The sequence below is a fragment of the Nuphar pumila genome, chromosome 16, assembly GCF_984573655.1.
Source record: "Nuphar pumila chromosome 16, dmNupPumi1.hap1.1, whole genome shotgun sequence".
Lineage (NCBI taxonomy): Eukaryota > Viridiplantae > Streptophyta > Magnoliopsida > Nymphaeales > Nymphaeaceae > Nuphar > Nuphar pumila.
Window position 1 is genome coordinate 27,366,746 of NC_143264.1, and position 72,089 is coordinate 27,438,834.

At 37.9% G+C, this 72,089-nt stretch overlaps 2 protein-coding genes across 3 annotated transcripts; one reads left to right on the plus strand and one right to left on the minus strand.

Moving 5' to 3' along the window:
* Positions 1-11,609: 11,609 nt before the first annotated feature.
* Positions 11,610-21,711, plus strand: LOC149813130 (uncharacterized). Its single transcript, XM_089991825.1, has 10 exons — positions 11,610-11,799; positions 13,821-14,206; positions 16,309-16,392; positions 16,475-16,966; positions 17,654-17,789; positions 17,996-18,158; positions 18,321-18,449; positions 19,199-19,393; positions 20,503-20,625; positions 21,218-21,711. The coding sequence occupies exons 2-10, from the start codon at positions 13,936-13,938 to the stop codon at positions 21,350-21,352; spliced, it is 1,728 nt and encodes a 575-aa protein (XP_089847951.1). The 5' UTR covers positions 11,610-11,799; positions 13,821-13,935; the 3' UTR covers positions 21,353-21,711.
* A 5,589-nt stretch (positions 21,712-27,300) lies between these two features.
* Positions 27,301-39,412, minus strand: LOC149813131 (protein IMPAIRED IN BABA-INDUCED STERILITY 1-like). 2 transcript variants are annotated; one of them, XR_016428227.1, is made up of 10 exons: positions 38,883-39,412; positions 33,274-33,558; positions 32,877-33,194; positions 31,937-32,164; positions 30,515-30,615; positions 29,133-29,238; positions 28,511-29,017; positions 28,275-28,407; positions 27,510-27,773; positions 27,301-27,355 (listed from the first exon to the last, which is right to left on the minus strand). XR_016428227.1 is itself a non-coding variant. In XM_089991291.1 (9 exons), the coding sequence occupies exons 1-9, from the start codon at positions 39,366-39,368 to the stop codon at positions 27,754-27,756; spliced, it is 2,184 nt and encodes a 727-aa protein (XP_089847417.1). In that variant the 5' UTR covers positions 39,369-39,412; the 3' UTR covers positions 27,301-27,753. The 2 variants fall into 2 exon arrangements, 1 of the variants encoding a protein (XP_089847417.1); XM_089991291.1 differs by having other exon boundaries at positions 27,301-27,773.
* Between the last annotated feature and the right edge of the window lie 32,677 nt (positions 39,413-72,089).

Genomic DNA, 72,089 nt, shown 5'->3' on the forward strand with positions numbered 1-72,089 from the left:
ATGTGTGACAAGTGAGCGAGCAATGAATTTCAAAACCGCTCAGCAAAGACTGCACAAAACTGAGCAAAAATGCTTGATGCCCATCTACACACAGGTGAATCTAGGGCTTTTGGGAGCCACCAGAAGAAAATAGTAATTTATCAATATATATATATATATATTGTCAAATTTAAAAGTATTTCTGTATACTTTTTAATTAATTTTTTTATCCTTTAACCTTGCAGAAAGCAGAAAAAAGAGGCATTGCACCTTACAAGGATGTATTTGTTGAAACACATAAATGTAACAGCATAAGAGAGTTTATATCAGAGAAGGCGAGAGCAACATCGATATGTATTTATTGTATTAATAAACATTATAATATACAAGTTACTATGAATTACATTATCATAAACATTATAATTTTTAATTATTAATTCATATTGTAATCATTGCTTTGTAGGAGTCATACAAGCAATAGATGGTAGAGCGATATGGCGATGACTCCACTCAGCATCCGCATTTTGATCCTGCAACATGGGTGACTGCAATCGGTGAACCCAAAAAGGATCGTGTGTTCGGGTTTGAGAGTAACATGAACACCACACCAGTCGTTGCCTTCTACAGCCATAGCTCTCAGAGTTCTTCCACCAGCATCAACTCCCACCATCCGATTGACCCTGCTATGTCTTGGGATGGTGTCTGTCAACGTCTTGAGGATAAAATGCGTGACTTTTTACATGAAACCATTTCCAACCTTGTCCATAATGAGTTGTATAATTTTTTTCAGGACAGAGAAACTTCGTCTGCATTCAACATGAGCTTCGGTGCCCGTCAGGTATAAAGATTCATGTAATTTGTTCCATGTTGTTAGATTTTAAGCTAGTATATGCATGATTAAATACATATATGCATGATTGAATCACTATGATTTTTTTTGACACCTTTAAAATACATATATGCATGATTGAATCACTATGAAAGTTTTTTGACAACCTTAGAACACATATAAGCATGATATCACTATGAAAGTTTTTTTATTGCCTTATAACACATATATGCATGATTGAATCACTATGAAAGTTTTTTTACAACCTTAGAACACATATAATTATGATTTTATCACTATGAAATTGTTTTACTGTCTTAGAACACATATATGCATGATTGAATCACTATAAAAAAATTTTACTTCCTTAGAACACATATGCATGATTGAATCACTATGAAAGTTTTTTGACAACCTTAAAACACATATATGCATGATTAAATAACTATGAAAGTTTTTTAACTGCCTTAGAACATATATGAGCATGATTGAATCACTATGAAAGTTTTTTGACAACCATAGAATACATGTAAGAATGATTTCATCACTATAAAAGTTTTTTGACTGCCTTATAACACATATATGCATGATTGTGATACATAACACATTTATTTGACATCCTTATAAACATTATATGCATGCGTGAATCACTATGACATTTTTTTGACAACCTTAGAACACATACTTGCATGATTGAATCACTATGATTTTTTTTTGTCAGTCTTAGAACACATATCTGAATTCTGTTATTGTCCTTCACTTTATTGTTAGCCTATGTGTCATTCAGCCATTTACTTTGATTGCATTAGATTAGATGCATTGCATATAATTTATTTCATTATATTTTGTTTATCAATAGTAACATTTTGGTTCTCTTGTAAGATGCTGAAGATGATCAGCATAGAGGAGCTGATGGAGGTATGGATGAAGGGGCGGATCAAGACAATGCAGAGAATGATGCCCTGAATCTTAACGAGGATCAGATTCATGTGTTTAATTTGTTTCACGTACTTGTAACTAATTAGAACTTGGCAAAGACTGTACTAGGTTGTTAAATTTGTTTAACTTATAACTTGTGTTAAATTTGTTTTACCTGCTTTGTATATGTATTTTTTATGTGTACCTTGTTTTTTATACACAGGTTATATAAATTATATAACGATATTTTTTTCTCGATATTCATATTTCAAAAAAAAATTTACTTTTTTTTTAACATTTGTGATGGATTAGCGACGGATTCGCTAATATCCATCGCCAATTTAAATCAGACGATATTTTGCAACGAAATTTAATCTGTCGTGAATCCCTCGCTAAATTGGCGGACATTAGCGACAAATATGTATTTGTCATTAAATTTTAGCGGCAAATTAGTGACGTAATACATTCTTTCGTAAAACCAAATTAGTCCTTATTTAGCGACGGACCATGTCTGTCACTAATTAGCAATGAATAAATTCTATCACATTTTAGCGACCAGGATTATGCGACGAATGCTTTCCGTCGCTAAACAGACAAAAAATGTCCATCGCTAATCCACATTTTTCTTGTAGTGCAATGGCAAGTAACCATTGAACTGTAATGAGTTTGACATGTGTAAAGGTCTAATGATAATCTATGCATTTTTGTTATGAGAAACCCTTAGCAACAAGACATGCTTTATACCTCTCAATAGAACGTACTTCTTTATACTTCACCTTATAAATTCATTTGCACCAGATATTATTTTTTTCCAATGCATGAATTTATGTGGCCATAGCATCACGCCAACATGCTTCTTTCACGGCTTTAATGAAGGAAATGGGCTCAAGTGTGGTGGATATGACAATAAGAAATGCTAAATGTGAAGGTGAAAACTTATGAAACAAGACAAAATTTTCAAGATGAAAGTGAGTACCTTTGGAAGTGCTTGGCCTTGAAAATGGAGTTGGTGTAGGTCAATAAGCAATGGAATGGTAAAAATCCTTCAAGAGCATCAACAATTTACGTTCTCTTGAAGAACATCTTAGGATGGGTTCTTCTGGTTGGTCTTCAGAGGGGTTGCTCTCAATGGTGGTGTCCTCATGACTAACAGTTTCTTGAGTTTACTCATTAGAAGGATCAAAATGGTGTGTCTGTGAATTGGCAATTTCTTGATGGTTGGATTCAAGTTGAGATGAACTATTGATAATGGACATTGGCATGACAAGTGTTGCATCAAACTCTTTCATCATATGAAATGTGAAAATACTCTCATGGAACACAACATCACAACTAGTAAACAAAGATTCAAGATCATAAACTTTGTTTTTTTAGCAAAGGGATATCCCAAGAAAATATATTTTTGTACTCGAGGATCAAATTTGGACTTATTATGGTTTAAATTGGTGAAATAGCACAAACATCCAAAGACTCTTAAATAACCATAGGTAGGTTTTTTTTTAGAAGAGATACTCAATTGGGGTTTGTCCATTCAATTATGGAGGGGGGTATGATTGATGAGATACATAGTAAAGTCCATCATTCTCTTCACCTGCTCCAATCATCATCTTCATAGTCATGTCCTATATTACACATGAATGAAGATACAAAGTGATAGAACAATTCAAAGATTTAGTTAGTTGGCTAACTTACAATAGATTAAACTTGAATGAGGGAATATATAAAACTCTATCTAGTACAACTTTGAAATAAATGGATGAAGACCCTACATGTGACACAACGACAAAACTTCCATTTGGAAGTTTAACAAGCAATATGCGAGAATGAGAATGAAGGTAGTAAAGTCCATCATTCTCTTCACCTGCTGCAGTTGTCATCTTCATAGTCATGTCCTGTATTACATATGAATGAAGATAGAAAGTGACAGAACAATTCAAAGATTTAGTTAGTTGACTAACTGACAATGGATTAAACATGAATGAGGAAATATATAAAACTCTATCTAGTACAATTTTGAAATAAATGGATGCAGACCCTACATGTGACACAACGACATAATTTCCATTTGAAAGTTTAACTAGCAATATGTGAGAATGAGAATGAACTTTGAAAAACAAATCTAATGAGGAAGAGATGCTCACTAGCTCCAGTGTCTATGATCGAATTGAAAGATGATGAGTTAGGGGCAAGAGACAAACCTATGAAATTAATATACGTATCATTGATGAGTGAGCGAAGTTGTCAGCATTCTTTCATGGTCAGAGTAGATTTTATAACATTGAAATATTTTCCTGAGGTATTTCCATCATTCTCGTTGACCACAGGTGAGGTAACTACAACGTTGGCACTAGGGTGATTTTGATTGAAAAGCCGATGACCTGGTGGGTATCCATGTAACTTGAAGCATATCTCTTTCTTATGGCCAACACCTTGACAATTAGAACATATTGATCTAGAATGTTTGGCAGATCTCTCTTTGGAGGGATACAAATTAGATTTGGTGTTCATGAAAACACCTTGATTGTTGGTAGCAAGTGCAACACAATCGACAACTCCATGAATGGAGACTGGAGCCTCACAATGCTTTTCTTCTTGAAGGACTAATGAGTGTGCTTTAACTAAAGACAAGAGTGGGTCCATCAAGAGAATTTGCCCATGAGCAACATTATATGCATTATTTAGTCCCATGAGAAACTGAATGACTTTCTCATTTTGTTGTTGATCCACAACCGATTTCATGGCTCCACACATACACATTTAAGGAGGGTGTAAATTGTCAACTTGTCCCAATAACTTTTCAACTTAGTGAATGGTGTGAGTTTTATGAAAACCTTTTTTAAAACAATATTTTTAATGAAAATCCAGTGAAAGCTAGACACCAAAAATATAAAAACTGGCTCGCACAAGTGGTGGAGTCCGGGTTGATCTCAGGGAACGGAAAATACTTCGTATTCAAACACATAATCTAAACTACTCTTTATTGCCAAAATAAAAAAAAATTTAATTAAATAATTAACTAAGGCAGTACGGACCTACGCAGAGGGCTTAAACAAAATAAATAAATGGTTTTATTATAGACCCAATTAATAAAATAAAATAAAACCCTAATCTAAAAAAGAAAAGAAAAGGCTTCAGTGCTTAGAGTCTTCTTGTCTCTTCTTGAGGTAATGTATGTTTTCTTGAACTTTTGCTTTTCTGAGGGATCTCTGAGGACCTTTCTGAGGGTCTGAGGGTCTGAGGGGACCTTTTAGGGCACAAAAAGGGCTCTACCGCACATCTCCAAACACTTTTCTGCAAAACACAAACATAGCAAAAACAATACAAAACTAAACGAAATCTAAAGTTAATTCACAAAAAAAAAAATCAACAAAAGAATTGAAATTAGACTACACACTAACTACTATAGAAGACAAAATCTACTAACTAACACTCAAGAACTAAATTGTAACAAACTAAATAACAGCTAAACACTTGTAACAAATATAACCCTATAAAACGAATGATTGATTTTTATTTTTATTTTTGAAACAAGGGAAACCTGGACAATATTAATTAAATTAACAATCTAAGAACATAAAATATTCAAATAACGAACTAAGTGTGAACACATGAAATGAAATTAACTAAACAGCTAGAATCCACTTATGAATAGCAATACTCACCTATATTAATACTAAAAAAAACTAAATACTGACTAACAGAAAACATCACTTAACCTACAAAAGTTTAAGTGGAAACCTAACACTATCTAATTCAATAAGTAATCTGGACTTTATGCAACTGTTTTAAAACTAAACCATAATATAATCAGAATACAAAACTTAATCAATGCTAAAAAAATGGCACAAACCTAGACTAATTAGTGTGCACGGTAATGGTTAACTACAAAAGAAATACTTAAAACAACTACTTCAATGCTAAGAAGTGACCCAATGATATTCTAAATAAATCTAACATATTAAGTCAACACAGCATATAACATGTATTTAACTTACTTAAATTGAAAACAATCCTCCCAACTCACTTGAGTTATGCAATATTAAACTAACCATAGATGCAAGATGCATTAATACATGTTACTAGCAAGATTACGTAATCACAACTAAAGAAATATAATTCAAATCTAAGATGACTAATGAAATAGCTTATAACTAATGCAATACATGTCTAGCATTGAATAAATAATCAATGACATTGATTCAATCAATAACTAAACCCTACACGGCTAATGAAAACAGGTAGCTAACAAATAACTGATAACTAGAGCAATTAACTAGTAAAAAATATTATCAATGCGGTTAACGCCTTATGCAAAATAGAACGCTGAGATTTAAACCGACTAAAAAAATAACACACTAATCACCAATCACAAGTTCGACTACTTATCAAAGAAAATAGCACAAATTTTTTTTCTTTTTATTATTAAGAGCAACTCAAGACTGTGTACACTAAACTACCGAACATGCATACTACGTACTCCGTAAGATTAAATACCTAACACCACACAACGAAAACTGCAACACACTCAAATTAGTGGATGACGACTATTTGCTGGACATGACCGACGAAAACATGAATACGCCAGCCAACACAATAGACCTATCTATCACACACACGTTAACCCTAAAGAACACAATGCAAGAATACAATCTAACATAGAATTCAGGATACTTTTTTTTTATTCTTTTCAGCAAAAATAATAAACTAATCTGAAACACGTAAAAAGAAAAGGGGAGAAGAAGGATAAAACATTGTCGAATATTCGGCTGGACTGGTTGCGAGAAGAGTGGTTGATTCCGGGCTGCAACTGCACTTCTCCGATGAAGATGAAGATATAACCGGCTATGAAGAGAGTACAACAAGAAGGCGAAACCGCTGGCGAGATGAAAGGGAAAAAAAAGAAGAAGAAGAAGTAGAAGAGAGGAGGAGAAGGAAGGAAGAAGAACCGACTGGTAGTGTGTGTGTGTGTGTGTGTGTGTGTGTGTGTGTGTGAGAGAGAGAGAGAGAGAGAGAGAGAGAGAAACGTGAGCTTCAAAGTGGGGAGGGAGCCTTTTCTTTCTCAAACTTTCCTTTTTATAATAGTTTAATTAGGTTTTGGAATTTTTTTTCGCAAAGAGTCTGTATATTTTTCAAATATTTCAAACAACTCCATTTTTTGAAAGTATTTTCCAAAAACTTAATTAATTTTCCAAAAACTTAATTAATTTCTCAAAAAGGCTCAGAAAGGGTTCACATTGCTCAATTTAATATTTGATAAAAACTTTAAAAACCTTCGCAAACAAGCATTTTTTTAAGCAATTATTGACATGATCATTTATGAAAAATATATGAATTTTTGTATAAGAATTATGCATGATCAGTGAAATACAAGTTGACTAAGCTATTATCTTGTTGGTGACAACATATGCCACTTTGAATTTGATAGATTCAGGGTGCATGACTTTGAATAAAATGCTCTTTAAGGTCTGACCAGACCTCTTCAGTAGTGGATGCATATATCACACTTTCTGCTAGGTCTCTAGAGATAAAGTTTAGGATCCATGATAGGATGATGTGATTGCATCCCATTCACAAGGGATATTTAGGGCTCAAAAGATCTGGTTGAGGGATTGAACCAGTGATGAATCCAAGTTTATTTTTTATACTTAGTGCCATGATCATGGCTCGACTCCATGTTGGGTAGTTATCACCATTCAATAATTGGGACACTAGAACAACCCCTGGGTTGTCCAAATGATGAAAAAAGAATATACTTGACATATCAAACAACATACCCATGGCTAACATGGTCAATTTATTAGAAGATGTCTCTGGTGGAGTCTGTTTCCCTGATATGATAGTTGATCGACTGAACTTGCAGATCTGAATGACGTCAAGAGAGGTGAGATTCATGACTATGATAACAATTTTTAGAGATATGCAACTAGACGATGTCAACACAGTTGTAGGGCCAAGATGATGTCCTCAATTGCGATGATGGTCTACGAGAATATGCAACCAAATGGAATCAACATTGTTGTAAGCATCCCATAGAGACTGTCACCCACGAATTTAGAACATACCATATGAAGTTGGAGACATTACATAAAATCTAACAAATAGAGAGAAGTTAATTTTCTTATATCTTGTATGAGAGGATTCTCCACCTTTATAGTTACAACATATAATCCCACAATTTATGTGATGAGAACAAAAAAAAAATAAAAACAGATTTTGCAAATAAAAATATATAACCATACATTAACACTCTTGCTGAAATTTAGTATTTTCCTTCCAATGGGACTCCAATAGATAGAACTTTCCTTTCAATAGGACGCTGTCATATCATCATAGGTGATCCTACCAACACGATAACATATTGTAGCACATATAGAAACATAAAAAAAAAAGACAGAAGAAAACATTATTTTGATGTATCTTGCTTTTGTGTGTTACGGTCTACATGTTATTTTCTTCCATTTTTTAAATTACTCTCATATATATATTGAGAATGTGAGACTTATCCATTCACACTTCCTCATCAGGACAAAATGAGCATGAGGGGGGGGGGTGTCTTCTTTCTACATGTAATACTATAACATATTGTAGGAATCAGTAGTAGTGCAAATTACAAATGCCACCACACAACATGGGATCGCCTGTATTGTAATGCCCATAAATTTTTAGAGGTAATAGAACTTTTAAGGCATATTTTATAACTTTTGAGTAGATGGTTATGTTTGTATCAACATTTTAAAGAGAACGATCTTTATTTCATCAAAAACAAAGTTGGAGAGAGTTCAGAACACCCTTGACAAGTTTTGGAGGCCCTTTTACAAAAAAGGGTCCACCCTCTGTAGAGGGAGTCGACCCCTATTTTAAGAGAAGGGACTCGAGGGTCGACACTCTGAATTGAGAGTCAAACCCTATATAGAAAAAGACCTGCAAGGAGTCGACCCCTGTTTTGAAGGGTCGACCACTGCATTGTTTATTTTAAAAAAGGTCTATCTAACAACCTAAAGGTCAACCCTCCCTTTGAAGAGTCAATTCATGGGAGTCAGTTGGGGTTTGACCTAACTAACGAAGGGCAAAACTGCCTCAGTTTTTGCCCCTCCTATTTTTCGGTTTTGATGGTTTATAAACTATCATCATCTCCTACCATTAGCCCCCAACCTAGGCTTTGCCTCCCTTCCTCTTTCATGCAAACTGGGTTTGCGTTCACACTCACCCCCCATCTGAACTGATTCTCTCCCTCCCTCTTCCATTGCCTATAAGTATATTCCCAACTCTCTCTCTCTCTCTCTCTCTCTCTCTCTCTCTCTCTCTCTCTCTCTCTCTTGTTCTTCTTTTCTGTTAGAAATTGGTGGTGGGAGGTGACCATCCCACTCTCTGTTTCTCTCAATTTGGAAGGTCGTCGAAGATCCATTGCACTAGCCAACGTGCAACTTTTGTTTTTTTGTAATTTCTTCTTTATTTCCTATGTAACCCCATAGTTTTAAGGTAGGATTAATGTGAAGAACCTGTACATGTTGTTTACGTTATTTCATGCATTTTTCTTTCATAATTTTTTTTTGTATAATATGCTTAAACTGCTGTAAACATTTTTTGCTAGATATATGGTTTTACTCGCTTAAGCACTATGGTTTGGGACTAGCCATTGTCAGTTAAAGTATGTTGTGAAAAGAATGTGTTTCTGGCGTATATGCACTATCAAAACACAACTTTTCAAAGTTTCTACAGTAACAAGGAGTCAAGCCTTTCTAACTCAGGCCACAGAGAAGGCTTGATAGTTGACCCACGTAAATGGGGGTTGACTCCTTTTAGGCCTGGAACCTTGAGACTAACAGAGAGTCAATCCTCTGAACAGAGAGTCAACCCTCTCTTATTGTGCAGAACCTGAGAGTCGTCTCTTAGGAAAAAGGAGTCGACACTCGTTGGGTTGAAAACCTTTGGAGACAAAAAGAGTCAACCCTTTGTTTAAAGAGTCAACCCTTTTTGACCCTTATATGCTTCTGCGATCAAAAGAGTCGACCCTTGATGAGCTTCTGCAATAAGAAGAGTTGACTCCTGGGATTTGGAGAGTCAACCCTTCTAAACATTTCAAACCCTCTACACATAGATTGTTGACCCTCTGCACACACAAAGTCAACCCTCCTGTATGCATTATGACTCTTGCCACCAGAGTCGACCCCTACTTGAGGGTAGTTCTTGGATGTTTTTGGCTTGGGTAAGGGCAGTCAAGTCCAAAATTCAAGCAAATCAACCAAAGAAAAAGTCAGAGGAGATTATGATTTATGAGGCATTGTTGAGTGCTCAAGGGTCCAAATGAAACGCAATTCTCATCAAGAGGGACAAGTTAGCAAACTTACATGTATGTCATGAGGTATTATCAAATGTTGATTAGGGTATGCATGCTTGGTAGGAAAATTATGCAATACTTCTACTTGATATATGATGCATGTTGAAATGCTATGAATATATGAATTGTTATCATGCTATAAATGCTATAAGTGTGGAGTAATATACATGTAACGTCCCTAAAAAAATTCAACCTTTTTAAAACTTTTCCAAACCTAAAATTTTGAGAAAATTTTAAAACTTTTTATTTATTATAAAAAATTGCATGATTCTCGAAAGTAATATGTCAACAAGTTCGTCTATGGCCACATTTCAACCGTTCCAAATACTAAACAGTACATCTGAGCGCAAGCATGAGTGTATATTAGCCTCCCAGTATCAGATCCAATATGGAATCATTCATAAACACAACTCGATTGGGGTCATTACTTTAAGGATTCTCACACGTGGAAGAATACAAAAGACAAAATTTATTTAAGGTTTAAGACAATTGAGAAGTTACGTAAAGATTTGAAGTTTTCAAACCATAAGCATAACCATTACAAAATGAAATAACAGAATTCAGAAATCTTCTCATTTTAAAATATTATAATTCTTGAAATATAAAGATCCAGACAAAAAGTTAAATTATTATAAGTTTATAACCATAAAAATTTGCTTAGGTCCTCCATGGATCAGGCAGATTTTTTAAAATTCTAAGGTTTTAGAAAAACAAGTTATTTTTATCGTACAATACAGTCATTTCAACTAGGGTTGTTTGGATTGCATTGCACCTAGTCAAAGTCAAGTGGATAGGTCATCGTTAACCAGTCTCTCTCTCTCTCTACAAATATTTTAAAATCTCTCTCTTGATTGTTTTCCGCGCCATCTGGACGTTCCGTCCATCCAAACATCATAAAAAGGGATTCACGCCCCCCCAATTCATCAATCTTCATTGTTGGCAAAAAAAGAGGAAAAACAATCAGATACAGAAGAGATTCAAAATTTTGTTTTTTTCTCATAAGAAAAAAAGAAATAATTGTTTGTTTTGATGCGAGAAAGCTTCCTCTCTCTACTGTAATTTCAAAGCCTAACCCCCCCCCCCCCCACCCCCACCCCCACCCCGACTTTCAAGGCCAACCTTTTCCTCTCTCCGGCGTTAAATCTGCTAATCCCTTTTCTCTAGCACCCGAAGAAACCGTCCTTCTCTCTCTCTCTCCCTTCAAAACCCAACCCCCTCCTTTTCCTATTCTCGGCTGCAGCGAGGGTCGCCGAATTCCCTCCTGCATCCCCCACCCGTTGGTCCCCATCCCCACCTCCTCTCTTTCTTTCTCTGTTCTCCATCGCTGTGCCTTTCCCTGAATCATTCAATCGATCCCACCACCCTCTCCTCAGGTTTCTCTCTCTTCCTCCACTCTCTTACAATTGCATTTTGAAGGATACTTTAAAAAAAAGGAAAAATTGGCTTTTTTTATAATGCACTTGATTGATTGTTTTTAAGTTTCAGTTATATATATATAACAAGCAAAATGAAGTTGATGTTGGTATTGGATGGCGTTGATGTATAGCTCTTCTCAATGAAGTTTTGTGAAGATCGAGTGCGAGATCGTGTGTGAATTTTGATGAAATTCTGAAACAAAAGAAGTAAAATGAAGTTATGAATGTTTCTGCTCATCTAGCGTTTTTTCGAGGTCGTTCTCCGTTTCCTTTTGCGGATGATGCGATAGGAGACGTTCCAGGTGGAAAGAGACGTTGAGGTAAATCGTAATTCTCTTCACCATGAAAACTCTCTGTTCTCCTCCCTCTGTTATTCCGGCATTTCAACTTTTTTTTGTTTTGTTCCGGTGTCGCTATGATGTTATTTTTAGCAAACATATATTATGTGTTGGATTTGTGTTGCATAACTTTGGAGATCATTACCATTTGTAGATGAATGGTGTATCTTGTCATGGTTTGCTGTTTTGTGGCATCTTAATGATCTGTTGCAATGTGGAACGGAGGTTTTTTTGCATGCTTTATGCGTTTAAGACGTTAGTTTTGAGTCGTAATGGCATGATCAGCAAGATGGTAGCCGTGAATTTGAATTTGGACTATCTGAAAAAACAAAGTCCCACCCATGGAAAACGCCTGCAAGGATAGTCTGTGGCAGGATCTGAAAATTGGCAGATGTAATTTCGACCATCTAAACAGAGTTACCGGAAACTCCACTTACATGTGGGGAACTCGTTTCCAAAACTTGTGGGAAACTTCTAAAGATGCATGGGAAACCTACTTACTTTATATGGAAAACTTCTTTCCTTTATTTGGGAAATATGTTTTCGCACATTTTTTGCAAGTTTTCTTAAATAGTGTTATTCAAAATTTTGATTACTTATTTTAGTTGTAATCAATGTAATCATATATTATATAAATTTTTTTTATTAATTCTTACTATTTATCATAATATTTGTAAAAAAATAAAGTTCATAAATTATAATATTCTTCATCAATATTGTCGACATTTGCACTATATATATATATATATATATATATATATATATATATATAATCACTAGAATATGAGAACTGGAAATATGAGAACTAATGTGTGAACTGCTATTTTCATGGATTTTTTGTTCTTTTCTCTTGAACCTAACCATAACCATATGGACTACATGCTTGGTTTTATAAGAACCCACTCTTGAATCATCCGATTTTGATGCATAAGTGTGATTTTTGTAAGGTTTTAAAATCAATGGCTCGTAATCTTCATAAATATTCAAGCATTCAAAAGTCACATTTTTTCATCGAAGATACATGATCCAATGGTTGATTCCTAGCAAATTCACCATGCCAAGCACATCCACATGGTTGGATTTGCAAAAAAAGTGTTGGAAATGCCCATACTTCTAGTTCTCATATTCTAGTTCTCATATTTCAGTTCTCATATTCTAGTTACTATATATATATATATATATATATATATATATATATATATATATATATATATATATATATATATATATATATATATATATATATATATATCATGTTTCCCGTTTCACATGAACTTTAGAAAGTCTCATTCTGTTTCCCAACACGTTTTTTGTTTCCGTTTCCCTTCATGGACATGAACTTTAGAAAGTCTCGTTCTGTTTCCCAACACGTTTCTTGTTTCCATTTCCCTTCATGGCAACCTTGATCTAAAGCAAATGACCAGTGGATAAACTTAATGACTTTGACAACCATCAAACAGTCAACCCGATGTTTCTTAATTACATCTATGTTTAATTCTGCATCGAGTAAATGCATTAGTTTGCTCGGATACTGGAACATATGTCCATTGTTCCTTGTGACAAATGATAAGTTGGAGCCTTTCTTCGTTCTGTACTTGACTGATAAAATTAGAATGTTCCTTATAAGGAGGGTTGCTCATAGTCAAGAGGTGGAGACTGGCTGGTGTTGATTCGTGTAACTTCTTCACCTTCATGATCAATGTTGCTCGTGGGGTAGTGAAGAACATCGAACCCACGACTGCACACACAATAATGATAGCATTGCAACTGAAAGTTTGATTACTTTTTCATATGGAAGCATCTGAATTCACATATATTAATGAGATTATCATTGTGACGATGTTTTGAGATTGGACTATTTTCAATTAGTGAATCTGGTACAGGGATGCTCCTGAGCTTTTGTTGACTTTGATGAAATCATCTCACCAGAATTTTAGACTAGTGATCTTATTTAGCTCATGCTTATATCAGTCACTTATATTGCGTGGCTGCATGTATGACAGGTTGTGACTTTTCAAGAGCATACAGAGATAACAGTTCTTGTGTCTAATCAAGAAAGTTCCATACTGTATGAGCACTCTATTTATTAACAGAGGTCTGTAAAACCATACTTGCATAATGGGTGGCTGTGTATCATCAGCCAATAGGAATCCCAGAACCCGGAAGTACTTCATCCGGCCCAGAAACTTCCGTCGAAAAGTTTGTGCTGCAGCCCCTGATGCTCCCAAACCACGTGTCAGTGATGCTATGAATCCTCTAGCAGAATTTGCTATCAGTGAATTTGTACAAATGGACTTTGAGAAAGCTGCTCATGGTAAAACAGAGGTTTCGAACTTGACACTCCACCTCACTCAGCTACAGTGGCATGGTGGCCAGCTTGATGCTAATGGTAATTTCGAATGTCAGTCATCCTTGTTGATTTTCTTTTTCTTAGCTGTATTGAGGTGCAAACTTCACTTCTACATTATATTTCACATCATCTCCACTAGTTCTATAATTGTTTTAGTTCTTGAAAATTCTTAATGAATTACAAGGTTTTCTTTTTCCATCCAAGGGATGTTACACATTATAGAAGTCACTCGTGATACTACACTTAAGACACGATATCCCTAAAGTGATGTCACTGATATGGTTCCAGACTAGCAGATGATTTTGTTTCTACATGTGGAATGTTGGACTTTTTTGAAGATCTTGCTGCATCCCGATTGCTTCAACATTGACACTTTTTGTTTGTGTTCAGTAGTTCGCGGCATGGTTGTGTCCAACAAGTACCAATAAGTTTTAGCCTCCCTATAGAAAGTTACTACTTTTCTACCCTGTTTTTTTTTCTGGAATGATGAAAGAATGTACTCATACCTCTACCTGCTATGTGTAAGCAGTGGCTTCTAAATCATTCTTAGTCTCCTTGAGAAACTTCTTTTGAACAATCTTGAGCTACAAATGTGTAAATTCATAGTGCAGTTTTTTTTAATTAGTTTGGCTATAGCACTATTTTCTGGTTCTTTATTTGCTATTTGTGGCTACATCAACATTTTGAATGTCAATTTTGTTCCATGGGGAATGTGATCTCATGAAAGAGGAAAGAAGGGATAAATCTAGGAAGTCTTGGATGTATGTGGATAGAGCATGTAAATGTTCATACAAACTGCTAATAATTGATACTAGGAAAAGGAAAGAATATTTAGAAGTCCAAAGGCCTGCTTGTATGGCTGAGGACAGGATGAATTGTTCTAACAGCCTGTGGGAAGAAAATAACAGATTTTATTGAAATGAAGAGAATTAAAAAAAAGATGGGTGGGATTCTGATGTGATGTTTGTGAAAATGTCTATGATAAGACAATATGCATACAAGCATAAATACTTTATAAAAGAAGTGCACGAAGACACTCTCACAACACTTAACAAAATACGCAAAAAGCGTAAAAATAGCAAACATGCGATAGTGCATGTATTTCATAAAAAAGAGCAAATGCTTGAGACTCTCAAGCTCAGGAAAAACAAGGGGGAACACCCCTATTTATACAAGAGTAAGGAGGTGCAAAGGGGGGGCTCCCAAAGGAGTCGTTGGGGAGCCCCCAACGGTCACATTTGTGACCGTTGCCCCCCCCCCCCCCCCCCCCCAACGACTCTATTGAGGGACCCCCAATGCACCTTTTATGAAAAGAAAGAAAAAAAGAATTACAAAAAATAAAGATGAAAATTACAACATATTCCAAATGGAATATGCGCAAGATAGGAAATTACAATAATACCCTTTTCGGGTAAGAAAAGAAAAGAAAAGAAAAGAAAAGAAAACATGTATATAAATATATATATTTATATATATAGAGATACATATACATATAATATATCATATGTATATGTATCTCTATGTATATAAGTATATATATTTATACTTACAAAAAAGGATTTTGGAGATACATTTTAACAATGTTCATGTTACATATTTTCTTTTCAAGTCTTTATGAACCTTAATGCATGATGGAGAGAATTTTAGAATATTAGTTCCCGGCATTTGCAAGAGGCAAATCTTTTTGGACAGCTTGTTAAAGCAGAATGAGAATTATTCAGATGAGAAATAATGGCCTAGCATCTATTAGAAAAGATTGCTGCCAGAAGCTGCTTCTTTCAGCTAACATCTAATGACCTCACCTTGTACTTAAATAGTAAGGGTCACATTAAGGTACCATATGGCTACTGAACTTGTTTTTGGTGCTGTCTATGGTCTAACTACTTTGATCTTTGGTTATCATTTTTATTTGTGTATGGATGATTTCTGAATGTATGTGCACTTCAAGAAAAGGTTACAGATATCTAGTATGACATGCATTTCTTATTTTCCTGCAATCATGTTTTATGCAAAAAAAAAATTCAGAGGTAGATTGTCTTGATATCTATGAATATTTTTCATGCATTGCTAATCTCAGTTCAACTTTATCCTATCAATAAAAAGAAAGAAGACTTAACCTTTTGAACAACATGTGTTTATAGTGGTGTGCCAAGAGGAATCATGGTTTGATACCGTTAGCATTTTGGAGTCTGATTGTGATGATGACTACAGCAGTGTTCATGGAGGTTTGCAAAGTAAAACCTATGAATTTCATTTATAATAAGAAACCTAATAAGCTACGTTTCTGATGTTCACATTTTATTGCAGACTGTTTTCCTATCATGAGTGGCGGCTTAGGTGCTCAAATGGTGCAGTATGATGGTGCATCTTGCCTAGTAGATGCCATCTGCAAGCTTGAGGATTTATCAGATGGAACTCCAATATCTTTGACAGTTGAACGCTATCTTAAAATGGATGGAGGGAAAATAGAGTTCTTAAACAAAGATGAATCCAAAGAATCTGATGGATTTGCAGTTCTTAATGCACAGGGGTATGAGTTTGCACCTTTAGGTAAAATGGATGAGGCCAAGCCTAGATCCTCAGGAATTGAAGGTGCACTCAACACAGAAGAGAAAATTTTTGATCAGCCATTGAAACTGAAGCCAATAACTTGCTTACCAAGATTAGTCCCAACAGTCAGCTTTAATGACAAAACTCAACGACTAAGTCCTGGCCCGCCATCTCAGAGGAAAAAATCTGCAGTTATTAGATTGTCTTTCAAACGGCAGTCTTATGATGGAGATGAGAGAACACAAATATGTAAGTCATTATGGTCTCATAATATTGACATGCTTTTTGCAGGTGATTTGTTTTATTTAATATTTCTAAACTAAAGTTTTCTTGTTTGTGTTTCTGTGAAAAGAAGAAGAAGCTATTTGTAAAGTATTTAAGCTTACCTCTATCACCCACCTTATAGCTCTGATTGCCAATAACAATTGTTTTAATACTTTCTTAAGGGGATATACTACATTTGCATCTTTGGTTTGTTCATTCTTTACTATATTGTGACTAACAATCAGATTTATTCAATATAAAGTATTTTCCACTTGAAAAATTTTCAGAGTTCCATAGTGAAGTCTAAAGTTGGTTTTTTTTTGCCTTTCAAGAGTATATTTACGAAGCATAACAGTGGATGAAATTTTGGACTTTGCAAATAAGTTTTCCAGGAGCCCAAAATCAACCAAGACATGTATGAAAATAGATGTGAGAATTCTTTTTCTGATTTGGCATATAAATGACATTATTCACCTTCTATGTGCAAATAAGATTCTAGAGCATTTTTTCCTTTTTTCTTTTAATGAATTCTTTCTTTATTGGCGATGTTTCATACAAGGTTTCACATTAAAAACTTTATTTTCTTCACCATGAACTTAGTCAATGGATTTTTGTGGTCAGCATAATTATATGGTGGTTTTATCCAATTTGATAACCATGTATGTTTGCCAGTCGCCTCAAAGAGGTTCCTGTACCGGCCTAGAGCAGGACTTCAGATTCCATGTTCACTGGGAGAGAAGCCAATGCAGGGTTGCTGGACTTATCTTGAACCATCTGTCTTTAAGCTCCGGAGTGAGAATTATTTCAGGTTTGCAGTTATTCTGCACATCACTGGCATGAACTTTTGTGATTATCATGTAGGGTTCAGAATCCAGATACTGCAAACTAAGAGTGGTGTCCTACCACCCCTTGGTTTCTTGGAAATATAGAAAGTCTTTACGGGACACATTTTATGTAGACTGTTCTGAGTATGGAACTAACATTGTCTAAGGAGTCTATATTTCTACTGTGCAGGGATAAGAAAAAGATTAATGCTCCAAACTATGCGCCATATACCCCAATTGGAGTGGATATGTTTGTTTCTTCACGTAAGATAAATCACATTGCTCAGTATCTTGAGCTTCCTTCTGTGAAACCTCATGAGCAAATGCCTTCTCTCCTCATTGTTAACATTCAGGTGCCTTTTTCTCCAAAATTGACTCCATAAGAAATTTGTTGCATATCCTTGATCTTAGCATGGATTTAAATGACAATGCCAGGAAGGCATATTCTTTAAATTCAGGAAGCTATTCTGAAAGCTTTGGTGATATATATCTTATTTTTACATTTCCTGTGACAGCTTCCCACATATCCAGCCGCAATGTTTCTTGGTGATAGTGATGGTGAAGGGATGAGCCTTGTGTTATATTTTAAAATTTCTGACAGCTTTGATAAAGACATTTCACCTCATTTTCAGGAAAGCATTAGGGTATACTTCTATTCTTATCCTCTAATCTGTGCTGTTCTTAGCATATATTTGTGTGAAAGCATGTGTAGGACCCTTACATTAATTATGAAATTATTGACTATGTCTGAACTATACGCTTATTTATTATTCAAACATGTAAGCTGTTAATGCAATGGCACTGGTAATGTGCTAGATAATTTGTCTTTACTGGAACATTGTGAATGTGAACTGAGTCTTTTTTGACATTCTTCACTTTCTGTAGTATTAAGGTTATTTTTTCTCAAATGCCTTCGAAATTTGACAATGACACCTGACAGATTTTCCATGGAGGTTTATGTATATATATATATATATATAGAGAGAGAGAGAGAGATTCCGGTGTATGCCAGACAACAGCCATCAGTTTGTGGAACTTATTTTAATTGTTCTATTCTTTTATCTACTGACGCCCAATCCATACTACATTACATAGTGTATCCTTTTGTATGTTCAGAAAGATACAGCTCACAAAGTTCATTACTAATTTTTTAAAGTGTTTATGAATTCCTATATGCATTGCCTTCCAGTGTACCTGTGCAGAAGAAATTACATCACTTGCCATAATCATTTTGTCACCAACCTAGTCCTACACATTGTTTACTTCATTGTATTTGACAGGATATGGCTTCATGTATGAGGATGCATGTCAAATGTTTACTTTGCTGCTGGAAAAATTGTTGGTTATCTGATAGTTTTTTGTGTTTATTTTTCTCTTCATATACCCCATGCAGAAATTGATGGATGATGAAAGTGAAAAGATTAAAGGCTTTGCAGTAGACTCTCAGATTTCTTTTAGGGATCGGCTAAAGATCATGGCACGGGTGGTAAATCCAGATGATCTTCGCTTGAATTCTGCTGAGAGAAAGCTTGTGCATGCTTACAATGAAAAACCAGTGCTTTCACGCCCACAACACAATTTCTATAAGGTAAAGCAGCAATTCTCTGATTTTTTTCTTTTCCCTGTATCTTGTGCAAGCTAGATTAGGTTCTATTCAAATTTTACAGTGACTAAATATTTTCTTTGTTTGATTGAGTGTATGATGTTGATTGGTTAAGTTTATACTGTAACGGGTGCTGTTGAGTGTTGATATATTACCTAATGTACAATTATCTGTGAGATACTGAACAAAGAAATTTGACTTTGCTCCTTTCCGACATTCAACTGTTGCGGAGTTGGAGGCATCATCAAGGCGTCTCTTCTAGTTGTTAGTAGGGCAATTTTTCTGAAATTTGTATTTGACAAATGCAATATAGTATGGCTGCATCAATTCTGCATTGTGTTAGTCATATATGAAGTAGATTCAAAATTTATGGGAGTAATTGATTGATGAGAGGATTCCATCTTCCACGATGAGGGAATAATAGGAGTGCTGTTTTTAACTGTCCTTGAGTTTCACTGACCTAGGAACATCAGAATCTTGTTCTTCCACTTTTCATGGATCCTGAGTTGACTTGGTTGGTAACTTGGTAATGTGGAGTCTAAAAAAATTGCAAACAGTGATAGAAAGATTCTGTTCTGGTCACAAATGGGTGGAGACCACCAACTAGTGGCAATTAATTGGTGTAATACATATCAGTTCAGATAACTACTAGCTCAAGCAACATAAGGTTCACAAAATCATAAATTCTATACCTTTCCACTTGAAAACATAAGAAAGCCATGTCAAGAAGCCAGATAGATGACTATTGGTGTTATTATTCATAGACTATAGAATACTTTTTGTTTGTCTATTGGTGTTATAGAATACTTTTTGTCTATCTTTATTTTAATATGTTGCAGTTCCTTGGAATGAATCACTTGACCCATGATCAGGATCTTAATATGTTATCATGAGCATGAAAAAAAGAGCTTTAGTGTGTCCCCCAAACCTAACTTCTAGGGAAAATACTTGTTTACAGTTACTTGACAGTACAGAAGTTGGGGCTTCAATTATCCTGTTGGCAACTTGCACCATAGTTGAGATTCTGATCAGATACTTTTAACATCACAAGAAAATGATGTCCTCATTGTGGCCTTTTCCTTGATCTCAAACAGGGCTGGAACTACTTTGAGATAGATCTGGACATACATCGTTTCAGTTACATATCAAGAAAGGGATTGGAAGCTTTTCGTGAGCGCTTGAAAGATGGCATAATTGATCTGGGCTTGACCATCCAGGTAACTATGTGACTAGTCAATGTTGTTCATCATAATCTTTTCCCACCTTGGTATTTGAAGATTGTGTCTTGCTGTCTTTGTTTAGATTCATGTTCTGTAGACTTCTCCGCTACCTATTTGTTCATTGTGAAACTACCCAAGAATTGTGACAGAGAATGTCACAAGTCGAGCATGGGGCAACCCAGTCTGGTTGTTTGATCTTGGTGATTCGAGTTGACTGAATTTTCCAGCCACCTTAAACATTTAGAAACCAGTGCATCCATATCTATTAGCTAAACTTGGATTTCTGGGGTCAACTCAGCACGAATACACCTGCCAGACAGTCAGCCTTGTGTCAGATTTTGACACAAATTTTGATGTCTTTATGATGTTTCACTAGGATTACAATATTAGAATGGCATGTTAGGACTCAACTGCTCAACATGGAACCCAGGGGACTGTCTAACTTGGCTAAGGCAGAGTTTAGGATATGCATTGTCAGGCTAGCTGGCTGCTGACCCAATCCAAGTTCTGTTTTGATTATGCCGGAAACCTTAAGTTTGCATTGAACAAGGTAGATGGGACCATGATTTGACAAGTAACTATTTTGCAGGCACAGAAGCCAGAGGAACTCCCGGAGCAAGTCCTCTGCTGTGTGAGGCTCAACGAAGTCGACTTTGTCAATCATGGTCAGATTCCAACGCTTATGACTATCGATGATGGTGAATTTGCAAAGGATGACTTCTGAGCATGGCCATTTGTAATGGCTGCTAAACAAGTGCCTGGTGGGAATAACGGCGCCCCATCAGTTCTAATTATGTGAAAGTTTGTGAACCCTTTTTCTAAAGCCACCTTGGTTCACAAAAGCCTCACTCGCCTTCATGATACAAGTCTCACGTGCTCCCCTCCCCTGGTTTCCATTCTTTTCTGTTCTTTGCTGCACGAGCAGATCCAATACTACTTGACTTTGTGCATGCACTATGTGTAATCCCATTCTTCTAATACCCTCCAAAAACTGCCCAACATCCTTCTGTTGTATTCTTTTCTTAATTTCCCTTCTATTTCCCAATCTTTTAAGATGACATGTAAATATTTAAAAAAAAAGAAGCCTATCGCTGCCCAATCGCTACATAAGGTTCGTTCATTTTTTTTTTTTTGATAATCCAAGGGAAAACCCTCCCATCACCGACCACACATTGGCTGGTCTCCGGTTGTAAAACCCTTGAGGTTCCCCCTGCCCACCGGGGAGTACAGCCAGCTTCGACCTTTCAGCAGAGACGCCACCAGTGGGTTTCGAACTTGTGACTTCCCCAAGAGAGGCATCGGAGTTTTTTTTTTTTCTTTTGTTATTGGTCATGGCAGGAAGGCTTAGGGCTGTCAACGGGTCCAGTTTGTATCAGGTACCTGAGCCAAACCCAAATAATATTTGGGTAGACCCAAGCAAAATGCAGGCAGGGTGTTTGGGTCATGATTTTTTATGGGTACCTGACTCGACCCAAGTATATATATATAAAGTATGCAGGTCCAGGTTTGGGATTCTATTTTCATGACTGTCCACAAAACTCGAAACCTGGTTATTAGTTGTATGGGTGGGTCTGGGTCAACCTTAACCTGACCCTGACCAACTCTTTGACAGCCCTAGGTAGGCCTCATTTGGTTTAATGAGTCGGTGGAAACTGGGAACCCCTTTCCGTATTAAAGGGAACACATGCTTCGAAAAATCAGTGTGACCACCTTTCATACGAAAGTCTTCCCTACCTCTCCCGGTGTGAAGACTTTTCATACCAAACATTGAGCCCCAGAGGCAAACTCAAGGCCTTATGCGTTGCTGCATAGATAGCGTGTGGGACACACATCTTCCTATAGGATCATTTGTTTCAGGTAGGGGGGAAAGAAAGGCATTTTCATGCCAAGGAAAATGGCTTCCTTTTTTCATGAAACGAATGGGTCTCTAGTGATAATGCTTTTCATAGGATTTGCAACATGATTCGTTTCACAGGGGTGGAAGTTTCCCCCTCCATCCCTCTTGGAGAAAAAATTCTAGGCTACTTTCTTAAGTAATTAAATTTTCGGGGGCTTGCAAACGTGCTCTAGGTTGCTATTGTGTGTCGCAGAAAAAAAAAACCTTTCCCTGGTGAAAGGAATCTTTTTATGTGGGCCTGCACATACAGGGAATAACTTCTGCGAGAAAAGCACCCTGCCCACCAACGGGGGTTCCAGTAGTCTGGTAGGAGCAGTGAGTGCATGTCACCTTATGTTGCCACGTTGCAAGTTCAATTCCCAATGGTATGGTTGTATCGATGTTATCAGTATCGGTGTGTATCGGCCAATACGCATCGAATCTGCAGAATTTCGATAGGCTGTAGGCCTGAATCGGCTATTTTTTAATAAATGTAAAAATACAAAAAAATATTTTTTAATATTATTTTAAAATTGTTTTAATGGTTTTAACATGTGTCACGTTATGATTGACACATAATAATTTTTTGTTATTTTTGGGCTTGAGCTGAGTATCAGTATCGGGCGATGCAGCTAAATTGGTAGCCCAACGATTCAGGGCCAATACCTATACTGGCAACATTGGGTTTTATAACTGGTGGGGGTCTGCCTGGCCCCAGCTTGCCTATAAAAAGAAAAAAAAAAACACCCTGCCCCCACCTGCAGGTTTTCATGCTTTAACCCTGTTTACAGCATAAACAAAGTCCCAAAGGGTGTGGTCGGACTGAGTTTCTGCTGTAACAATCCATTTTGTTTTGTGCTTTGAGAGAGTTACCGTGACACACAAACGCCTCCTAAGTCTTTTTTTTTTTTTTTTGAAAGAAAATATTTACCTAAGTCTGCTGAGAAGAAGATTTTGATTAATATGTATATTACATAAACAGTATATAGAGATGGGTCCCACTGCTTCTTTTTTTATGACAAGGAACCCTATCTGAGAACCGAGTCACTTAATGGACCTGCCTATTATTTTTCATTTCTACGTAATACGAATTATTAATGCATGTTGGTGTAGGGTTGAAGGTTATACCTTTGCAATTCAAACTTCGCTGGATCTTAACCTTCATTCTTTATACCTTATTAGTCTGTAAATCAGGCTCTTAGATTTGGTTGCGTTGAAAAAGCTCATGTTAACTTCTACTTTTTTTTAGATAACCAGAGAAAAATCACCTAACTCACTGTCTTTGCCAATGTAAAACCTCAAGTTCCCTTTGGCCAGAAAGTACAGTCCGCTTCGGCCTCACAGCAAACAACACACATTCATGAGTTTCGAATTCGCGACACCCATCAATTTGGTGATGTTTACAACCTACAAGCCCCTGCCAATAAACTGAGCCCCTGAAGGCCTCATTTTATCTATTCTTGTTGTACATTTGTTATGACATTCCAAAACGTTGCAGGCCGGCCTTTAATTTGCCATTTCCTACTCTATCTGGTACTCACATGGGCAAGACCAAAAGAGCCATGGGATGGTTCCTCCACAGGCTGGGCGTAAAGATCTTGACTGACTCAACCTATGAGGTTGGTTCAATGGACACCATTAATGGATAAATAGGCAGCCAAACCTTGCTATGTTAGTAGGTTCGGATGATCAGATCCAATCTACATGATTGTCATGTTCACTGAAAGTCATGATCATTTAAGCCAATAAATAGGCTTAATTTGTACATATGGGGCAACTCTAGTTCTCAAAATATGCGAAGCAGGTTATATGTCCCCCCCCCCCCCCCGGAAGACGGTCGTTAGCTACATCGCGTGTTCAGGGGTCCCAATGAGCACCACGTATGTAAGCACGTGTGGCTCGTATCCTCATGTTTGTCAGCATTGGTTAGCGTTGAAGTCCAGTGCGGTTGCAAAGGCTTAAGTACCCTTTCCTCCATTGGTGCCATAAAAACAACGATTCTAGAAAAGGAGCGGTTGCAAAGACTTAAGTACCACGAAGATGGTTATTTAAGACTCAGTCTCTGCACTGCAGGATTATCCGAGAAAGGAATCCCCCTTGAAGAAGGCCATGAACATCAACCATCTCACTCTCTCCCTTCTCTTTCTGCCTCTGTGCACATCCAGCAAACGATCCTACACTGCTCCATCAAGCACCGACTGACCTGCACACTACCTCTGTGCACATCCAACAGACGATCCTATACTGTAGCATGGTTCAACTCGATGAGTTGTGGAGCCTAATTCAGAGTTTTTGCCGTTACAGAAGAGGGGTTCGGAGGCTCCCCCCGACGCGGGTCCCGCTGCACGGTCAGCGGGTGGGGGTCCAGGAGGGCCGCCCCTGGCGGGGGGGTCTGTGTGTGTGGGGGGGGCAGTGTCCCCTAGAACAAAATTTTTTTTTGGGGGCCTTGTATAAATTATTTCTTTTCTTTTTCTTTTGTAACTATCAAAAAAGAGCGATAAAGTGTTTTGTTTGATCGTGGCGCTCATATGTTTCCTTCAGTTGTTTCTTGCTCGAGGTTTTTGTAACACCCTTTCTCGTGAAATTTTGGTTTTTTTTTCGTGTCGCGATTTACGTAAATTGCTACTCGATTTAGCGATTTTTCATTTTTTTCGCTACGTAATTTTCGTAAATCGCTACTCGATTTAGCGATTTACCATTTATTTTTGCTACGTGATTTTCTCGTAAATCGCTACTCGATTTAGCGATTTACCATTGATTTGGCGAGGAGGTGGGTCCTGTCGGAGAGCACGGCGCTGGAGGCCGAGATGAGGACCTCGTGGTTCCAGAACTCAACGAATGCAAGTCAAGACTTGAGGGTGCGAACGCCCGTATTGAGCAGTGTCAGGGTGGCTTGGAAGGCATAGCCCTGATTGAAATTATTGCCGACATAGGGGTAGACGGATTATACTTTAAAAGACTGCTATAGGTGTACTGGAGGAAGATTCCGTTGTATGTGTTCCTTGAAGGCGGCGGAGGGGCCGCCACAGTTAGTTGCCCGCTAGATGAGGGCAGCATTCCGGCCACTGCTAGCAGAAAGAGAACGATGATCACCATCGGATCGCCGACTCTTTGCTTCCCTTAATACAATGTTTCACGGAGAAGGAAAAAGAAGAATATGAGGACGAAAAGTTCAAACGAAAAAGAAAGAGAGAGTGTTTCAGGTTTGTTTTGCTATTTGGACTTTGAAGAGTTAACTACATCCTCGACTTTCTGGATGGAGGATATTTTTATCCTTTTTTCGAACCGTCGTTTTCCTTTTTTTGAATGTAAGACATTTTTATCATTTTTTTGAACCATCGTTTCATGGCAAGAATAGCAAGAAAGGATACTTAAGTCTTTGCAACCGCACCAGACTCCGACGCTAACTGATGTTGACAAACATGAGGATACGAGCTCCAAGTGCTTACATACGTGGAGCTCATTGAGACCCCCCGAACACGGGATGTAGCTAACATCCGTCTTAAGGGGAGAACACACACCACCCTCCCCAAAATATGGTTACCATTTGGTGGCTTCAGACACCTAACACATCAAAAGCATGGAGGGAGGAGGAGAAGCCCCTTTAGAGTGAAGGGAGGTGAAAGGTGGCTTGCCACTAGTAGGTAGAGTGGGGATACAAATGGGTTAGATCTAGGATGGAGGTTTTGTGATTTTTAGCTGTTCTGGATCCGATTCTAATCCGAATCCCTATGTATTTACCTGTTCCGGATCTGAACCGTTTGCATCCCTAAGGTAAGATAGAAGAGGGAAGGTTAGGCAAGTAAAGTTCCTTGCTTCTAGCAGAGATGTAGCCATGTAGGTATGTACCGTCCTTTACATCAACAAAAATACCCCTCAGAATGAGAGCGGATCAGGTCCAAGGAGCCATGAGCGGAAAAACCATCCAAGGCATCTGGATGCCATCCATCATGGAGATGAATGGTACCCAAAACCCATCCAAAAGGTCGTTTTTTACCTAAATGGGCCCCACAAAAAAAATCAGATGTCCTTTTTTAGATGGATGGCATACATGACAGATAAATGGACGGCTGAAAAGCATCCAAAACTGTGTTTTTGGTAGGTGTTGGGTGCCGTTAATTTCTATGATGAACGGCATCACAAGTGCCTTGGATGGTTGTTCTGTCCAAGGCTCCTTGGAACTGATCCGCTCTCCTGCAGAATGTTATGTTATTTCTTTTTCTTATTTTTTGCCACTTTTTTAACAAATCAAAATATTAATATTTATCTTATCTAGTAGCGCTATATGGTCCCTCCATGCCTTTTTTTTTTTAACAAGAAATCAACACAAAGTTATTTACTTAACACGAAACGAAACCTTTCCCTTTGGTAAGTGGGGTCCTGTGTCAAGCTGAAGGCCCAGGATAGAATCCCTCTGCCACATGGGGCGGGTGTTGTTCTGGTAGGGGTCCGCCTAACCCCAGCTTGACTTTCAAAAAAAAAAAAACGAAATCTTTCTCTTTCTAATTTTTTATTTTAGAAAAACTTACAAATACATGCCTAACTTTTGGCCTACTTACAAACGCACACCTAACTTTCTAAATGTTATAAATACTTGCCTAAATTTTGATAATTGCTTTGCTAACTAAGAGCGCACATGTAAATAAGGCAAAAGTTAGGCGTGTGTTTGTAAATTTTTCTTTATTTCATTACCATGTCCATTTTACTGTGAGGATGATGATCATGTGTTGGTAGGAAACCTTTATCATAACCTGTTGTTGGAAGAAAACCGGACAGTGGTGGATGCAAGTATCACGTGTGCTGATTAGCACTCCCCTCCTTTTACTTTCTCAGATGTAAGGTTGGCGAAAACTGCTACAATCAGAAGTGCTTGATCTCATCAGCACCTATATTGGATATAATCCTGAGCCGCACATGCTTTGAAGCTGGCAGGACTTGAAAATAAAATAAAATATTCTGGACGGATGCCTACTCTCACTTTGAGAGCCATCCTGTTGATCTCTACCTTCCAGAATTGATTGAGCAATTTTATTTCCTGCTATTACAGCACAGCATCAATGTGTGGCTGTTTTGCAGGGGCCTTTTCTAGTTTGAGGAGCCCCTCATCCCTCATGCTCCAGTGCGGCTGTAGGCTTCACACTCTCTTGGATTTAACTCGATGGGCTGTGGCTTCAGAGAAAGAGAGGAGTCTTCCCCTCTAATATGACATTCTGTTTCTGCAAATGTAACTAATCGCCTAGATCGCTTCTTCACTGCCTTCTCCCTGCCACTGAGAAAAAACTCACCATCAAAACAAATTATCGACAGCCATAAATTGGAAACATGCATGCACGTGGAAGGATGGGAAGTGGGATGGACTAGAGGCCTCGTGTTAGGGATTAGGCTGGGTGCGTAATTCAGGAAAGCATATGTATTGCTATGTCAAACAGCCCATGTTCGGATATGTGCTGCTGTTGGGAGGGAAAGCGCAATAGATTGAGCTAACCAACATGGTGAACCTGTCAAAACCGATGGCAGCGGTTCCCGTTTCCAAAGGTTGATGTCATATTGCAGAGTGTTGCAAACAAGCATTTTGAACATTCGTTTTGGGAATGTGCTAGTGTCCTTTTTCCTAATAATCTAGTGGGAAAAACAGGCTAAAAGGATAGGGATGAAAAGTTGGAAATAGATAAAACAGAAATACTTTCTTTCTGCAGGATGGCAAAAGAAAGAGCTGCTTCAAGCATGAAAAAGAGAAGGAAATTCTATAAGGTGTCCAGTCTCCCAATACCTCTTTGGAACCATGACCGCCGCACTGCCTGACGAATGTGGCGTTCATGCTTTTCTAGGAGCTCATCAACTTTGGATGAGTGAGAGAGTATGGGTCCTGAGAAATCAACCTTGTCCCCTTGATCCTGATAACCCTGAAAATTAGTGTTGCAATTGTAAGGAATTGAATTAAAAAAATAAAAACATTTTGGCTAATGACTGTTTAACAAAGAAAGAAACTCTAAAAAGATGAGTTACCAAGATGTGATGTTTGAATGGCATCTCTTCTTTTTGGTAGAAAGCAGAAGAGAATTCCTGAGAATGGTATGCATCGGAAGCATCAAATGAATCAGGAAGACCAAAATGCCCTCTATGTTTCATGAGAGTCTGCTCAGCAACACTGAATCCCCTCAAATTGTTTCCATTAGCTTGGTCATTCAACTCCGAAGAGTCTTGGGGTTTCTGGGCAGTCAATGAATCTGAAGAACCAGAGCTCAGAACTTTAGATTTTGATCTCCTATACGATTTCAGTGGAGCAGTGTCGTCTTTCCTTCTCTTTGCCCATGCAAAACCACTAGATCCAGAAACAGGCAAGGGGCCTGAGAAGGGAATGTCTTCTTGTGAGACATACTTTCTATGATAATTCTCTTCAGGCAGATCAATTGTTGATTTAAGCAGATTGATGCCAGAATCACCGAATCCCTTCTGAACATTGGCCTTTGTGCTATTTCCTTTATGGAGTCCATTAGTGCCATCCTTTACGCCCTTAACATGAAAAAGTGATACTTGATGCACATTCTTATGATTCCTCATGGAGAAACACTGAGTAAAAAGTATAGAGAGCTTCTCAACCTTTTTATCGTTGTGGTGAAGTTATTACCTGAGATTGTGGGGCAAGTCTGCTAATGCTATCTGAAACTTTGGCAGCTCTTGCAGCTCTTCTTGTAGCGTCAGAACCACGTGTTGCTCGTCCTAAGGCTTTTTTTCTGAGAGCAAGGAATTCATGGTCGAATCAAACACATGCTAATATATGAAGCTTCATGGCTGAAGAAACTACCCTTCTCTGGCACAGATAATCATTGACAGTTGAAAGAATGGTAACGTTATGTAGGCTCCAGCTTGACATAACGCTTCTGGTTCTGGATAAATCCAGTAGGTCACTCAAATATGAACATGTAACAGGGAGAGGTGTTGATTATGGGAGTAAAACAAAAAATAGATTCAATTACACTCGGATTGAGAGAATGAAAGTAGCACAACAAATGTCTGTTAGCCATGTAGGGTACAAATAATCAACATAATTGATGTGTTTTTTACTTGTAGCATCTTAGTAATAAAACCTCCTGGAACAATATCTTCATGAGCTTTTTGGTAATAAATATTTTTGGATCATATGACACTCTTTAGCCTTTCTATACAGTTCCACCATTCGATGGATCTGGTGATTCGTCAGGACACCTCTCTCACTTCATTGACACGTGTGGGAGTATGTTGCAACAGTTCTGCCAGTCTGACCAAAATCATGCACAGCTGGTATACTAGGCTAGACTCCCAAGTGAGTCTATAAAGAGCTGGGAGGAAATGCCGCAAGCCTTCTTTTGACAATTCCCTCCTAAACCAGAAAGGTACACGTTCACGACTTGGTGAACCTATTTCAAAGGCCCTAGAAACCAGTTGCTAAGTATATTTCTATATGGCGATTGGAACACCTGTCATGTCAACAAGGACTTGAAGATGTGGAGGACGTCAGACTATACCAGAATAGGATACTGCCAGGAATTGCCAACAAGTTGGGTTTAGCAGATGTAAAATCGTCCGAAAGTGAAAGAAACAACAATTCAGGATAAGTTCTTTAAGGCCGTTTGTTTCATTAACATGTAAAGGAAAGGCTTTTCATGGGAATGGGCACGGATTTTTAAACAACCCTGCCAGCTCAGCCTTAACATGTGAAAGTTTTCATAGAGGGGGAGGTACGAAAGGATTTACACATAAAAAGTGATAGGTGGTAAGAAAAACTGGGGCCCACGTGCTAGCATGGCACTTTCCCACCATGGTGATTTGAAGTTTGTTTCATACACGGTGGAAAAGGATTACATCACACTTTCCCATGTAAGTTGCATGAAACAAACAAGGCTTAAGAGATAATAGCAAAAGAAAGAGACCCATTTAGCAGAATTGACACTAAAAAAATGTTTAATGAGTTTTAAAAATCATAATTTCTAAAGAATATCAGTAAAAGAGAAAACATGTCAAAGTTCTCACCTCCGTGCATCATCCTCCCGAATTTTAGCATCAATCTCCTTATTTGGCGGGTACTTTGGTAAGATTGATGGATCACATGCATAAGGTTTTGTTTTGAAGTACTGCTTGCAAGCAAAAAATTAATTGGTAACTGCAATCTTAAGAGTAGTACACAAGTGCTTCAGCAGACATCACAAAATAAAATCATGAGCCAATATACAAGCACATAAAGTTGAAAAAAGGCCACACTCTGAACAGTTACACCTACTTCCTTCAACAGTTTATCAATTTGCATTCAAATAAATGTCATGCTGACTTGTTAGATGAAGAAACATGCAGCGAACCAGAAAACTAATAATAGAGGCCAGACTTTATTAGTAACAAGTAAATCCTTTGTGCATAAGAATAAAAGAAAATATTTGCACCAGTCAAAGGTATGAGACAATCCAAAAGGGACTTGATCTTGATTGATGTAAGCATACTTGTTTATTTAACATTTATATGAACCAATATAGTTTCCTAGATTGCACATGGATTTTATAAGAACCCCTTTCATTCTTTTGATTGTTGCATGAACTGGATGATGAAAAATCATCATGCTCTGTTTTTAAGAGATGGATCCACAAGAAATCGCCTATCCCAGTAACAATTAAAGCTAACTTGAATGGCCCATATAAAGAGCTAAATTGGCTAAGAGGATGGGAAGTAATTATTACATATATCGGCAATCACCAAGTTGAAAGTTGTATTTACAAGTTGCACAATTTGAGCAAATATTTAATGTATTTAGAGAACCAAAGCCCCTGCAGTTATCAAAGTGTTAAAATCATGTGGGTGCATCTATAGTTCTCACATAGATTTACCATGAATCAATTGACTGAAAAACACAAACTCACTAAGCATGTGAAGTAATTTCTGATCTCTGAAGTCCATGAATCACAAAGATCAAACAATAAGCACCAGAAATTCTTTTAACAAGGATTTTCTTGCCCCAGTATCTAGAATACATATAAAAGGTCCATTCTCGGAATGACAACAGCAAAATGTATTCAACCACATGAGTGGACATTGGTTTTGAAGATTGCCAGACACATATATTCCCACTAGAAAGAACAAAGAATCATTTTTCTGAAAGTTTGCAACCTAAATGTCCACAGGGTGGAGAATCTACATGAAAAAAGAGGCAAGAATGCCTAGGGGCTAATTTAGCAAGAAAATAGGGAATAAAAGGAAAAGATACCTATTTTTTTGTTATTTATTTGCACTTTTTGTGTTTATCTTATCTTTGTCACAGGAATCTGGAGAGATATCACTAGCATTGAGATGTGCAGAAAATAATCCATGCAAAATTACCAATCAGGCTCCCCATGGAACAATGTATAATACCCGTGAACTAAAGATTAAATCATTAGTAAGCTAAATAAATGGAAACATATGTTTCACCTCTGATGCAAGAGCAGTGGAGGCAGTGCCACGTTTATAAGGTTCAACAGCAAGAAGAGTTCTTATCAAACTTAAATCAAACTCTGGAATATCTTTAAGGGTCTCCTGAAGGCAACCCTCATAAGGCTGCTGGGGTTTGAATATAGTTGCATGGGGCAGTTTGGACTTCTTCCAATATTCATCAGGTGGTGAGCCACAAAGTTTAAAGATTTTGTGAAGTTGTTCTACCTGCAATTCAAGAGAAACCAGAACTCATTAAATTCTAGTTGGATGAAGAAAAGCACAAGATTCAGCTAATGATGTTGCACTACAACAACAACAACAACTACGCCTTCATCCCAAAACAATAATGATGTTGCACTAATCCGGATAAATTAAAAAAAAAAATTAATGAATAACACTAACTTTCAAGAACCAACTTTTGCAGAAATCAAGTTTCTTACTTCTGGTAAGTCATTGTACAAGCTGCTTGACATTTAACAACAGAAAAGTTTTCAGAAACAATGGAAGATATCCATAAAATTAATGATTTCTGGTATAAACTTACACCACAGTCAAGCAACACACTGATCTTTACAACAATCATAGACCATCAAGAGCATACTTGCAATAACTGGAAAGATGGAAAAGGGAAACCATGTGGGTGATTTTCAGACTTCTTATTTTAAGATAAGAACATATATACTAGCATAGTGTGCATCACAAAAATAAGGAAAAAATAACAAATAAAAAAAGTTATAACGTTCTTGCATACCATAGCCTTCCCTCACATCAGAGTTATAACATGGAAGAATTTGATGAAAAAAAATTAAATCATTAAGATAAAAGTTCATGTTTACTTAATTGAAGAAAAGAGTGATAAGAAATGAATTGCTGAAACTAAAAACCAAGTGAATTAAACACATGATATTAATATAGAATACTAGAAATAACTGATTACCTCGGTTCTTCCTTGTAGTAGGGGTTTCCCAAGAAGCATTTCTGCAAAGACACAACCCACACTCCACAAGTCCACGGTTGCTCCATAATTTGTAAAACCGAGCAAGAGTTCTGGAGGGCGGTACCACAGAGTCACCACACGGCTGGTTAGTGGGTGCCTCTGGCTTGGACTATAGTAATTTGCAAGACCAAAATCAGCCAATTTCAGAATCCCTTCATTGTTAACTAAAAGGTTTGCACCCTTGATGTCACGATGCATGATGCCACAAGAGTGGCAGTGTTCAAGTCCAGATAGTAATTGGTTCATGTAGCACTTAACCTACAGCATAAGAAAACTAAAAACTTAACTCTATTTACTTCACAAAGTGAAACTATGGCAGCTTTTATCATTAACTGACCTGTGATTCACTGAAATTGATGGTAGGGCATGATGATAGGCCAGCAAGGTCATGCTCCATATATTCAAACACTAGATACAAACTACAGGATAAACGAGAAGTGATCAAACCCTCCAATTTAACAATATTTGGATGGTCAAGCCTACGCAAAATCTGAATTTCTCGTGCCATAAACCGCACACTCTCGAGATCAAAGTTGTCAAAACGCACTTTCTTCAAAGCAACTGTTCTCCCAGTATCAAGGTCACGAGCTCTAAACACACTGCTGTAAGTTCCTTGGCCGACCTATCAAATAGATACACAAATAATGATCCAAATGAAGTAAGAAAATAAGGAAAGACATGTAACACAAGAAAATATACGAATAAATGTTGCTCCAAAATTGGCATGATAATCATAGAAGGAACATCACCTGTCCAATCAAAAGACAAACAAGCAGTTAAGTTGCTGTGAAATCATAACTGCAGCAGCTATCTAATTCGACATTTTAGGAGGTTTAAGAAACCAATTTGAAAGGAAGAAGACCTTGGAATTGGAGTACATACAAAGGCCTATGTGAAGAATTCTAATTTGAGAAGGTGACTAAGCAACCATCAGCTGATCTTAGTAATTGCATGAAATAAAGCATCAGTTTCATCAAAGGAGTCCCATACAATGAAGTCAGATATAATTTGCTAAAAGAATTAATTTGAGAATTTATTCATACTATGCAAAGTCAGATATAGTAATTGCATGAAATAAAGCATCAGTTTCCGCCTGGGTAGTTATACACTGCCGGTCCCAAGCCCGGATAAAGGAGGAGGGTTGCGGTAGGCCTGTGACAGCCAGCATAAAAACTTTGTCATATCCTATGAAAATGAACCAATATGAGAATTTCGTTGGGGCGTTCCCTACTGAGCGACGCGCTGTACTCTCTAGGCCCGGAGGCAGTGATAAATGTGCAAGGGTTGCTAGGTCGTCGCCCAGAAGCGACGCGTCACACCGGCGCCCGGGTGTGGTGTCAAATAGGCAAGGGTTCCCTCACTTTGTTGGACGGGTGGGGGTAAAGAAGTTAGTCCAAGACCATAAAATTAGGTTAGCCACTTGGAATATAGGGTCTTTAACTGGTAAGTTGGTAGAGTTAGTAGATGTTATGTGTAGGAGAAATATTGATATTTTATGTCTTCAAGAGACCAAATGGGTAGGTGAGAAAGCTAAAGTGATAGAACCTTGGGGATATAAGATTTGGTATACAGGAATAAATAGGAATAGGAATGGAGTAGGGATTGTTATGAGTCGTCAGTCTATAGATAATGTAGTTGAGGTCCGTAGGAAGGGTGATAGAATTTTACTTATTAAATTAGTATTAGGTACGGATATTATTAATATTATTAGTGTTTATGCACCTCAAGTAGGTTTAGATGATTCCATTAAGCATCAATTTTGGGAAGATTTAGATGGAGTAGTACAAGAGACATCTTATGGAGAAAAGCTTTTCATCGGCGGTGACCTTAATGGACATGTAGGCATTAGTAGGGATGGATTTGAGAATATCCATGGAGGCTATGGTATAGGAGAAAGAAATGAAAGTGGAGAAAGGATTTTAGATTTTTGTTTGTCCTATGATATGATCTTAGCAAACACTTGGTTTAGGAAGAGGGAGTCTCACCTAGTAACATTTAAAAGTGGGGTTAATACGAGTCAAATAGATTTTTTCCTACTTAGAAAGAGAGATAGGGGTTGTTGCATCGATTGTAAGGTTATACCAGGAGAAAGTGTAGCTACACAACATAGAGTCTTAATTTTAGATCTTAGAATTAGACAATGCCGCAAAAGGGATAGACATAGGATAGATCCTAGAATTAAGTGGTGGGCACTGAAAGGAGCTAAACAAGGAATGTTTGTAGAGCAGGTAGTTAAGGAAGTTGATTGGTGTCTCGAGGAGGATTCAGAATCAATGTGGAATAAGATAGCGGGTGGTATGAGAAAAGTAGCTAAGGAGGTATTGGGTGAGTCTAAAGGCGGTGCACCACTAGGTAAGGATACATCATGGTGGAACGAGGATGTCAAATTAGCTATTAAGGTTAAAAGAGAGTGTTATAGAAATCTAAGTAAGAGTCGTGATAATGAGAATTTGGAGAAGTATATGATAGCAAAGAAGGAAGCTAAAAAAGTTGTTCGAAACGCGAGGGCTAAGGTATATAAGGAGGTTTATGACAAGTTGGATACCAAAGAAGGCGAGAAGGATATTTATAGGCTTGCAAAGATGAGAGATAGGAAATCGAAGGATTTGGGTATGGTTAGATGTATCAAAGATGAAACGCAAAGGGTTTTAGTCAAAGATGAGGAGATTAAGGAGAGATGGAAAGATTATTTTGATAAGCTATTTAATGATAGTCATGCTCAAGATCTTGGAGACTTCTCCATTCCTTTTCATGAGATAAATCGTGACTTCATGCGCAAGATTCAAAAGAAAGAAATTGCAGAGGCTTTGAAGAAAATGAAGTCAAGAAGGGCAGTTGGCCCAGATGGTATACCTATCGAGGCTTGGAAATGCTTGGGAGAGAAAGGTTTAGAATGGTTGACAAATCTTTTTAACTTGATTTGGCGAACAAATAAGATGCCTAATGAGTGGAGGAAGAGTACTTTGGTGCCTTTATATAAGAATAAGGGTGATATACAAGATTGCACAAACTATCGTGGTATAAAACTCATGAGTCATACTATGAAACTTTGGGAGAGGGTGATTGAGTCTAGGTTGAGGAAGGTTGTCATGATATCGGAGAATCAATTTGGTTTTATGCCTGGAAGATCAACTATGGAAGCTATACATCTTCTTAGACAACTTATTGAAAGATATAGAGAGAGGAACAAAGATTTGCATATGGTTTTTATTGATTTAGAGAAGGCATACGATAGAGTACCTAGGGACGTTCTCTGGTGGACAATGATGAAGAAAGGTGTTTCTCTCAAGTACATTAGTATAATTAAAGATATGTATGAAGGAGTAGTAACCAATGTCCGCACTTGTGGAGGGGTGACAACCAATTTTCCGATAACGGTTGGGTTACATCAAGGATCTGCTTTAAGCCCTTTCCTATTTGCGATAGTGATGGATGAGCTTACGAGATCAATTCAAGAAAATGTACCGTGGTGTATGTTGTTTGCTGATGATATTGTTTTGATTGATGAGTCTAGAGCTGGGGTTAATGCTAAGTTAGAATTATGGAGACAGACATTGGAAGCTAGAGGTTTTAAGTTGAGTAAGAGTAAGACTGAATATATGGAATGTCGGTTTAGTAAGCAACGAAGTAGTGATGGGAGTGTAGTGAAGCTTGGTGAGCAAGATATACCGGTGAATGATTATTTCAAATATTTGGGATCTATCATTCAAAAGTATGGAGAAATTGATGGAGATGTAAATCATAGGATAAAGGTTGGGTGGATGAAATGGAAAAGTGCTACTGGAGTGCTGTGCGATCGTAGAATGCCATTGCGGTTGAAGGGAAAGTTTTATAGGACGACTATTAGACCCGCTTTACTATATGGTACGGAATGTTGGGCTGCCAAGAGACATCATATTCAAAAAATGAGTGTAGCTGAGATGCGGATGCTTAGATGGATGTGTGGAAATACAATAAAAGATAAGATTCGGAACGAAGAGATACGTAAGAAGGTAGGTGTTGCACCCATTGAGAATAAGATGCGAGAGAATCGTTTACGGTGGTTTGGACATATTCGGCGAAGGCCTAATGATGCTCCAGTTAGAAGGTTGGAGAAATGGGAAAATATATTAGTTAAAAGAGGTAGGGGTAGGCCTAGGAAGACTTGGATGGAGATGATAGGAAAGGATATGAATGCTTTGAACCTCACCGAGGACATGGCGTTGGATAGAAATGATTGGAGGAAAAGGATTCATGTGGAAGACCCAAAATGAATTTCTTTTTTGGTTCATATCGCTGACCCCAATTGTTTTGGGATGAAGGCGTAGTTGTTGTTGTTGTTGTTGTTGTATGCAAAATCTATCCCTCCCTGTCCAGCTAAAACTGCCCTATGTTGTGTATTAGCACTCTTCAGTAGAACCAGTATAAATATCATACGCCACAATCACCACATTAACCTTTTCCAAAAGTACCATTAAACCTTCAATATCTAACCAAATATTAAAAGGAAATTCAAGGTGCACAGCATATCAAACAGCATAAATGGTCTTGAATAGTCTTCAAATCATTATATGGTATTAGAATGTTTGCAGGAAAATCAAAGGCGAAAAAGAAGAAGAAGAAGAGGCAACTGTTGTAAAAGGTTCAGAAAGGCATTCATGTATGACAAGATCTCCTCCGCTTTTTCCTTCTCCTCTCTAACCTACGCAATAGTGACCACCACCATTGATGGTAATCAATAAAGCAAAGGATAGCTTGCTTTCACTTATGTTATATAATCATCCATCAAAAACATAATCAAAGAATGAGAAATGTGTCTTGGCACAGATATAACAATATGAAGTGGGGAAAGTGAGGCTAAGGGCAGTGCATTTAGCCGCCTCCAGTAAACAAGAAATGGTGACCAGTGATAAGGGCTTAGGCATGAATTTCACCACTTTGCTATCTTCCCAATATTTCATAACACATAGTTACCCTCCATTATGAGCATCATTAGTTCTCTAATACGAAGGTTGCCACAGAACTATCAAAAACATGACAAAGGACAACCCAGGAAGCTTATCTATCATGCACAAAAGGGTACTTTAATAATAGCCGCTCATAAATCTGAAATGATTTATTAAACAAAATGACAGTGTATAATACATAATTTTGTTAACTGAGTCACAAAAAAGTTGAGCAGGAAAAAAAATGCATTGTAGACATTTTACTATTCTAAAGCCATAAATTTTCAATCAATTTGAAACTCTACAAGAAACTTTAGTTATAATGTTTTTCACCAAAGTATAGAATATCGAAGCTAATAGGAGTTCCTTTTTATTGTTCTCTTAAAAATGTTTCAGAAATTAAGTTAACCAACAACCAATGCTGATGCTATTTATCACCTAATGGTATCATAAAAAAACAAAAGAAAAAAGGAAGCTTGCCCATCTTCTTTTGAAATCAATAATAATCACATAAGTTCATCCATAGCTTAAAATAAATGATGGTTCCAGAGAGAAAGAGAGAGAGAGAGAAATTCTAACCCGCAAATCGTCACAATTAAAAGGGAGAAAAAGAAACATGTAAATTACGTTGTAAAGGGAAAAGGATTTAAATCAAATGAGGAAGAAATCCCAACTTCATTTTATTCCAAAATGAGAACGATAATCATGCTAATGGTGTTCACTCGTACCATCATTCTTCTTACCGTTGTTGAAAATAAGACCGTGACCATCAATCAACCACATTTCAATTATTCCATTCGCACCCATTGAAGTTCTCTCTTTTCCCTTTGTTCCATCACAAGCAATTTTGAACCGAAAAAAAAACATCAATCCAACCGTTCATCCATTACCCATCGTGGTTCATTGATTCCCTCAAGCAAAAAAAAAACAAGAAAAAGGGCTCTTTTAAGAAAAAGGAGAAAACTAAAACTGTGAGAAGGGGAATTCTTGAGGAGATGGTAGGTAGGGAGAGGGAATTCACCTTCTCGAGCTTCTCGAAGGAGTCGGCCTTGAGAGGGACCCACCCCTGGATGGCCTCTCCGGCGACGGCGCTGAGCCAGGCGGGCCAGCCCGCGGCGACCTGCTCTCCCTCGACGTACCTGCTCATGTTGCCCAGCCGGAAGCTGACGGATTGGTTCGAGTGGGTGGAGTTGTTGCCGAGGGGCTCGGCCGCCACCGACGCAGAGGCGGCGCTCCTCTCGGACTCCTCCCCGACGCCGACGCCGACGCCGACGCCGACGCCGCCGCCACCACCCACCACCCACTGATCCGACCCCTTGAACCACTTCTTCTTGTGCTTCTTCGCCTCCTCCCCTGCCTCCTTACCGCTGCCCCTATTCTGGCTCCGATTCCTGAGCGAAGAAGACGACGAAGGCAAGATCCCCGACGAGGACCCCTGGCTCCTGAACGCGCCTGAGTAATCCCATGCAGGCGTCACCGACACCTGCTTCGACGCTATGCAACCCATCCTCTCTCTCTCTCTCTTAGTGCAATGCAGACATCAAAGAGGCATGGGTGCAGAAGACAACCAAGTTGGATTTTATTAATCTTAATTACAGGAGGAGGAGGAAGAAGAAAGTTCAGATTTGTGTTGATTGAAGAATTCAAGCAAAAAGTTAAGGTTGGTGTTGGTTGGAGAGAGAGAGAGGAAGAAGAAGAAGGAAGTGAATGAATGCTGGAAGTGGGTGTGGGGTTAGGATGGCAATGAGAGGGACGGTGACTGAACAAGGAAGGAAAGGAAAAGAGAACAGAATTTAAGGGAGGAAGAAGAAACGCGGAGAACGGCCCCTCACCTGACCTCCCCCGAGAGAGAGAGGAAAAGGAGAAACTGGGGATTTTGTTTTTTCAGGCACGGGAAGCAAACGGCCCGAAATTAACGCAACAACTCGTGGGTCCGATCCGCTGCAGTTTGATGTGTCGCAATTACCTTATATGACACCAACCCTCCCCCTTCGGACGGACTTGACCCTCTCTCTCTCTCTCTTCAATACATGAATATGATCGGACGGACATGCGACTCAGGTATGATTTGCAAGTTCAAACATTTTTCAAAAAAATAAGACAAGAGAACATGAATTTTTTAAATTTTTTTTAATCAATAAAGGCTATTTTTGATATTTCAATATTTTTTCTTGTCTTATTTAAATATTTAAAATATATTTTTATTAAAAATATAAAATAATAGATGTATGAGTAAATGTCTGAATCAACTTGTCAGGTCATGTCAGTAGCCACACGACTCTCTCTCTCTCTCCTTCTCCTTGCTTCCATGTGTGTTTGAGCAAAACCATTTTGATATGGCTCTGATTGGTGCAGAGTCCTCCCACTCTAGGAGTAGCTCCAGGCAAGTTGGAGGATCATGAAAGGGAAGGTTAATTATTGACCGATGGTATTCAAGTCTGTTGAATGTTTTCCAGCCTAGAGGTACTGCACTGCACTGCATAGGGTTTGCGGTGTCAGGTGAAGCTAAAAAGCATCATCAGCTTATTTCTTTGGTGTTCACTCATGGATGATAAGCGTCCGTGACCATAGCTGCCAACACCACCACCCAAGTTGCATTTAAGGTGGTCCATGAAAACTGTAGAGACCTATTCTTAGATGTTGTTCACAAAAATCCCAACCCCCTCTTCTTCTCTTGCACTTACGGTTCATTTCCAGTGCATTCTTGCCTGCCTGCCTCAGCCTGCACGGGCAGTCACATTGCTCATAGAGCAGGCCTGATCAGCTGAATGAAGCCTGCCATTGTTTGTCATCATCTTGTTTTTGTTTCTTGAGCTATTCTTTAAAAACTTGGGGGTAGGGATGCAAATGGGTCGGATTCAAGATTCTAATCCAACCGGATCTGACTCACGTGTTTAGCTGTTTTGATCCGACCGGTTTGCATTCCGTAGAGGTGTCATTTAGGGATGGCAGTCGACTGGAGTGGGGGCGGGGGCAAGGTCTCCACCCCCGTTTTGTTTCAAAATCCGAACCTTCACCCCCGCCTCCATCTCTGCACAGGGATGGATTTTAACCTACACCCCCCTCCCCTCCATCCTCATTTCATGTCCTCCATCCCCAGTCCAAATGGGGGCGAGGCAGGGCGGAACCCCGTTTCCCCTTAGTCTATAGTCATTAGTCATTCTTTAAAGGATTGGGATGGGGCTAGGCAGGGATTGGAATGGTGACGGGGCGGGGCGGGCGGGGAAAAGCATCCCCGCACGGGGATAGATTTTAACCTTCATCCTCGCCTCCATCCCCATTTCATGCCCTTCATCTCCGGTCCAAACGGGGCAAGGTGGAGCAGCCCCGTTGTCCCCGGGTCCACTGTCATCACTAGTGTCATTGACTAAGAAGGTGAGGGCATTTTGACAAATGTTGGTGTTCAAGCTGCACCAAGCAGCGTGCCCTTTTTTATATTCACACTCAAGTCACCATTTTGATTATTCAAAGTGTCTGCTTTTTAGTTTCACTCGGGAAGCCAGGCCAAGGGGAGCCGTCCTAATCAACCCCCTGCCTACTTCAAAAATGGCCTGCATGTCCCTCTCTTTGATAATTACGTTGCGTGATTTTCTTGGACATTCATAAATTATAATATAATCATTAAGATAGTGACCTAAGAAGGCTTCCTTTTAAAGGTGAAAAATTGAAGGGATTGAAAATATTGAGAATAGTGGCAACTTGTATTGGATGGGAGTAATGTCTTTTTCTTTTTATATTTGCATGGAGAAACTGCCTCATGATCATAGACCAAGGCTCGCTGGCTCTGCCTGCCATACTTGATGGCTGTCTTAGCAGTGTAAAATTTAGTGGGCTTAAGTCTTACTTCAGGAAAGTCATCACGTTTAGACTAACACAAAGAGTGATGCCCACAAGATTTGAACCTAGATTGCTCGCCTAATGGCTTAGATGGTAGTAGTGTTATTAAGTGATAAGAGAGAGACTTAGATGGTAGTAGTGTTATTAAGTGATAAGAGAGAGACATGGGGCATTGAACAGAGTGATGTGAGGGATAAGAAGGTCCATTTGGTTGGTATACTGTTTGCTTTGATAATGGAAGGGAAAGCTGGCACCGGTGGGGAGGGTAAATAAAGTAAGAGAGTGGAATAAGTGGGTTAAGTTTGACAGAGTTGGTCGCTCGAATGAGGACAATGTCTCTCATTCCCCTTTTGTTCTCTTTCCCCTTTTCTTCGAGAGGCTCGTGACCCCTACAACTCTCTCTCTCTCTCTCTCTCTCTCTCTCTCTCTCTCTCTCTCTCTCTCTCTCTCTCTCTCAGATGTAAACGGTTTGGATTAGGGTCAGATGAAAATAATACCATATTTGTTGGCTAAATGGATTTGAATTACAAGTTCATACAAGATTAACTGTTTTTGGTATAAACAGATTTAGATATTTATCAAATTCAGATATTTTTCAGATTCGGTACAAAAAATTAAAACCATATCCGCACTTGATTATAATCGTATATTCCCTTTTTGAGAGTTTTGTAGGCCCATTCATTGGTGCCTTTCGTCGTTTGGTTATGCGCCCCTCATCAAGCCATTTTTTGGGACTTGCTCTTGATCTCCCGTTGAGGGTCAACATGCGAGCCCTACATTTCATCAATGAAGCCTTGAATGACTAGGGTGCAGCTTTTGTGCTTTGCCGGTGGGGATTGGATGTTTTCTTGTCTTTCAGACTCAATTATTGGTTCTTCTCTAAGCTTTCAGAGTCCCTCCGATCATGCCTAGATATGGACTCTTTTCGTATTTTGGACATTAGGTTTTTCCTGCGAGCTATTAGATGGGAGCTTCTCGAAGCGTGCTCTGTTAAGGCTATGATTATTTCGCCTTTCTTCATTCGTGAACTTTCAGTATGGGTTGCTGATCGAGGATGGCAGCAGGTCCCATCTACTTGGCAAAGCTCCTTCCACGTTGTTCACTCTAGATCTCAGTTGAGTCATGCCAGGCCGGGGGATTGGTAGTGTGTTGCTTGTTTTTCTCTGAACTTCCACAAATGTTGTGATTGTCATAAGTGTGGCTCATCTTTTCTCTCTCATCATCATCCAGTCTGAAAGTGAAGGCGACCTAACCCCTCACATTCCCATTCGTCGGGGCAGAATCTAGTCACTAAAGATTTTTCTGGGTTGGTGTGTCATCCTGCAAGTCTAAATCATGAACGGCCACTTCGAAAATTATCCTTCTCACCGTGGGTGCAGATTGGCAATCTTCATAACCCGACGAATTCATTCCATGCTGTCAAGATTGGGTCTATTTGGGTCCCGGTCCGGCCGCAACACTTTGGGCTTTCTTTTTCGTCATTTGCTCCAGCTATGTTAGCCGCATCTCCAGCGTATGATGACATCTCCCAACCATCGCAAGTTCTGCTAGGGGTGGGCTCCAAAAAATCCGACTCTGCCATCAATGTTTACTCTCCTGAAGATTTGTTGCTCACTATTTATAATGCATGGAGCTCGACGTCTGATTCTTTTTGCACTAATTTTTGTAGCGGACTGACGACGCGGTTGGGTAGGCATGCTTGTGGGAAGCAGAGGAAAATTTTGCCATCCTCGCCATCGCAAGTTCTGTCAAGGGTGGGCCCACAAAAAATTTACCATGATAGCAATGTTTTCCCTACTGGAGTTCAGTCGCTAATTATTTCTCAAGCTCGGGGCCTGGTGTCTGCTTTTGTTTGTACCACTTTTCGTTACAGCTTGGAGGCGCGGTTGGGCACGCTTGTGCGTGGTGGACAAAGGACGAATCTGCAATCGTCCCTTATTATTTTTTCCTCCAGACGCTGTGACTATTTGGTTATCAATCTTATTGTGTTTAATGCTAGAACCAACCAGGCAATCAGATACATGGTGCTTGGCTCCTCGGTTTCGCATCCTCTTCCTGTATCGCATTATGTCTCTGAGGTTTTTTCATCTGCCAAATCTTTTGGTCTTCCGCCAAACATGGTCTCATCTGGTAGTCCAGCGCGGAGTCAGGGTAGCCACCTATTTATGTCTTTGCTTCAGCAGCGTCCTAGTCCACAGCCCCTGGGTGTTACGGTTGTCGATGTAGCCAAGTTGCTAGATATCTCCCTCTCCTCTTCGCAGCTGCAAGCTATAGCTGTTGTATGGATTCTACGATTTCAGTTATCTCTGCTATTATTGGAGACTCTCTCTGTCACTCCGGTGGAGCAGACTGCGAGCAGTTGTGCATTTTTGATGGTCACTTGAGGTCTTTTGTCAGTGCTGAGGGTGTTCGGCAAATCATGCATGGTCAGCAAAGAAGGAAGAGGCCTTCGTCAATTTTTTCGGCTACCGATGCTAGGTCTCCAAGAAGGTCATCTCGGTGCCACCAACCCCGGGTTTTTCCATATTTTGTTGGAATGTTAGGGGCTTAAATTGTCCCACGAAATGCCTGTTTCTGGCTAATTGGGTTACAGAGGAAAAGCCCGACCTACTTGCTTTATGTGAAACTAAAATGGAGGTCATCCCGCTCGTGGTCACCTCTAGCATCTGGCAGGGAGCTGACTATTTCTTTAAGCCTGCGATCAATCATGCAGAAGGTATCTTTATCTTGGAAAATCAGTCTTTAAATTTATCTCAGTTGGATGTGGGTCTTTTCTCTCTATCTGTTGCTTTCAATTTGGAGGTAGTTGGTAGAAGGGTAGTGGTTTCTGTTATTTATGGCCCTAATCTCGCAGCCATGAGGCCCGCATTTTGAGATGATTCAGATAGGGTTGTCATTTCCTCCGGAGATTGTCACCTTCTTATGAGAGATTTCAATTGTTTGTTATCTATTCATGACTTTAATAACTTCATTATTCCTAATCCCTCTATACGAGGTTTTTAAGACTTTGTTCATTGATATTTCCTCTACCCTATTTCTTTAACCGGGGAACGCTTCTCTTAGTCGAATAGGTGGTCTCGTTCGTGTTGTAGGGTCCTTGATAGGGTCTTTGTTACCCCTAATTTATTCGACCTCGTTCCTTACGTTAAGTGTGTGTTGTTTGCTCCCTCTATCTTGGATCATGGGCAGATCATCACTCATTGGGGGGATGACTTTCAACCCACCATGAGTTTTGCATTTAAAGAATGGTGGCTTCAGGAGCCAGATTTTCTCTCGGTTATTGCTAATTCTTGAAACAAACCTGTTGATGAGCATTGGGCAGCGCTTCGGGTTCAAAATAAGCTTTCTTGTCTAGCTAAGGATATCAAAGTTTGGCTTCATAGTCGTAATATGGAGAAATTTTAGCAAATGGCCGCATGGGATCATGAGATTTCTACGTTGTATCAGTCTATGTCTTCTTCTAGCTCTCTTTCTGATTTGCAACTTCTCAGTCTCCAGGCCAGGTTCTTAGAATTAACTATGCTCTTGAAAAGCTGGAGGGTCAAAGAAGAAATCGTTGGAAGCAGAGGTCTAGGGTAAAATGGCTTGCGGCTGGTGATGACAACACTAAATTTTTTCACTCATATGTTTCTCATCGTCATAGGAGGAAGGTCGTTCATTCTATCTCCATTGGGGGTGTTTCCTATCTCAATCAGCATGTTAATCCAACAGTCTCACTATATTTTAAGGATTTATATTCTACTTTGTTAACTACGGAGGGTGTCTTTGGTAATGTTTTAGTTGAGTCAATTCAGCTTAAGCAAGCCAGATCTATGCAAAGAAGATTCTCTAACGATGAGATTTTTAGGGTCATTAAGGATCTATCGGCTTAGAAAGCGTCTGGCATTGACGGGTTTCATGTCGACTTTTTTAGAATCTTTTGGGACTGTGTTAAATCAAATGTGGTGAGCATGTTTGATGAGTTCTATCGCAACTCCAGACTGCCTTATCATTTTCATGTTGCTATTATTTTGCTTATTCCGAAAGAGGATGAGGCCACTGATATTTCACGATTCCGCCCAGTCTCAGTTATGAGTGCTCTCTATTGGATGTTTGCCAAGGTTTTGGCGAATAGGCTAAAATCGGTGGCTAACCAGATTTTTTCAGACTCTCAGTTTACCTTTATCTATAATAAAAGGGTCTAACACTCATTCATCATGACGTCCGCGGTTGTTCATTCCTTGCAGCATAGCGGTCAACCTTACTTTGTCCTTAAATTAGACTTTCATAAAGCTTTTGACTTTGTGCATTGGTCATTCTTATTTCAAATGTTAGCAAATTTTGGTATTGGTCATCGTTTTTCTGGTTGGGTGCGGGAGCTGGTCTCAAATGCCCAGGCCATGTTAAATATCGATGGTGTTAGAGGTGACCAATTCAAGCTGGGGCGGGGTTTGAGGCAAGGGTGCCCTCTCTTGCCTTTGTTGTTCAATGTTGTTGTTGAGGGTCTTGTGGTCTTGCTTAAGGGGATTGCAGTATTGTGTTTTATTGATCCTTTGCAGGTTTCAGACTTCCCGGGTCATATTCTTACTTATGCTAATGATATGATCATTGTTTGTCGTGCAAATGTTCAACAGATGCTTAGGTTCAAGCTTATCATTCAGTTTTTTCTCTCCCTATTTGGGTTTTCTCTAAATGAGACCAAATGCTCTATTACCATGTTCAATGTTCATGCCAATATGCTTGCAACTGGAAAGAAAATTTTTAATTGCACTATTTCTGACATGCCTATTATGTACCTGGGCTTGCCATTACAAGTGAAGCACCTCTCTTCTGCTGCTTGGGCTCCGACGCTTAAAAAAGTGAAGTGCAAATTGCTTTTGTGACAGTCGTCTTATCTCTCTATCGTCGACCGTCTAACTTTAGTCAAACATGTTCTTTCAACTATTCTAGAATTTTTCATGTCTATGTTTGTGATGCTTGTGGGAGTAGAGAAACAGCTGACACGCTTGCTAGCAGGTTTTCTATGGTCTGGGTGTCAACTCAAGGGTAAACATCACTTGATTGGTTGGTGTTTAGTGGTCTTACCTAGGCGTATGGCTGGTTTAGGAATTCTTACGCCCAGACTGCGGAGCATTGTTCTTGTCGCCAAACAATGTTGGTTGGCCCACTAATCGGATAACTCTTGTGCTTATTTGCTTTTTGCTAATATAGGGCTCCGGCTCTTATACCGGTTCGTCTGGGAACCCGAGGTTTGGCGCTCTCACACTTGCGTAAATTGTGGTTGAGGGCTTTAGCCTGCTTTAGAGACCATTTTGAGGACTCCAAAAATTTTGATCAGTGGGTGCTGGTGCCAAGCGGAGAGTTTCTCACCAAAAAAGTCTATAGAACGTTGCTCCCCCCGGGGGCTGATTGGTTGCCCGAGGATGTGCTTTGGGCAAAGGGTCCTTCTTCCCGTTCTCGAGTCCTGGCATGGTTAATTTTGCATGATAGGATCCAGACCCACGGTAATTTAAATAAGTGGGGCATTCAACTCCCGAGTTGGTGCGTGCTTTGTCAAGCTGCAGAAGAATCTACGTTTCACTTGTTCTGGTCTTGCCCAATATTTGTGGAACTCTTTAGCAGGACCTGGAGGCATCCGAAAATGTTTGTTAAGGAGAAGTCTTTTGCGCTAGATCTGATCTTGGGCCCGGTTTGTATTAGGCGCAGCACGAGGTGGAGGTTCATCTGGCGAACGTGGTTGCTTACTTCTTGGTTGTTTGTTTGGATGGCATGAAACAATGCTCATTTTCATCAAATTCCGGTTAACATTCAAAATCTAGTGCATAAAATCTTGGTAGATGTTTATGTGATCTTGCGTATGCATCTTAGTGATCTTTCGTTATCTCCTACTGACGGTACCTCTCTTTTGCCGCAATCTGGGCAAGCGGCTCCGGCGTGAGCCCGTTTTATCTGTTTGATGTTCTTTTTCCCTTTTGCTTTCTTTATTTGTTTTGACTTTGCTCTTGGTCAGTTCATGGGTTCAACATTTTGTTGATCTCCATGAGTGATAATGTTGAATTTCTTTAGGCTCTCTTTCTTCATATGTGCTCCACCGTTTGTTTATCTAGCACTATAAAACACCAGTATAATGCGCGTAGGAGATAGGTGGTGTCAACTTGAAGTGTGTCAGCTTTGAGTAATTGGTTAAGTAGGTCGTCATGGTTTTGAATCAGGGTGCTATCTGGACCATTTTCTGTGTGGGCCTGCGTAATAGACTCGTACCAACATGTAGCCATTCCTGTTAGCCAGCTCAATTTGAAGGTTGGTTTTTATGTAAATCAGTTTGGACATATTTTGCCTTCAAGAGAAAGTCAGGTCTAAAGCTTCCTATCCCGTTAATACTTATGAATGAGGCTTGGTCAATGATGTACAAGCGGTCAAAATCAGTCGAGCCGTGAAGGACCAATTAGTTTTGAAAACAATGCCTATATGTTACCAAGCCAGAGAGAGACGGGTCACTTATGCCCAATGCCGTCAAAATCGGTATCGGGCTTGAATCTATATTCAAAATGATACAAAGAATCAGCCGATCCAAACCCTGAACCAAACCGAGCTGAATTGGCCAAAATATTATTAAAAATATTTAAAAACTATTTAAACCATTTTTTAAAAAATGCTTTAAAAATAAGCCGATTCAGCTCGTTGAGAATTGATTTTTTGAGCAAATACAATATGAATATGCTGATTTGAAATGATACTGACAACAATGGGCCTGACCTTTGCAAAGTAAACCTCAAGTGGGTTCACGACTCCCCCTGCCTTACGTGCCCGAACCATCGAAAATCCCGATCATGTTACTACCCATAAGTAGTCCTTGAAGCCGTTTTGAGGCGTTTGATAGCCTAGCCGGACTCAGGGACGCAAACGGACGGATAGGATACAAAACAGATAAATACATGTGGAGTCGGATCTAGATCGGATCCAGAGCAGCCAAAAATTGCAAAACCTCCATCTTGGATCGGACCTATTTGCATCCCTACCTGAACTGACTTAAACAGACATTTCCGTCATGACACCATGTTCAGGCATGGATTGGTGAATCATCTGCTGGTGGATAACTAATGGATCAAATCTACAACGTTGCAGGATGCCAGGAATAGGACGGTTACTTGACCAATCAACATGCCTGAGCCAATACAAAGTGGGCCGTACGGGTCCGTGGACAGCGATTCTTGTGTGTACCCTGTGTTCTGCCTGTTCTTGACTTATCTATATGGCCCACAGAAAGTGCACACCTTCCATATTAGCGCCTCATCAAGTTACATGTGTAATATTCTGCGGTAAGGCAAGGGGGGTCGTGGGGCCCACCCAGGGTTTTCCTCACTTCTGTGAGGGTTTCTCGTCATCAAAAAATAAATAATAAGAATAAGAATACACATGTAATATTATATTATGATATATAGCAAAATTACAATCAAAGCATGTGGTTGTCATCTTATATTGATTTTTAGTAGAACATTTGTCCAACTAAACCAAATACCGACGTCATATCTCTAATGGGTCTGTTTAAGAGCTGGTAGTTGGGATGGGGGGAGTGGAGGCTTTGGGTTAAAATTTGGTAAATCTACCATGGTGGTTTATTTGAATGACGTTTGATTGAAAATGTAGTTTATGGAAAAAGGAGAATAGAAAGGGGGTTAAATTGTCTCACTGGATTTGGTAATTGCCACCTTCTAGAGATGGCTGCTTCCAATTCTAGTAATTGATGGATGAATTCTTCTAGCTGGTGTCAATGAGTTGGGTTTGACCTGGAACCGACCTGTACCATACCCCTATAGCATCAGGGTTTGGTGATAAACAAGAAGGTCTGATTAGAATCTGGGTTGGACTCAAAGGGTGCGATTACTATATGGAGCTGGTATCGTTTGTGAAATTTCATACCAGACCCAGGCCCCGACCCATGTTTTTACAAGATCAGAAAAATTTTGATCTAAAAAAGATAAAATAGTATGGTCTGGGTCTGGTTCGTGGAATCCTTATATGATTCAGGTATGGTTTATCCTATGGTGAGTCTGATTAGACCCAAGTCTGGACCCTGTACCATCATCTCAAATCAGGTCTGGATTTCTGGGTTTGGTTTCATCTGGGTTCAAACTAAACCCGACCCATTGAAACCTCTAGATTCTTCCAAAGTTCCAAATGCATAAACTCCCTGGGACTCCCAACATATTATTCCCAAACAGAACCAAAGGATTCAAGTTGAAGTCACCCACATGGTACCATGTCCATTTAAGTCACTCATGTTTGGCAGGCGTCATTAAAAAAAAAAATTTTCTTCGACAGCATGAGCAATGTCTATTGTTATTGTTAATTAGGCTTTCCCTCTCTCTCTCTCTCTCTCTCTCTCTCTCTCTGGAAACTTGAGTCATGGATGCAAGCAGAGCTCTTGTAAATGAAATCAGTACCTGCCCCTCAACCAACAACCCCAAGTACCATCCTATTGTATTATATGGTAAAGTAAAAAAAAGAGAGGAGAAGAAGATGTGGATTTGGTGGATCCTGATAGGCGTTGATTAAAAGAGGGTGAAGCTTCTTCCCAAGTCAACATTTTGGTTTAAATGTGGGGGGATGAAAAAAACCCTCATGTTTCTTCCACACAAAACCAACCCCCGCCAGCCAGTACGTTTGAATACTTGTTTATTGATGATTATGAGACCACAACCTTGGACTTGAATCCAGGTCCACACCAACATGATTTATTGCAGGGGAATGACTCATGCAAGCTGATGGGCCCAAGTCACATTGGTCTGGAAGACCTCTAAATGATAATTTTCCTTTTTTTTTATAGCTTTCAAATGATAATTTTTCACGGCAAAAAAAATGGTAATTGCTAGCAAACCAATTGATAGAAACATTTCATTCCATTGATAGGAGAGTACGTGACAAATGAAAGACGTACCAAATTTTCTTGTGAGAAATCCCAAAAGTGGGTGGGGTTCCTTTTTGTTTTTTAGTATGCTCATTGACGGCGGTTGATTGGTCGATCATGGGAAAGCCCACCGCGGTTGCTGTCACCACCTCGGCCGTTGATTTGGGTTTGTGTTTTTTTAGGAGAGCAACTTTAAAAAATGGAATAATAATCTAATAATAAGGTTAAGGTGGACATTACTGTCATCAACACAATTCTTAACATGCAAATGATTGAAGTTTTGATTTTCAAAAATACATTTGTTACAGGAGCAACTCTCTCTCTCTCTCTCTCTCTCTCTCTCTCTCTCTCTCTCTCTCTCTTGCAGGATCTGAGCAATTGTGCAGTTTGGGTCTTAAAGATCCATTTGGATCTAGTTCAACTTTAGGGTTTTATTTACATTTAGATATTTTAATGATCATATTCAAAATAGATTTAGGGTTTCTTGCGTTTTTCCTATAAATACTCGTTATGGGAATTTTTCCAAGAGTAGAGTTGGAATGTAAGATTTGTAAATTTTTCAGTTTATTTTGTTTATTTCCAGTTTTTTCATTATTTTTTCAGCAATTTCCTGTTAGTTTCTTACAATTTCCATTATATTTTTCCTGGTTTACCTAAATAAACTCGTAGTCGGTTAGATTTTCCATAGTAAATCTACATCTCTCACTCAGTCTATAAAGTAAATTAAACAACCTGTTCAAAATAGTCTGCCATCTCTCTCGTTTTCAAACTATGTTTGAAATGCTATCTTTTCCATCATCAACAGTTTCCATGAAAACAGCCGGCCACATTAAATATATTTTATTATAAGCAAGAAAGGCGCACAATTTTTATATAAATGGTGGTCGTGGTTGGAATCCTGCTCCACAAGGAATATTTAAGACTAGCTGTAAAGTTCTAGGGCATATCATACCCTGTGTCCTGTATCTCATACTCATAAATTGAATCTTTTAAACAAACCTTGAAGTGACTGAAAAAAACGCAACCTAAGCAAATTATCACCTTTAAAAAAATTCGCCATGATTATTCTTTTTGTTTTATCTTCATAAAATTTTACTTTCTTTAAATATCTTTCAGTGAGCCAATATCTTTTGGAAGACAATTTTGTAAACTATTCTAGGAAATTTCTTTTCATAGAATATCATATATTTGTCACAATGGTCATGTTCCCACACCTGAAACTTATAACCAGGGTTGGGAATGATCAAATGGGTTGGAGTCACCATGGAGTTTTATGCTGTCAGGACAGTGACTGTAAGTATGACAGACAAAGACAATGCGGCTAGGTCTCTGTTTTTAGGGCAGTTTCTTCATGCAAATATCAAAAAAAAAAAAAGTAGAACTATACGGAAACTAATTTATCACAATCCAGTTGGGTGGGTGGGAACTTGAGTTCACTTTAGGTTGGGTCATGTTTTTATTCGAGTAATTTATGAAAGGTGCATATCAACTATTTTAAAAAAACCATCCAACACTTCTGTTATTATAGCCAACCACATACTTTATTTGAATGCATTTCAAACACCTGCCTATGTACAAATTGCATTTTTTTTATTTAAAAACAACTCATCTTATGTCATTTATAGTTTTTAATTTGTCAATCAAATAAGGTCACTTTAGTCACATTATATGACTAAACAAAAGGAAACGAATCGAATGATTTTATGAGATAAGTCCTAAATTTATGAAGTGACAAAGTAGGAAGTTGACCTTTCAAGCCAAAAGGTCAACTTCTATAATTTAGAAATTAAACTTTAAGAGCGAAAACATTTGAAATCTCAACAAACATGGAGTGTCCCAACAATTTCACAACCTAAACATGAAAAATTAGAAATGAAATAGAACTCAATGAATAATAATTTATGAACTATATTATGAAATTATTGGATTACAAAACATAGTTTTGTCATTAATATGACAACAACTTTTCTTAACTATAGACCAATAAATATTGAGATTTGAGTTTTTATCAAAAAAAAAAACACCAACATTAAATACATAATCTTGCAATTTTTATTAATCAAGAATCGTGCTAATGGGGTACTCGAGTAGTGAGATCTAGCTTTTCACATGGGATTAATTATACATGATGCACGAAATACAGTTCAGTCATAAACTTGATAATAACTTTACCAAGCTATAGTATGCTTAAAGCACTAAAATATAGGAATTCTGCATAAAAGATTATATGATTAATTCCCGAATCTAATGAAACAAAATTCACTTCAACATGATCTTTGAGCTATAAAACCTAACCTCTAGAAGTAGGTCGTGTTTCTCAACCTAAGGCTGCATTTTTTATTTTGGTTTTCGGCACCGTAACTGACTTTCCTCAATCTCGCTTGCGATTAGGTTTTGTATCTGAAACTAAATTAATAATAACACAAAAAAGGTTGAAAAAAAAAGGAAAGAGACCGCACTAGAAGAAATAACAGATTTACTGGCACATCCGATATGATGCACCAGTAAAAGTGACCAATTGTGTCTGACGCGCTGGAAAATTGCGCCAGTGAAGATTAATTTTTTTTAGCCTGAATACTCAAGTTATGGCCTTCAATGTTCTAGCGTCAGTGAAGCTGAAAGCATTTGGCGAAGGCAATCAAGTTTTTTTTCCCTGCTTTATTTTTCTTTTCATTCTTCACTGGACGCCCTCCCCCAGAGAACTCCGTCGTCCTTTTCTCCTTCATCCTCCTCTGCATCGCCGCCTCATCCGCTGAGCCGAATTTTCGATCCTCATCTCTCCAAGGTAACGAAATCCCACCACTCTCTTCTCGCTCTTTTCTTTTGTCTTCTCTATGAGCAGCTCCCCATCTCATCTTTCTTGCAGGACCGGACTACACGAGGTTCGTCTTCAACGTGACAAAGCTCTCTCTCTCTCTCTCTCTCTCTCTCTCTCTCTCTCATGGCAGGAAGTTTATTGATGCAGCCGACGCCATCACCTCCGTTGGAACCCCAAACCCCTGGGAATCGTGTTTCCCACGAAGCTTCATTTTCCCAATACAATGGAGTCTAATCCGTCTCCCAAGTGACTCAAGATCACCAGAGGTCGACGATTTCTTCCTCCATATCCTCTAGGGCTTTCGGCCCTCGATCGGTCTGGAAGAATCCCCAAATTTCTAACATGCCTTCTTATCCCGTTTTACGTGTGAGGGCAAGGATGATTATGTCCTGGGGAACATCATCAAGATCGAGATTCACAACTTCATGACCTATAACCACTTGAAGTGCAATCATGTGTCCCGCCTCAACCTCGTCATCGGGCCCAATGACTTCGGGATGAGCTCGCTCGTCTTCACCATCGCTCTAGGCCTCTCCAGGAAACCACAGGTATTTCTCTGATAGTCTATGTGGCCATAAACCGCGTAGATCGGTCTCATCCACAAACAAGGGCCCATTCGTGGATGAACCTAGACCCTTTTCTAAATTATTTTTCAAAAAGCATCCTTATCAAAATCCTTGGTCCACCGAGATCCTCTCTCGGTTGGCGCAATTGCTCGCCGAGCCTAAGGGGATCCAAGAGAGAAAGCAGCCTATAAAGAAGGGTGTTCGGCATACAAAAAAAGAGGCTTGAAATTGAAGCTCTCTTGAAGCAAACCTCAAAAAAACCTTTCATCTTTTCTTTTTCTTCTTTCGTTGTAGTTTCATTTTTGTTGATCTTGCAGGTTGCGATTGAGACATTCCTCCTTCATCAAGGACCAATTGTGGTATCAAAGCCAGGCTAGGTCCCAAATCACAGGCTGCGGCCTGAAGCAGACGATCTCTCCTCCAATTCTCGCACATCAGTGTTTGCAAAACCAGGTACGATTTTTTTCTTTTGGTTTAAAAGGAATTTTTTTAAAGGGTTGTGTGTGCAAAATAGCACTGAAAACTGCTCAAGTCCGTGTTAGGACCTCGACATACAGAGGCCAATCTTTGCAAATAAGTCTGTATATGTTTCATTTCAAATTCGAAAACTAGCATGTCAATATATACATACTTACCTGCAAACTTAGCTGAATGTTAGACATAAAATATATATACATATATATTCTGTCGGTAGGATATATTTAGGTTGACGCTATTTTTTCAGCATCACCTTAAAATTCTGCCATTTTTCTGTTCCTCTCTGAACAACCGGTTGGAAGACAACCACCAGCGTATCTGTCAATAAAGCACCACCTAAGACTGACTGAAAGACAATCATTGGCATATTGAGCCTTAACCCAAAACTGAGAAGCTCGTTAAAAAGAAAAAAAATAATAAATCACAACACAGTGAAACCCAGACAAACGGAAAACAAGGTTTTTACCGAAGGCGTCTAGGGTTGGGGCTCAAAAACTAGCAGCCTGCAATCGAATCTACAAACCCAAACCTCCTTTGAGCCGGAGTGTCGCTGAAAAAATCTCTGGCAGACCTGTACCTCTAAGAAATTGAGAGAGGAAAGAGGGGAAAACATCAAAACGCTCAGAAACTAGTAGCCTACAATCGGATCTACAAACCCAAACCTCATTTGAGTTGAAGCGTCGCTGGAAAAATCTTCGGCAGACCTTTACCTCTGAGAAATCGAGAGAGGAAAGAAGAAAAAATATCAAAACACTCAGAAACTAGTAGCCTGCAACCGGATCTACAAACCCAAGCCTCCAGTAAGCCGGAGTATCGTCGGGATCAGCCGAAAAAACCACTAATGGCACTGCTGCCCTGAAGTTGGTCGACAGAGGAGAGAGAACCGGCAAAAGAAAAAAAAACTTGAAAAGTTTTTTTTATACCCGGATCTAAAAAAAGAATCAATTTCACCCTGAAACTTTCAAATATTTTAAAAAAAAAGCAGGTTAAAGTTTAAAAACTATTTTAATTTTTTCTTTTTTTTTCAAAATTAACTTATGAGTACCCAGTTTTTCTAAACATCTCAGAAAGAGGTTTATCCAGTAAAATAAAATAAAAATTATTATATATATAATATAAAAACAAAAATAAATATATATATATAGGGACATTTTTCTTAAGAGAGTGTATTCTTCTAAGGTCTTGAAGTCGTGAATTAATTTCTTAATTTTTTTTGTCTTTTATCTGAATTTGTTGAACTTGTCAAAATCAATAGTCTTAATAAAATGGTCAGTCGAGTGTGCGCTTCTGAACTAGCCAAAACTGACAAATTGAGTAGAACAAACTTTGCCATCTGGAAAAGGCGTATACCCTTAGCCCTTACCTTAGAAGGTCTAGAGTATGTCCTAAATGCCCTTGTATCTAATCCTGAAGAACCCCCAACTAAGGACAAAAAAGACAAATATGAAAGTTTTTGAAGGATGACTTAATGGCTAGGACAATCATGCTTACCTACATGGATGACAACCTAATTAGGGTGTTTGAAGATTACACCTCAGCAAAAGATATGATGAAAGCAATTGCTGCAAAATATGACACATCTAAGGTTCACATCCAACTATTGTTAGAGCAATATAACTCGTATAGAATGAAAGAAAAAGAGAGTGTAGTGGACCATGTCAATAGGATGTTAGTCATGGCAAAAGACCTAGCCATAGCTAGGAATGTTATTCTAGACCGTATGCAAGTAACTATCCTGAACAGCCTACCACCTTCTTGGAAGATGGTAACTACTGCCCTTAGGTTAAACTCCAAAAATCTTAACCTAACCTAGTTGCCTTCAGTTAGCTATAAAACAAGAACATATGAACAAAGAGAAAAAATATGAGTTGTTGATTGCTCAAGAGACACCCACTAGTAGTCGAGTACCTTTTAAAACCAATAACTTTAAGAAAAAAGGTAATGGCAAGTTCAACAAAGAACAGGGCTCAGGTTTTCGCAAACCATAGAGGAACAACGACTCTTAAGTCAAGTGCTTCAAGTGTGGCAAATTGGGTCACATACAGAGAAACTGCAAAACCAAGATTTCAAACAACAAGATTTATGGGAATAATTGATACAATAACGACAACCATAAGAAAAATGACAACAAAGAGGTTGTTTGTGTTGTGTCGGAATGCCACTTTGCGAATGAGGAGCTTTCAAGGTGGTGGGTAGACTCAGGAGCTACTCGTCACATAGCCAAGACTACCGATGGGGTTGTGGATCTAAAAGAGCTGAAACCTGGTGAACATAAAGTCTATATGGGAAACAACTCCTATTACGATGTGCTAGGAATTGGATCCTATAGATTGAACATTGGTGGAACAAGTGTCTTGTTTAAAGATATTCTGTATGTACCTTCTATGAGAAGGAATCTAGTGTCTATGCCAACCCTCACTGGAAAAGGGTTTGAGGTCAGGTTTGTCCCTGGCAAAGTCACTGTGGGTAAACATGGTAGAGTTTTGTTTGAGGGCAAGTATGTAAAAGAATATAACATGTTCAAATTATGTGACAATAAATAAACTTTTTCTGTCTATATTGATTGTGCCTTAAGTGTTAATATAAATATACGGCATAAAAGATTAGGTCATATAAGTATTAAAAAGATGAAGAAAATGGCCCAATAAGGCATTATTTCTGCTTTTAATGAGTCTCACTTTGAAAAATGTGAGTCTTGTATATATAAAAAGATGGAAAGAAAACCCTTTTCATCAAATGTTGTGCGAGTTAATGAACTATTAGAAATAATTCATACAGACATTTGTGGACCATTCAAGATCCAGACTCACAGTGGTATGTTATATTATATAACATTCATTGATGATTTCTCGAGGTATGGATACTTGTATCTTATCAAACAAAAATTTGAAGCACTCAAAAAATTCAAAATATATAAAAGTGAAGTTGAAAGACAACTTGGAAGAAACATAAAGAAAATAAGGTCAGAAAGAGGCGGTAAATACATCTCCAATGAATTCTGTGAGTTCTGTAAAGATATTGGCATTGACAGGCAAAGAACCATGCCAAGAACACCTCAATAAAATGGTGTTGCAGAAAGATGTAATAGAACACTCTTGAACATGGTCAGATCCATGTTGGCAGGTGCACAGTTACCCAAAATCACATGAAGCATCTAGGTCAGATTTAAGTTTTGATTGAATCATTGCCTAAGTTCCTCAAAAATATCAATTTCTGTTGTCATCGAATATTTGAATTTTAATTCCTACAATAATAACTCATATTAGTTCATAAATTTAAAAATTTGTAGAGGTTTGTAGAAAACTTAGAAAATTCTGATTTTTAGTGTTTTGGAAAGGTCTAGACCTGATTTTCGATTGCTCAGTTGTGAGTTTCAGCAAAATTCATCGTTTGAAGGGTCGAAAACCACTTCGAACAGTCTGTCCGTGGAGTTCAATAGCCTGTTTTGGACTTGTTTAGCAGTCCCAATTCCGAGTTCGTAGAATGGACATCCTTGCTTTGAATCTGGTGTTTTTGGATTCGTTGGAAAGTTGTGTGAGTCACGCACAACTTACATTTGGACTGTTTCTATCAAAGTATAGTGCTTGAGTCTTGAAAACCCATTTCTCAGAGTTCTGTCCAGACTCTCTTTTGTTTAAGCTTTCGCGTGCGTTTGGATCCATTTGGATCCTAAATCGTGGATCAGTGTGTACAGAGTTCACATTGTATCATTACATTATTTTGGTATCAAAGCCAGGTTGTTGGATTTTTTAATCCGACATGATTCTCGGTGCAGTGGGAGGTCACAAATATTTTTTTAGGAACCATTCACCATGGCGGGTCGAATGGGCGGTCGAGGTCAAAATAATTTTAATACAAGAAACGATGATCGTGACCATCGATATGAGGTGCAAGATTTGCAAAGACAACTCGCTGAGGCTAATCACTGAGTTGAAGATTTAACTGGTCAAATAGCCAAAAATGCTAGAGTTAACGATCGGCGAGGTGAGCGAAGTTTAAACAGTTCTCGAGGAACTCGTAAAACTCATTCATATGATTATGATGATGACTTCGAGTCACATCGATGAAGTCTAGAAAGAAGAGATAACCTACAGCCTAAGAGATCCTATTGGGATTTGGGCTTACGTTTTGATATCCCTGAATTCAAGGAAACTGGAACTCTCAAAGAATTTCTAGATTAGATTAACGAAGTTTGTGAAATCCTCAAATTTAAGGAAGTTCTTGAAGATCATCGTGTGGGATTAATATCCCTCAAATTAAAGGGTCGAGCTATAGCCTAGTGGCGACAACTCAAGCAAACACGCAGACATCAGGGTCGTGCCCCTATTGAGTGTTGGGAGCACATGGAGCAGAAACTTTGTGCTCAATTCTTACCATTGAACTATCACCGAGAACTTTATCAGAAATACCAAAGCCTTAAGCAAGGATCTCGTTCGGTGGACCAATACACCGAAGAATTTTATGATCTCGTTGCACAGAACAACATCCGTAAAAGTGAGAAATAGTTAGTCTCATAGTATATTGAAGGTTTGAACTTCTAATTACAAGATATGTTGCACTTCGTAGAGTGCTAGACTGTGTCAGAAGTGTTACGACAATGAAGTCGTACATGATACTTCAAGTACAAGGTTTTGATGATGAACAAGTGAATCAACTATATTTCAGCTAAGGCAATGAAGAAACATGACAAGAATTGAAGAACTCGATGAAGAATCTTTGAAGACCAGTGTGCAAATGAAAAATTCATTAAAAGTCTTAGATTCTTGTAAGAGTCATACTTAGAGTGCATATTTCGGTTGCATTTCACCTAAAAAGTCTTTAGAAAAACTTTTCTAAAAAAACCCTTCATGAAAATCTTTTTTGAAAACTCTTTATTTAATTTTTCATGTTTATTAGTCGACCAATAGACTCACCAGCCGACTAATCCTTTCGCGCCAAATTTTCTAAGCAAAATGTCATTTTTGTCAAATTAGTCGACCGAAGGTTTTATCAGTCGACTTGACAGAATGTCTATTTTCTGGAAAATTTAGCAGCAGTCGACTAATGATTTTATCAGTCGACCGGACAGAACATGTGTTTTCAGAAAAATTTAGCAGCAGTCGACTTAAAATTTTTCCAGTCTACTGATGATATTATCAGTCGACTAATTTTTTATTTAGTTGACTAAGTTTCAAAACTTCAAATTTTCAAACGGCTTGATAAACACATTAGTCGACCGACGATAACTGTCAGTCTACTAATAGTTAATTATCAGTCGACTAACTACTGTTCAAGTCGACTAATTTTGTCATTTTTTCTGAAACTTTTAAAAGGAGTGTCTTTTCATTTTTCAAACATTTTGATCATTCAAAATAGACAGTTTTGACACCCTTTCATACCCTCAACGTATGAGATCTTTCAACTATAAATATGAGTGCATTTCATACTCAATAGCAAGGCAATCAAATCGAATTACATTGAATTACTCTTTGCTTTTCACTTATATTCATTTTCTCACTCACTTGATATTTTTCACCTCAGTTTTTCACTCAAATTTCTTTGAGAGACAGTGAATTCGTGAGTTGAGTATTTCAACAACCTCAAAAGCTAATTGCATTTCATTTGCATTTATACTAAGGGCTCGTAGGTTGTTTGTAAGTTGTTACTTATTTTTTTTAAAAGGAAAGGACTCCTTGGTTTAAAGGAGTTGCTTGTTTTCAGTAGGTTTGTTACTGAAAGTGGGACCGGATTTGGTCTGTGTATGATCTTGTAGTTATACAAGGTTGATAGTGAAAATCTCAAGCTGGTTTTGCTTGGGGACTGGATGTAGGTCGGGAAAGACCGAACCAGGATAAATTCTTGTGTTCTTTGTGTGATTGCTTTGTGAATCTCAAAATCCATCAAAATTCCAAAGACTCTATTTAAAAGCACTATTCACCCCCCCTTTAGTGCTCGTTGCCTCAATCCTATAACACTTTCATTTGGTATCAGAGCAAGGTTAGCTATATTTTGATCTTACCATCATCTAGCATGACAACAATATCATCTCAGCACAAAGAAGGATGCTCCTATGTTCATCCTCCTCTCTTCGACAGAACAAATTATGGATACTGAAAAGTGAGAATGACAATATTCTTACAATCCATCGATCTCAAAATTTAAAAAGTTGTTTCAGAAAAATACCAAATGTCATCAATTGATTTTAGTCAATGGATTGATGAAGAAAAGAAGATTGCTTCACTTAATGTCAAAGCTATGAATGCATTGTATTGTGTCGTTGACAAGGTAGAGTTTAATCGCATCTCTCAATGCTCTACAACAAATTAAATCTCACATACTCTTTTCGTGACTTACGAAGGTACGTCAAAGGTAAAGGAATCTGAAATTGCTTCTTTAGTTTATAAATTTGAATTGTTTAAAATCAAACAAAATGAATCTATATCAGACATGGTAACTAGAATGACCAATATTACTAAAACTCTAAAATCTCTTGGAAAAGAATATTTATAAGTGAATTTAGTCAGAAAAATTCTAAGGCATTTAACTCCTGAATGAGAGAGAAAAATCACAGCTATAGATGAAGAAAATGATTTAAACACTCTCACTCTTGAAGATTTGGTTGGTAACTTAATGGCATATGAAGTTCAACTTCAAGGCAGACAAGAAGAAGAACCCAAGGAGAAATCTCTTGCTTTTAAGGCTACTTCTGACTCTGGAAATTCAGAAGAAGATGAAGATGAAGATATTGCCCTCATTATAAGGCAATTCAAAAGATTCAACAAAAAGTGAAGATTTCAAAAAAAGGTAAAGAAAGCAGATTCTTACAATCCAAATGAAGTCAAGTGCTTTAACTGCAAAAAGGCAAGACACATCAAGAAAGATTGTCATCTTCTTAAAATCAAGACCAAGGACCAATTCAAGAAGAAAAAAGGCATTTCAAGCATGTTGGGATGATAGTGACTCCTTTTTTTATGAAGAATCAAATGAAGAAGTCACCAACATGTGCTTTGCAGCACAAGAAGACTCGGCACACAAAATAAGGAGAAAATGGGTATTGGACAACGGTTATTCCAAACATATGTCTGGAAGGCCAGAGTTATTTTCCACCCTTCAAAGTAAGGGTGGAGGAACCGTCACCTTTGGTGACAATAACAAGGGAAAAGTAATCGGTATCGGTAACATTGGTAATCCAAAATTTTCCTTGATAGAAAATGTTCTTTTAGTAGATGGTTTAATGCATAATTTATTATCCATTAGTCAATTATGTGATAAAGGCTTTCTTGTTTCTTTTGAATATGATTTATGCTTAATTTCTGATTTTCAATCTAAAAAGATCATTTTTAAAGGTAAAAGAAGGAACAATGTGTATGAACTTTATCTAGATGAGTTACCCACTTTTAATGAAAAATGTTTTATTGTTTCAAATGAAATTCAATGGTTATGGCACAAGAGACTTGGACATGTTAACTTTAAAATTATTTCCCAGTTATCCAAGAATGATCTTGTTAGAGGCCTACCTAGAATATCATATAAAAAGGATCACTTATGTGATGCTTGCCAAATGGGTAAACAAATCAAGAGTTCTTTTAAAGCAAAAGATATAGTTTCAACAAAGCGTCCTCTTGAACTTTTACATTTAGATCTATTTAGACCATCTAGAGTAGCAAGTATGCTTTTGTTATAGTAGATGATTATTCTCGATTTACATGGGTGATTTTTCTAAAAAGCAAAAATGATGCTTTTTCTGAATTTTTCAAACTTTGTAGAAGAATTACAAATGAAAAATCTACATCTATTATTAAAATTCGTAGTGATCATGGTGGTGAATTTGAAAATGAATCTTTTCTAAAGTATTGTGATTTACATGGTATATCTCACAACTTTGTTTTTCCTAGAGCGACTCTACAAAATGGAGTTGTTGAAAGAAAGAATAGAACTTTGCAAGAATGTGCTAGAACCATGCTTCAAGATAAAAATTTACCAAAATACTTTTGGGCTGAAGCAAATAAATACATGTTATATTTTAAACTGTGTTCTTATTCAACCAATCTTACATAAAACATGTTTTGAATTGTATTATGATCGTATACCAAAGATTGTATATTTCAAAATTTTTGGTAGTAAATGTTTCTTGTTAAATACCAAAGATAATCTTGATAAGTTTGATTCAAAATCAGATGAATCAATATTTTTTGGATATTCTTCTAGAAGTAAAGCTTATCATGTTTTTAATAAAAGAACATCTTGCATTGAAGAATCTTTACATGTTGCATTTGATTAGAATTGTGAGCAGGTTATACCTCTAAGCGAAGAAGAAGAAGTCATACCTCAAGAAGAACCTTTGATAGAGAGTACTTCTTAAGAAAATATTCCTCTTCAACCGATTTGGAAAGAAGTTCTCAATCATCCACATGAACAAGTTATTGGAGAAATAAAGAGTGGTGTCCAAACTAGAAGGCAATTGCAATATATTGCAAATATTGCTTTCATATCTAAAATAGAACCAAAGAATATCAATGAAGCCAGTGATGATGAATTTTGGCTTTTGTCCATGTCTGAAGAACTTAACCAATTTACTAAGAATGATGTATGGGATCTAGTTGATAGACCAAAGGATCATCCAGTAATTGGAACAAGATGGGTCTTCCAAAATAAGCTGGACGAAAATGGTGAAGTCATTCGAAACAAAGCAAGACTAGTAGCACAAGGCTATAATCAAGAAGAATGCATAGATTTTGATGAAACCAATGCATCAGTGGCTCGATTGGAGTCAATTCGAATGATGCTTGCTTTTGCTAGTTACATAAATTTTAAGTTATATCAAATTGATGTTAAGAGTGCATTCTTAAATGGTCACATCAATGAATAAGTTTATGTAGAGCAACCTCCAGGCTTTGAAAATAAGAAATATCCAGAAAAAGTCTACAAGTTAAAAAGAGCTTTGTACAGACTTAAACAAGCACCAAGAGCGTGGTATGAAAGACTACAAAATTTTCTAGAACAATCTGGTTTTTCTATTGGTCGGGTAGAATTCACTTTATTTATTAAAAATCTTAATTCAGATATTCTTATTGTGCAAATTTATGTTGATGACATAATATTTGGTTTTACTAATGATTCTCATTGTAAAGAATTTGCTAAAGCTATGCAGGAAGAGTTTGAAATGAGCTTGATGGGTGAATTAAACTACTTTCTTGGACTTCAAATAAAGCAAACTGAAGAAGGAATCTTCATCAACCAGGCTAAGTATACAAAAGAACTTCTCAAGAGATTTGTGATGAACTCATCGAAATCAAGAAGAAATCCTATGAGCACAACTACTTCTCTTGATAAAGATGAAAATGGTAAAAATGTAGATACTAAGCTCTACATAGATATGATCGGATCTCTATTATACTTAACTGCTAGTCGACCTGATATAATGTTTAGTATTTGTATGTGTGCTAGATTTCAAGCTAATCCAAAAGAATCTCATTTAACTGCAGTAAAACAAATTCTTTGTTACTTGAAAGATACTTCAGATTTTGGTTTGATTTACCCAAAATCATCTTCCTTTGATTTAGTTTTATATAGTGATGCAGATTTTGCAGGAAGTAAATCTGATCGCAGGAGTACTTGCAGAACTTGTCATTTCTTAGGAAATTCTTTAGTCTCTTGGTTTAGTTAAAAGCAAAAATCAATGTCACTCTCAACAACTGAAGCAGAATATATAGCGGCTAGTTTAGCGTGTTCACAAGTACTATGGATGAAACAAACTTTAAAAGATTTTGGTTTGAATTACTCCACAACAACTATTTATTGTGATAACACTAGTGCTATAAATCTTTCGAAAAATCATGTTCTGCACTCAAGAACTAAGCATATTGAAGTTAGGCATCATTTCTTACAAGATCATGTGTTAAAAGGAGACATTTTGTTAAATTTTATATCCACTAATGAACAACATGCTTATATCTTCATTAAACCACTTAAAAATGAAGATTTTATGAGAATTAGGAGAGAACTAGGCATTTGCTCATTTTTAGATTTATAAAATTGTTTTTTGAAAATGCTATTTTTGAACAAAATCTCAAAATCGCACCTTATTAGTCGATCGATAAAATTCTAGTTGACTAATGTTTTTAAATTTCAACTGAAGAGACCCGATACCCCTTGGATTTTTTTTGGCAATCATTTTTTTTAATGCACCATTTCATTTTTATGCCTGTATGTTTTCCCCTTTTCATAAACTCTCTCTCTCTCTCTCTCTCTCTCTCTCTCTCTCTCTCTCTCTCTCTCTCTCTCTCTCTCTCTCTCTCTCTCTTCTGAAAACCCCTAGGAGTGTCGGACGAACTCCTCCTCGCCAAAATCCTCTTGTCGTGACAGGGTGCCTCTTCAGCCAACGACGCTTGCGACAACCTCTTCTCACCTGCCGTCATCCACTGCGTGACTCTTGTTCGCCGAACCCTTTATCGCCTCTTCCCTCTTGTCTAAAATCCGTGGAAACTCGACATCCCTTTTCGGTGGGTTGTTACTGTCGATTGTTTTGGCCACTAACAGAGACCTTGATTGTAGAAGGCACATTATTCGCGTCGCACAAAGTGTTTTAATTGCATTGGTTATCCTCCACGACGCTGGACGATATCTTCCTCCCATCGGACGTCATTTTTAAAGCATTTGGAAGCCGACATCAACAACGTCTCTATTTGTTCCTCTCAACGAATTTATTGATCAACCACTCCCTGCAACAGTGATTCTCTTTGACAGGTGAATTTGTTTCATTCTTAACAACCATGCCTCGTCAGAAAACAGCCTCCGCACAAGGTACCCCTCCATCTACACCACAAGCACATCATGGATTTTCTCTCAGACTACTCAAAAATTCTCTTTTATATGATACTTTTGGATCAATTTCTCCACTTCCTATTTTACTAGGCCAAAATATCATGTTTCACCTATTTTCTCGTTACAAAATCAGAGAATTATTTACAGACATTTCACATTTTTTTGACGTTGGTGCAGACCCTCTTCATTATCCTTTGTTGATCCATTTGTTTTACACAAATTTATAAATTGATCATGAAAATGGATTTCTTTTCTCTCTTGTTCGCGATGTTGAAATTGAGTTTGATTCTAAACCTCTTGGATAAATCTTAGATATTCCACCTTCAGAAACTCTTTTCAATACTATTGAACCTAATGATGAAAGATTTTTTGAACAAATTCGTCTTCCTGGTGCACCTCATTGTCCTCATTTCAAAAATATCAATCTTCAAACTCGCGCTCGCATTGCTGGACGAATTCTTGCCCACAATGTTTTACCTAAAATTGGATTTTTTGATTACTATTCCATAGATCTCTCTACGGCTCTTTACGTCTTATTTGGAAATATTTCGGTAAATTGGGCGAACGTGTATTTTACTACTTTGTGGAAACAAAAATCTTTTCTTCCGTATGGATGTCTTCTTACTCGTATTTTCAGATATTTCAAAGTACCCTTAACCAATGAAAAATATATTAAACAAAAGGAGTTCTTTGATCAAACTATTTTTAAACGAATGAAAATCAAATATCTGCCTCCTTTAAACTTCGATCAAACTGAACCATCACCCTTTGAACCCTCACCATCCCTATGACCCATTCATCTCAAGCAAAACGAAAGAAATTCTCTACTAGTCAAGACAATGATGATATTTTGCAGAGAATAGAAGCTTTGAAGCTGCATCAACACACTTTTTGTGAAGATGTGACTCAACAACTTTCTTCAATTCAGAAAGATATTGTTGAACTCAAGGAGATGATCAAGCAACATTTCTCTTGAACTTTTTTTACTATCATTACTGAACTTTGATACTTTCTGGGTTGTAATATTTTGAACTTGAATTTGCATTTTTTATGCTATATTTGTACTTACTCTTTTTTATTATGACAAAGGGGGAGAAAAAGATGGAAATTGCATGAGAAATTGCATCACATGGAAATTACAAATGAGAAAAAGACGTTGCCTCACATGGCATAGAATTTGCATGATAAAAAGAAACATGGAAATTACATCATGTGAAAGAATTGAAAATTGCATTCATGAAAAAGTTTTAGAAATGCATGAAGTAATGCAAAACAATCAATATGTGATATATGTGCTTTGATTGTACCAACTTCTAATGTTTTGTAGCATATTGATAGGGGGGTAAAATCTCCATCTATGTATCTAAATGCTCCATCTTTGACTAGTTTGTCATCATCAAAAGGGGGAGATTGTTACGACAATGAAGTCGTACATGATACTTCAAGTACAAGGTTTTGATGATGAACAAGTGAATCAACTATATTTCAACTAAGGCAATGAAGAAAGATGACAAGAATTGAAAAATTCGATAAAGAATCTTTGAAGACTAGTGTGCAAATGAAAAATTCATTAAAAGTCTTAGATTCTTGTAAGAGCCTTACTTAGAGTGCATATTTCGGTTGCATTTCACCAAAAAAGTCTTTAGAAAAACTTTTCTAAAAGAGCCCTTCATGAAAATCTTTTTTGAAAACTCTTTATTTAATTTTTCATGTTTATTAGTCGACCAATAGACTCACCAGCCGACTAATCCTTTCGCGCCAAATTTTCTAAGCAAAATGTCATTTTTGTCGAATTAGTCGACCGAAAGTTTTATCAGTCGACTGGACAGAATGTCTATTTTCTGGAAAATTTAGCAGCAGTCGACTAATGATTTTATCAGTCGACCGGACAGAACATGTGTTTTCAGAAAAATTTAGCAGCAGTCGACTTAAAATTTTTTTCAGTCTACTGATGATATTATTAGTCGACTAATTTTTTATTTAGTTGACTAACTTTCAAAAGTTCAGATTTTCAAACGGCTTGATAAACACATTAGTCGACCGACGATAACTGTCAGTCTACTAATAGTTAATTATCAGTCGACTAACTACTGTTCCAGTCGACTAATTTTGTCATTTTTTCTGAAACTTTTAAAAGGAGTGTCTTTTCATTTTTTAAACATTTTGATCGTTCAAAATAGACAGTTTTGACACCCTTTCATACCTTCAACGTATAAAATCTTTCAACTATAAATATGAGTGCATTTCATACTTAATAGCAAGGCAATCAAATCGAATTACATTGAATTACTCTTTGCTTTTCACTTATATTCATTTTCTCACTCACTTGATATTTTTCACCTCAGTTTTTCACTCAAATTCCTTTGAGAGACAGTGAATTCGTGAGTTGAGTTTTTCAACAACCTCAAAAGCTAATTGCATCTCATTTGCATTTATACTAAGGGCTCGTAGGTTGTTTGTAAGTTGTTACTTTTTTTTTTTAAAAGGAAAGGACTCCTTGGTTTAAAGGAGTTGCTTGCTTTCAGTAGGTTTGTTACTGAAAGTGGGACCGGATTTGGTCTGTGTATGATCGTGTAGTTACACAAGGTTGATAGTGGAAATCTCAAGCTAGTTTTGCTTGGGGACTGGATGTAGGTCAGGAAAGACTAAACCAGAATAAATTCTTGTGTTCTTCGCGTGATTGCTTTGTGAATCTCAAAATTCGTCAAAATTCCAAAGACGCTATTTAAAAGCACTATTCACCCCCCCTCTAGTGCTCGTTGTCTCGATCCTATAACACTTTCAAGAAGCACATCAAAAGGCGCATCAATGGGAGAGGTCCACCCAGAGAAAGACCTTGGCTAAGCCTATTCCTGTGATTAGACAAGCAGTGTAGGCTCCTACGGTCCCCAATGCGAAAGTTGTTCCACCCTATCGTCACCCCAATACGTCAAACACACCTAGGGTTACGAGCCAGAATGGCCCGGTAGGCAACCAGACTAGAATCTCTAGTTCGTGCACCCCCATCAAGTGTTATACTTGTGGGAAACTCGATCATAAGTCCATTGAATGTCATGGCAAAACCTTATTCGTTGAAGGAATTCATGAGAAAGAGCATGTCCAATTCAATCCTGAGTTTGACCCCATTTATGACCCGGAGATTGAATCATTTGAAGAAGAACCAGAAGAAGAATTTGTGGATGAGGATGTGTTGCTACCTGATAGAGGTGAAGCACTCATCACTAGACGAGTTTGTTTAGCCTCAAGACAAGAAACGAGTGATCGATGGTTAAGAACTCACATCTTTGAGTCTGCCTATACCATCAATGGGAAAGTATGTCGGTTCATCATAGACTCAAGTTGTTGTGAGAACGACATTTCGGTTGAAGCCATGACCAAGTTAGGTTTGAGTTGTAAGACTCATCCCTGTCTCTATCAGATGTCTTGGCTCCAAAAGAGTGTTGATGTCTGTGTCGATCGGCAATGCTTGGTCAAATTCTTAATTGAAAACATTTATTTTGATCAAGTCTGGTGTGATGTGCTCCCCATGGATGCTAGTCATATTATTTTGGGAAGATCATGGCAATATGATCATTCTGTTATACATAATGGTCGATCTAACTCATACTCGTTCACCTTTGAAGGGCGAAAGATTCATTTGAAGTCATCCAAAGATTTATGGTTTTGTGGTTGCTCGAGTTGTGCTCCACCAAAGTGCATTGATTGAAGAACCGAATTTCTTAGAAAGTTCTATGTTAAATATTTTATGCAATATCCAACATGACATCTTGGAATGGTATGAGGATGACATACCTTATTCCTAGGTGTCTATCTGAGATAATATTCAAAAAATTTCTTCCTTTAAACTCATTGAAGTGTATGAATTCATACTTTAGACACTCTAAAAATCAAGCCCATGACTTCTTGAACTCCTTATCTATAAGCTACCAAAAACATCTCACTACGAACATCTCACTACGAGGATAAAAAATATGAGTAGACAATAATATACACATGTATTTTCCTTTTAAGAATGTGTTATTTACCATAAAAACTAGAGAGCACCCTTTTAAAAAGACATTGATGCATGAACAAAAATATAAAAATGTATACTTAAATTGATTTCTCCTATCAATCTGAATGATCATATCATTACTAAGTTTTTTGTCATCAAATGACCCAAATAGGCATAAAGCATCTTATAAAACTCTTTGTATGAACCATATAACTCTTCCTTCGTGTGTTCTTGTTTACGTCATGCTTGTTTGTAACTAATCTCCACACGTTCCTTGTGACTGATATCATTGATGATTTCTCATAGAGTCATCTTTGTAACACCCCAAAATTTTAACCCTAAAATATGAGATTTTTTTTAAACCTCTTCTTTTAATGTAAGAAGCAAAATGCAATAGAAATTTTATTTGGTTAACAAACCCGAGTGGGTTATAGTTACACAACCAGAACTAATCTGTATCATGCATTTATTGAATTAAAACCATCATCCATAAGATTATAAATCAGAATTTATATAGTTTGAACAACTCAATTAGAATTAAATGTCTAAACAAGTCCAAATAGATCTAAATGGATTCAAGACACAAACAGTTGCTTCACATGGCTCTTTCCGCAATATCTTGTCATTGTTTCAACAAGTCTACTCATCACTTGTATAGGGGTCATACTCTAACTGAGTCCTCAGTAGGTTAGCACTAGTAGTGAGTCATATGCATAACTAAGCGTACGTAATCATGCTACAGTTCAATCAAACATATAATCTAAACACATTCATGGATAGGGCATCAATCTAAAACATACATATGCTTAACATTTGCTTGCAATCCAAATGCAGGTACATACATAATCAATTGAACACCCTTAGTTATGCATAAGCAATTTAAACAATGCATGAATAGTTAATCATTGCATGGATCCACCCATAAACTAAACTATCCTTGTATGCATGGGTAGCTTCTTATTCGCTTTTATCTTTTCTTGTTTAAATGATGAATGTAATACTTTACACTACGTGTACAATACAAATATTGTTCCTATTTTTCAATAATTTTGTGGGTACTATATAGATATCCGGGCTCTCTAACAATTGGCCCAGGGTGTATATTCAAACAATTTGTAGCGTTATTAACTTGGCCTTATTGCACATCATTGGTCTATGGATTAGAAGTGATCCAATATCCAGAGAGAGGCCCAAAATCTACTAGATGCTAGATATATCATATTATATTCAGCTAAAGTTCATATATACCACCCTGTGGCTGCAGTGGTAGCCTCTATCAATCCGGGGTTGGGGAAATCAACCTTCTAGGCTATAAAGAAGTCCTTCGAAGCCAATATTAGTACCACTCATCCTCTCTGTATAAGCCCAACATCAATATTTGAATTCTTTATTCATTTATACCCTTTCCACATTTATAACCACACACATGAATAAGAGCCTCCCACAAAGGCTAGGGAATTGCCTCAATTAGGGCAAAACATCAGTCAGCAATAAACTTTAGGCTACCTTTCAAGCCTTCCAGTGTAAATGGCTTTTTTAGTCTTATAACACATTTTAGCATTTCATGATGCATACCACTTAGGATGTATATAATCATATCATACAATATATTAAAGTATCATACACATGTATTTTTCATGCTATGCAATTTAGTCACAAACCATATATGCATAAAAGCATACGAACCATGCACATCTCTGAAATTGTTCCTTACTGTGGAATCCATTTTTCGTACCCAAACAAACAAATGCATATGAGGTTGTAAATCTGGACCACATAAGCAAACTTTTTCTTAAAAAAAATAATTTGTCAAAATTCAAAAATAATGAACTTGACTCTAAGAAAAGATCAATGGGTGTGCATGTAACACCCCAAAAGTTTGACTCGAGAAAAGAAAAGATTTGAATCGAAATACCTTTAAGGAAAAATCAGAGTTGCAGCAAGGATTTTCAAAGATACCAAAGGATTTTAAAAGCACGAGTCAAATCTTCTGGGTACGTTAGCAAAAAGACTCATCACAAATACAAGTTCACTTTTTAAGCCAAAATAGTGAGCAGAGAATAAAAAGTACATTCATAACAGAAAGAGTTTACTTTATACAAGGCAGAAGGGTGTCCACCCCCAAAACAACAAAAAGGTACAAAAACAAAATAGCCAGCGAGTCGACGAGAGAGACGAAGCTTTGACTACGTAGCTTCTGCACCACCGCCAATAAGAAGAGCTACCTGTCACCTATACCCATAAAGAAATGGGGTCAGTCCTGAAAACTGGTAGGTACGCAAAAGGAATAAAATGAACTAATCTAAAGCATGCTTGAACAGAAGCAAGCAGAAACGGATACAATCTACGCAAGTGAACAGCAAAGCAAACAGGTATGTCATAAACTCAAGCAAACTAGTAGTACAGTGATATCAATGCAACTGTAAGCAATCATACACAGGCTTATCATGCATACCTTCCAACTATCGTAAACACAGACAGATAGTAAGGTAAAAGCAAACAGTACGAGAATAAATAATTGTGAGCATGCCATACGTGTGATCTGATTATTATCTGGACATTGTGGGTACGCACAATGTATAAACATAGAAACAGTCGAGATCCTTTCAGGGGGTTCATTATGCCATATATCTTATTATACCCTGAAGGACTGACTGAGTCCGCTCCTAAAAGGATGACCTGTGGTCGAGAGAGCAAGTCCCCAAAGGCTAGAAAGGGCCCACAGATGCATCCAACTTCTGCAGAAGTGTCGGGCGACTACCACCTAGGATACTTATGGTGACGCCATCTCCCCTACCTCCGATGACTGGGGAAGCCGAGCCTTTGCCCGAAATGGCCATGAATGG

What these genes read in the sequence shown, in the direction of transcription:
- LOC149813130 (XM_089991825.1), top strand. Translation starts at nt 13,936, where the DNA reads ATGGGTGGCTGTGTATCATCAGCCAATAGGAATCCCAGAACCCGGAAG. An exon ending in CACAACACAATTTCTATAAG is followed by an intron (nt 19,394 to 20,502) that starts GTAAAGCAGCAA and finishes GATCTCAAACAG; the next exon opens with GGCTGGAACTACTTTGAGAT. An exon ending in ATCTGGGCTTGACCATCCAG is followed by an intron (nt 20,626 to 21,217) that starts GTAACTATGTGA and finishes ACTATTTTGCAG; the next exon opens with GCACAGAAGCCAGAGGAACT.
- LOC149813131 (XM_089991291.1), bottom strand. Translation starts at nt 39,368, where the DNA reads ATGGGTTGCATAGCGTCGAAGCAGGTGTCGGTGACGCCTGCATGGGAT. An exon ending in TCAATTTCAGTGAATCACAG is followed by an intron (nt 33,195 to 33,273) that starts GTCAGTTAATGA and finishes CTTATGCTGTAG; the next exon opens with GTTAAGTGCTACATGAACCA. An exon ending in CATTCAAACATCACATCTTG is followed by an intron (nt 28,408 to 28,510) that starts GTAACTCATCTT and finishes ACTAATTTTCAG; the next exon opens with GGTTATCAGGATCAAGGGGA.